A 72,089-nucleotide genomic window follows, 5' to 3' on the forward strand; every position below is an offset into this window, starting at 1 on the left:
ACTAAAATGAGTAACATGGCAGTTACTCATAATATGTGTTGTTCCAGGTTAGGCCCGTTTTGTGTGAACGAAGCACAAAATTGTGTGAATGACTTTAAGCGTGTAGAACGACTATTCTCTCTGTTTTAGAGTACGGCTCTTTCTGCTTCCTCTCAGCAGCTGATTGCCACCTTATTAAATTGGAACGAATTCAATATCGTTGTTTGCGTATTGCCCTTGGCTGTATGCATTCAACGCATAACATGAGCCTGGAGGTGCTTGCTGGAGTCACTCCTTTAAAGCACCGTTACTGGGAGCTCTCACTTAGAATACTGATCAAATGTGGAACAAGTAACACACTTGTCTTAGAAAACTTCGATAATATGCTTGAACTGATTCGACATTCAAGATTTCTGAGAGTCTATCTCAACTACATATCGTCAGATCTTTGTCTTCCATGTTATAACCCACCTCGAGTTCACTACACCAACGACAGTTCCTCAATTGAATACGATCTGTCCATGAAACATGCTATTCAAGGAATACCAGATCATCTTCGACGTCTTTCTATTCCCCCTATTTTTTCTGAAAAATATGAACATGTCAATTGCAATAACAGATACTTCACTGATGGTTCTCGCATCAACGGATCCACTGGCTTCGGTGTTTTCAATGAAAATTCTACCACCTTCCGAAAACTTCAAGAACCGTGTTCGCTGTATGTTGCTGAGCTGGCAGCAATTAATTTCGCTTTGGGGATAATTTCCGATCAGCCCGTAGACCATTATCTTCTCGGATAGTCTTAGTTCTATCGAGGCACTCCGATCGATGAAACCAGTTAAGCACGTATCTTACTTTCTTGCAAACATAAGAGAGCAGATGCGTGATTTGGTCGAAAGATCATTCAAGATTACCTTTGTATGGGTCCCATCCCATTGCCTAATCTATGGCAATGAGAAGGCGGACTGGTGATGTTTATGATAGACAAATCTCGAATAACGAGTTTTTCCCATTAGTCCGTCAGAGTACTCTTCAAAACTGGCAAATGAATTGGTCACACAATGAACTTGGACGGTGGCTATTTTCCATAGTTCCAAAAGTTTCTGGGCGAGCGTGGTTCAGAGGTGAGGACTTAAGTCGAGGCTTCATTCGCGCGATGTCGAGGCTTATGTCTAATCACTATTCACTAAACGCACATCTCCACAGGATTAAACTGGTTGATTGCAATCTATGTAGGTGCGGAGCCGGTAACGATGACATCGAACACGTAGTTTGGTTTTGCACGGAAAATGACGCGTCAAGAATGCAACTATTGGATACCCTTGTGGCCCGAGGTAAACAACCCTTCAGGGAAGTTCGAGGTGTTTTGGGAGATCGCGATGTGGTTTATATGCAGGCCATCTATGCCTTTCTTTGCTCGTCTGACATCAAAGTCTAATACCTAATTTTTTTCTTTCTCAGTTTTTTTTCTTGTCTCTGTCTTATTGTTCCTTGTACTATGAAGCTCTGGCCATCCGGAAGATGCTCCCTGAAGAACCATACCTCGAGCACGACGCTACCTACATCAGTCATGTCAAATACCCGGATGAGCAGCTGAAATACCTCAAACCTAAATCCCACCCCGTCCATCCTTAAATTACGTATTCTAACCTTGAGTCGCCACGAGTATCTTGGTCTATATCCCTTCCTCGTACTAACTGCAAATAATATTGATATCAATTGTAAATATCAAAAAGAATCTCGGCTCCGTTAAGTGTTATACATGCCTGAGCCTGCCAAATAAATGCCATTGGTTAAAAAAAAAAGATCCTCATCAGAATCCGAAAGGAATTCCCATCAGAACCTGTGTGGCCTTAAATGGCCAGAACGAAGTTATGACAGCGACTCTCCGTGGATGCGTGTGCACGCCGCGGAGGTCTGACTAGAAGGGGAAAAGTCATGGCTTGCTGCTCGCCGATTGACACACTGATGTGTGAATCTATTACACACGCTGAAGGCACTTTACTCAAACCCCACAGAACCCAACAAGAATTCTCATTAGAATCTCTATGGAATTCCTTTCAGAATCATCGAAGTATTCCAACCGAAGTCCAGAAGAATTCACACTGGATTTCTTTCGGTTTCGTTGAGGGATATACTTTTCGATGGAATCTTTGGAACATTCACGTTAGAACTCCTAAAACATTTCTGTTGGAATTCCCAGGGATTTTTTTAGAAATCTCTAGAAGATTCTCATTGGAATCCCTTAAACAGTGCGGATGTGCTACTAAAAGCCAGTTTAAACGTAGAGACGCCAACCGACGCCATAGTGCGAAAGATTTGTTAAAAGTTTAAATAGTTCGAAAGTGTGATTAGTGCCTAGAGAAATAAGCTAATCTTGAATTGGTAAGAACCAATCTAATCTAATCTAATCTCATACTTGCGTAGCCAATACTTGAAAGCATCCTGGAAAATGACGGTTTCTGAATTCCGTCATTTTTCTTTTCATATGGCCAGGCCAACTACGCAGTATGTACCGCAGAGATGACTCCTAGATATTGAGCGACTTCAGGAATACCTAAAGTCACTTAATAGCTTGGAATCGAGGGGAAGGAAGAAAGCGTGGACCTCCCGTACCAAACGCTTCCAATAATATATGTACCTAATATATAATAAAAATCGTGTACGTGTTTATGTATGATGTATATCTGTATGTGTGTATATGAGTGTGTATGTGTGTTTATATGTGTACACTGATAGACAAAAGCATTCGTCATGTTTTAATAGAGTTTACTATGAAAACATGACGAACACTCACGTCCATCAGTGTATGTATGTAGTTGTGTATTTATGTGAATGTGTGTGTGTTTTTGTGTGGCTGCATGCGTGTTTAAATAAATTTACAGGTTTTCAAAACCTTACCTCTCCTCAATAATTCTGACGCTGAACATGTTTGAGCATTTACATAGGGTTGATCGCAATATTAGAAAGGGCATTGCCCTTGATAACAATCGATCAGCCCTAGCATGCACGAACATGCGCACGTCTTCAGGATCAGCAGCACTTTTGTCCGCGGTCACTGCACTGGTTCTATTGTTCTACTTTTAGGCGAATCTCCGCACAAAAGTAGAGCACAAAAACCAACTGCATTGGAAGACGGTCGAAACGAGACTCCTCAACTTGAATTGGTAAGAACCAATAACCCAAAAGTAAAATTCTCCCTATAAGTAAGAACTGTTTAATTAGTTTATTAACAGTAGTTATTAGGTATCACATGTGCAACTAGTAGTACTCTTGAATGAGTTAGAACCCGAAGCAATGGCGAAGTATGGTGAGACGACGAATGAACTTTTCGCGCGGTGCTGGTTTTCAACGTCAAGCTTGATACACACTTAAAATAAATCGCCGATTTCGGTAAAATTTTACCGAAATCTCAACCGCTGAACTGTTTGGTAAATTATTTTACTGATTTTCGGTGATTTTGACAGTTGAGCAATGGAAAAAATTACAAAAAATCTGTAAATTAATTTACCGAACAGTTCAGCGGTTGAGATTTCGGTAAAATTTACCGAATACTGTAAAATGAGCTAAATGTGTAAGGTGTGTCCAACCTGGTTCGAAGCGTAGAAAACGGAGAGAGCGAACGTGAGAGTCAGATGAATTAGATCCTTGTCGGGGCCCCGATCAACGCGTCGTTGGACCTTCAGCGCCGGCAAGTACTCATAAGACACATAGTTAGGTTGAGAGAAGGTCAGGGTAGCTAGGAGAGAATTTGTGCACACTGAAATTGGACCAATAAAGTTAATTATCTCCATTCGTGCATTGGTCCCAAGTAGATACCCATATGAGCTTATTCTGCATTGGTTAACATCTCAATTGAAATGAATTCGATACTTATTTCTATTCTCTTTCTCATTTAACCAATTTGACTTTATGATTCACATAGACTGAAGAGTTCTCTCGATTTGCACGGTTGGTCTGAACAGGTAAGTTTATTCACCGTTCGGGTGCAAGATTTGGCGTAGTGTTTGAGCCATTGAAAGACTCGCCCTAGAAGAGGGTCTCATAGCTGGGATCCCAAAAGAGCATCAGCAGTCTTCCTTATTTGAGGAAGTGGCGCATAAGCTGCTGTTTGTACTGAGCTCTAGATAATACGTTACAACATTACCACAAAGATAGCATAATGAGGTGGTAAAATGTTCGAGATTTTTTTAAAAGAAGCTGAAAATAGAGAAAATAGATGAAGGGGCTACTTGTCCCGTTTTTCAGGTGCGTTTGTCCAGTTTTTCCACGGAAATGATCTGCTCAGCCCAATTACGTCACATTTATTTATTTATTTATTACCAGACTAAGGCGGAGTGGCCTGTGCAGTACACAAAAGACTTCTCCTTAAGGCTTAAAGTGATGGGCATGTGCGATAAATTATCCTCCGATGAGTTCATCGAGATTTAAAAAAAATCAAAATGAAGAGATCGCTATAAATGAAGTAAAGGTTATCATGACGTACGCTTCAAGTACAACAAATACAATGTTGTGATTGAAGTCGATAAGGATACTCATAGTTGCTTGTTGACCGCAAAGAAAGTGAATACAAGGTTTGATCGGTGCCTTGTAGTTCCCGAAGTTAGTGTTCTACGATGTTTCCAATGTTGAGAATTCGGGCACATGAGTACGGAATGCAAGAAAAGTGTTGCGTGCTCTAAGCGCAGCGAAGGTCACAAAACATCTGATTGCACGTCAACTGCTTTGAAATGTATCAATTGTTTGAAAATGAATAAAGAACGTAAAATGAATCAATTCCGATAATATCGATATCGTCCGCAAATCCCAGGAGCATATGCGATTTTGTGATAATGGTACCGCTTCTTTGCACACCAGCTCTCCTAATCGCTCCCTCGAGCGCTATATTGAACAGTAGATTCATCACCCTGCTTTAATCCATCTAATGTAACAATGACGTCAATATTTCATCCGCAACCCTTACACTTGATTTCGATCCATCCAACGTTATACGAATCAGCCGTATCAGTTTCGCCGGAAAACCATGTTCAAGCATAATTTGCCTTAATCAAGGAAGGAGCGCCCAACAGAGCTCTGGTCCCCACTGGTCCCTATCTCACGCTTCCACGGGTCGTCCGATGACAAAAGACCGCCAGCTAAGGGCACTGTTGTCCTTCTGACATCAGCTAGAGTGAGAAGGTACGCCTCGAGCGTCTGTTCACCAGGAGGTGCGGCTCAAACAGCATCTGCCTGGTATCCAGCGGCTGATTAACGAAATGCTGTATCGCGTCAGCTATACCTAAGGTGGCAGCCCCATCATCGCGATGTAGGTAACGCGACCCCGGTAAGGTAGCTTACTGAAGCCTCTCAAATACCACGAAAAATGGAGATAGAAGAAAAAGAGAACGTTATTTTTGGCAACTGACCCGGCAACGAAATAAGGACTATGATTGGAAACTCGGTACCTGGAATATCAGTTCCCTAAATGAACCTGGACGTTATCCCCACATGCTCCTTGAATTGAAGCTTACTGTCGATGATGACTCCAAGATCGCAGATAGAAGTGACTCGTTGCAGTACCTCCGTTCCTAAAGTGTATTGGTGGTGTATTGGGTTGCTGGAACGAGTGAATGATATGTTCTTGCACTTATTGTTGTTTAAACGCATGCCATTATCACTGCACCAGATCTATATATTGTTGATATCTTCCTCCAGAGCGATGCAGTCTTCAGGGGATTCTATGACGCGAAAAAACTTCAAGTCATTGGCGAATGAGAGCTTGAAAAAGGATAGCTTAACGCTCAGGTCGTTCACAAACATGTTGAATAGCAGTGGACCCATTAAGCTGCCTTGGGGCACTCCGGATGTAATACAGAATGAGTGCGAGCTTGCTGAGTTGACCACTACGTACGAGGAACGACCAGAGAGATACGAGGAAATCCATTCCGTAATCCAGTTTGGGAAGCCTATTTGCTTTAGTTTTTCGATGACTAGGGTGTGAGGTACGGTATCGAATGCTTTTGCGAAGTCAACGTACACCGAATCGATTTGGTTTCTCCTTTCCATTTCTCTTGAAAGCGTGGACACGTAGCACATCAGGTTGATCGAGATAATTGGTGAGGCAATGGTGTAAATAATGTACATCAGCTTCTCGAATACTTTGCTCAAACAGCATAGTATAGAAATACCACAATAGTTCGCCACATTACAGATGTTGCCAGATTTATGAATTGGAATGATGAAAGCTGTTTTCCAAAGGTTTGGGAATGTCCTTACATACAGTGACCGGTTAAACAAACCTATGGAGTGGCTAGTTCAGTGGAGGAAATCCGTCCGTACCTTATTTCCAATTCGAAAATTGCCTAGACCGGCACCGGGAATCGAACCCAGCCACCTTCAGCATGGTCTTGCTTTGTAGCCGCGCGTCTTACCGCACGGAGGAGAACTGGAGAATAGGGTGGTTCAAAAAATTGATTTTGCTCCACAGTGCTCATCTGATTCTTTATCGTGTTCTGAGTGTCCTCTGAAAATTTGAGCTCATTTGGATTAAAACTGATTTAGCACAAGCGATTTCAAGTTTGCATGGAAATTAGTATGGGGAAATTTATGTTTTCAGTATACTGTAAATGACGCTTCCGCATTAAGCGCAGGTTAGAAGAAAACCTACATAGCTAAAAGGAATACTCAACAGCTTTCTCCCAACGAAAAAAAATTATTTTGTTCATTGCTTAGCCTCGAAGTTGATGAGTGATACAGTGACCGGTTAAACAAAACCATGATCGAGGGAATATGGGCGAAGCAAGCTTGGCGAAGAACTGGAGATACCTTGCTGAAAACGCTCTCAAAAAACAGAGAGAAGAGGCTGGCGGCTTCATCATTTGAACAAGCTTGCGTATTGTTGTAGCTGACATTACAGGGAATTCTGGCTGATGATTTCCGTTCTTTTACAAAACTTTTACAAAATCCCAGTGCCGTGATGGATTCTGTTTAACGGTTTTCTCGACTTCAGCTATGTAGTTTTCATAGGTGAATTGCAGAGTAGACTTGTACGATACTTCCACCTCGCGGAGAACATGGCGAGCATCCTCGGACTTCGTGACAAAAAATCGCTGTCTTGCTTTTCTGAGTGTGTTACGGAGATTACGGAGCTCAGAGGTCCACCAGGGTTTGTTGGATGCGGAGTTAAACGATCGTCTTCTTCGTGGCACCAAGCCATAGCAAATCGAATTAAGCTTGTCGTAGAAGGCGGAAAGCGCCTCGTCAATAGTGCCAAACCGCAGTAGAGCATCCCAATCTGTTCCAACGAAAGCATCTTTCAAGAGATTGTAATCACACGATTTGAAATCGTAAGCTGTAATCAGCACGCCGCCGCCGCGTGAGTGCTGGCTGGTTAATATGCTTCGATCGCAACGAAACAGCACATACTCGGATGAAATTTCAGCACTGTCGATATCTTCTCGTAGCCAAATTTCCGTGAATACCAGCACATCATAATCACAACTGGTTAAAAGTAACCGTAGCTGAGCAATTTTGGTGCGCAGGTTTCTCACATTCTGGTAGTATGATATTCTGATTGCAAATATGCGATGGTGGTTTGGGAGACCCAAAAAGACAAAAAAAGCTGTAATATGATAAAACTGTACCAAAATTGTACAGTCTAATTTAATTCACATGATCATTCTTGCCAATAAATTGAGTTGCTGCAGAGAAAAATCAGATGCAATGTTATCGTACCAAATTGTATAACTCAACAAGCCATTAAGCGATAGATGAACTTGTTTTTTGATAATTTTGATGTCATGTCCAACAAATTATTTGATTTATGGCGCAGATAATACACTATTTGAGCACTCACTAAGGCTAATCCAGTAAAATGTAGTCATGTAACTACTGTTCTGATGTTGACGCCCAAATGAGTGCTATAATGGATTTGGATAAACCAATTTTTTCTAATTGATGTTTTTTTTTATATATATATATCTTTATTAAAGAGACTTTCAGCCCAAGGCTGGCTCGTCTCGTGAATTGATGTTCTTCTTCTTCTTCTTCTAATTAATTGGCATTACGTCCCATAACTAGGACAGAGCTAATTGATGTATTTTGTGCAAATTGTTTTCCAAAATTATTTCATGTCCTATCCAAGATTTTTTTTAGTTTCAATGCCTCTTTTGTAGTTTGCGGCATCTATCAACTGTTCAGAAATAGCTCCGATTGCCATTCTTTACTGATGGTTATTTATTCAATATTTGTTTACGCTCTGTAATATCCACAAGCCATCAGAGACCTACCGTATTCCAACCCTAAGTTGAATTGCATCATGAAGAGCTGTCCAACGATGACGTAGCACCTTTGCTCCTATTACACTCCCTACTGCTCATATCATCTACCTACTATCAAAGTCCAAAACGCAGCTCATTCACTCAAATCACTACCCAACTTATGGATGCTCCCCCCAAATATCCGTATCGCGTATATCAGCATCGGATCTGTTCGACAGTTTCAAGGGCTTGGGGCACGATAGATGGAGCCTAGCTGTCTATCAGATGAGACGATTGAAATATTTTTTATTTATCAGCATGCCGCTCAAAAGGAACGATATGCGAGGCCTTATTATTCGTTCGGTGATTCAGTGGAATTCCAGAATAACACATGCCGGCGGCCGGGGAGGCAAATAATAGGTCACCGCCGAATCAAAAGACGAATCAATCTGGTAGTTGATAGCTCTGTATGCTTGAATGATTGGCAAAGAAAGCGGATAGGTGGCGGAGGTGAAAAAATCAAGTAGGAAGTTATACCTACTTGTTGTGCTTGTACAATTTTTATGAAAACAGTTTGTTGGTGGCATGGTCGGACCGCAGAGATTATACAGAAGCCCGTTTTGTTGGTCCAGTGTGGCCGAGAGAGAAATTTCGAGTGTTTTCTTTACAAACATTACGGGTTTCTATGTCGTTGTTGCTGTAACCACCTTTACCTAATGGGAGGTAGATGATGTTGGAGATTTATTAATTTCTTTAGATTATTTACGAGATAGAGGTAAGGGACAAGATTTGAAGAGGACGAAAGGTGTCCGATTGCTCCCAGCTTCACCATTTTCAGGACACATCTTGCGTGATGCAATGGACCGAACTGCATTCACTAGAAAGCATTTATACTCCTCAATATCCAACAGTGTCAACAGTGTTTCACTCCCTTCAACCATTTTCAGTATACTTAAAAGATTTTTTGTAACACTTCCAGTTTTTGAGAAAAATGTGTTTTAATTCACAAAACTACGTATTCTTATGGAAATTTGGTTTCTCTGTTCTATAAAGCTGAATTTTGCTGTGAAAAACGGAATTTAATTCACAAAAGTACGTATTTTCATAGAAATTTGGTTTCTCTCCTCTGTAAAGTTAAATTTCGACTCCTCACTTTTAGAAAAAAGTTTGAATTTTGTAGAATGGGCCTTGTAGAATGCATGTGGGCTGTTGTATTTCATGTGGCACGTACATTTGCTGTGAAAAAAAATCCGAAATTCAGCTTTACAGAGGAGAGAAACCAATTTTCTATTAAAAAAAATCTCAAAGTTAGGAGGCGAAATTCATCTTAACAAAGGAAGGTAACCATATTTCTAACAAAATACGTACTTTTGTGAACTAAATTCCGTTTTTCACAACAAATGAACGTGTTAAATAAAAACGGGCTTGGTAGTCATATGGCTACTGCTTCTGCCTCATACGCAAGAGGTCGTGGGTTCATTCCCAGGTCCGTTCCACTTTCCTGCTTTGTATCTTTCTCTAGCAATCGCTAGAACTGGAAATGGACTTCCATACCGTTTCCATTTCTATCCTATACCTTCAATTTGACTATTCTAGCAGTAGCTGCTGGAATTGGAAATGAACTAAAAAGCTCGTTTCCCTTCATCCAATTAGAAATTCCATCTAATGCTTTCTCCTATTCATCACATAAGCAACACGTTAACCAAGACGAACCTCTGCCTCTCGAACCTAACCCAATAATTCCAATAAATTCCATATGATCCCGTGGCAAGTGCAGAGGTATATTCGGCTTGCAGTGGACGAGTGATTACATCATCATTTCCCTTCCCCTTCCCTACATTGACTTGTATTCTGACGTAGCAGGCGCCAGTATGACCTAACAAATGAGATCACCAGTACTTGTATATTGAAGATAAGTGCTAGTCCCAAGCGAACATCTGTTGCTTCTCTGTGCAAGAACAGCTGATCTGGTCATAATGGAGTAGCAACTACGGGCAGTCAATCAAGCTCAACAAGCTCAAGCTCACAAATGAACGTGTCAAATAAAATCCAACAACTCACATGTCTTCTACAAGGCCCATTCTACAAAGTTCAAACTTTATTCTCAAAGCTCAGTTTACAGATGAGAGAAACCAAATTTCTATGAAAATTCGTACTTTTGTGAATAAAATTCCGTTTTAGCATTAGCATTGAGCAATTCGTAGGTGGTACAAGCCTAGACTATTGTATGAGAGTAGAATCATCTTCATCCGTTACCACAGATAATGATTTGGGACTAATCACTACCTCTTAGATGGAAGCAACCAAGGAAGCAACACACTCTCCAATAGTCGAGATCTGTCCTGGCCACGTCCTTGCGAATGCTGAGGAAGGGGAAGGATGGTTAGTTGGACACCTACTTAAGAAAGATGCAGAAACCTCTACGACTTCTCATAGGTGCCACGGGAGGTTTTGGATTTGTTAGTGTGAAAGGTTATAACAGTAGGAATCGTTTTTGGTAGAACGTGAAACACTACGCTAAGATAGAAATACAAAGTAGGAAATGGACAAGCCTGGAATTGAACCCACGACCTCCTGCTTATAAGGCAGAAGCGGTAGCCACTAGACCACCGAGCTGATTTTTTTGTTAATTAAATTCCGTTTTTCACAACAAATTTAGAGGCCCATTTAAAAAAAATGAAGTGCTATTCTCAAAGTGAGGAGCCGAAATTCAGCTTTGCAGAGCAGAGAAACCAAATTTCCATGAAAATACGTTCTTTTGTGAATTAAATTCCGTTTTTCACAACAAATGAACGTGCCAAATAACATCCAACAACCCACATGCATTCTGCAAGGCCCATTCTACAAAATTCAAACTTTATTCTCAAAGTGAGGAGCCGAAATTCAGCTTTACAGAGGAGAGAAACCAAATTTCTATGAAAAGACGTACTTTTGTGAATTAAATTTTGTTTTTCACAACAAAATAGAATGTCAAATAACATCCAATAACCCACATGCATTCTTAAAGGGTCATTCTATAAAATTCAAACTTTATTCTCAAGATGAGGAGGCAAAATATAGCTTTACAGAGAAGGAGATTCAAATTTATATGCAAAGAAGTACTTTTGTGAATCAAATTCCGTTTTTCACAACCAATGAACGTGCCAAATAACATCCAACAACCCACATACATTCTACAAGGCCCATTCTACAAAATTCAAACTAAATTCCAAAGTGAGGAGCTGAAATTCAGCTTTACAGAGGAGAGAAACCAAATTTCTATGAAAAGACGTACTTTTGTGAATTAAATTCAGTTTCCACAGCAAAGGTTCGTGCCAAATAAATCCCAACAATCCACATGCATTCTACAAGGCCTATTCTACAAAATTCAAACTGAATTCTCAAAGTGAGGAGCCGAAATTCAGCTTTACAGAGGAAGGAAACCAAATTTCTATGAAAAGACGTACTTTTGTTAATTAAATTCAGTTTTCACAGCAAATATTCGTGCCAAATGAATCCCAACAATCCACATGCATTCTACAAGGCCTATTTTACAAAATTTAAACTTTATTCGAAAAGTGAAAGAAAATACGTACTTTTGTGAATTAAAATCCGTTTATCTAAAAACTGGACGTTTTACAGAAAATCTAAATATGTATCTGAATTCAGCGTAAAATAATCTATTGAGTACATTGAAAATGGTTGAAGGGAGCGAAAAAAAGGTCAATTTTGTTGGCTAGTGTTACCTGTAAGAGCTGGTGTTCCCCAAGGCACCATATTGGGGCCCATATTGTGTAACATTTTTACTTCTGACTTACCTGATTTACCACCAGGGTATAAAAAATCTTTGTTTGCAGATGACACGGGCCTTTCAGCCAAAGGGCGAAGCTTTCGTGTCATTTGTAGTAGATTGCAAAAAAGTTTGGATATTTTCTCCACTTACTTGCGAAAATGGAAAATTTCCCCGAATGCTTCCAAAACTCAGCTTATAATTTTCCCACATAGCCGAGAGCTTCTTATTTGAAACCTTCTAGCAGACATATTGTCACTGTGAATAAGGTTCTAATTAATTGGTCTAGCGAAGCCAAATATTTGGGACTTCTGCTGGACCAAAAATTAACTTTTAAAGGTCACATTGAAGGCATTCAAGCCAAATGTAACAAATATATTAAGTGTCTATATCCACTTACAAACAGAAAATCAAAACTTTGTCTTAAGAACAAACTTTTGGTTTACAAACAAATTTTTTCACCAGCCATGTTGTATGCTGTGCCAATATGGACTATTTGCTGCAATACCAGAAAGAAGGCACTTCAGAGGACTAAAATTATAATTTTGAAAATGATTCTGAAGTTGCCTCCATGGTATAGTACCAATGAACTTCATAGAAATTCTAATATTGAGACATTGCAACAAATGTCCAACAAAATAATTTCCAATTTTAGACAAAAATCGTAGCAATCTTCTAATGTAACGATTGGCTCCTTGTACCTGTAAAGTAGGTTAAGTTTAGATCAAGTTGAAAACATTGTAATTCCTACATGGTTCAATTAAATCAGAGAAAAAATCCTAACTGCCAGAGGCAATTGAAATGTATTAATAATAACTAAAATTGTAACAAAGCAAATAAGGATGATAGTGTTAAGAAAACACGGAACACCTTCTAAGAGATGAATGCATGTATTAGATAATTATTATAATATATATAATATAATATATATAAATTATAATTAGCAAATAAAATTAGTAAAAAAAAAATCGGCTCGACAAATAGGTTGAATCAAATGGCTTTCTTTTTTTTATCTTTATTTAGGTGTTTTATTCGGCTTTCTATCAGATACTCAATTTGGATTCAGCAGAGTCAAGGGAACGAACGACTGTCTTGCGTTGCTTACTACAGAAATCCAACTATCCTATTTAAAAAAAGAACAAATGGATTCAGTTTTCAGGACATTAAGGGGGCTTTTGACTCAGTTTGCGCTGACGTTCTTTCAGACAAACTCCACGAGTGTGGGCTTGCACCAATACTAAATAACTATTTGTACAACTTGTTGTCTGAGAATCCTATGAACTTTTCTCATGGAAACTCAACAACTTCAAGAATATGTTACATGGTACTCCCCCTGGGTTCATGTTTAAGTCCCTTTCTTTACAATTTTTATGTTGTTAGAGACATCGATAGATGTCTTGTGGAAAATTGCTCGTTAAGACAGCTTGCGGATGACGCTGTTGTTTCCTTTACAGGAACAGGGGCGGGTGATCTGCGAGGACCATTGCAAGATACGCTGGACAATTTGTCTACTTGGGCTTTGAAGCTGGGTATCGAATTATCTCCGGAGAAAACTGAGCTGATTGTCTTTTCAAGGAAGCATATGCCAGCAAAATTAAAGCTTCATCTTAGGGGTAAGAAAATCTCTCAAGGCATTTCACGTAAATACTTAGGGGTCAGGTTCGACTCGAAAGGCACCTGGGGAATGTACATTAGACATCTGTATCAGAAATGTCAACAACGAATCAACTTCATGCGGACAGCTACCGGTAAGTGGTAAGGAGCCCACTCGGAAGATCTGATAAAGCTATATCATACAACGATTTTGTCTGTTATTGAATAAGGTAGTTTTTGTTTCCAAGCGCCACGAAAACTCATATATTGAAGCTCGAACGAATTCAATATCGTTGTCTGCGCATCGCGTTAGGCTGTATGAACTCGACTCGACTCATACAATGAGTTTGGAGGTACTCGCGGGAGTACTTCCTTTATCAGATCGCATCGCGGAATTATCGTTCAGATTCCTCATTCGGTGTGAGGTTTTAAATCCATTGGTAATTGAGAATTTTGAGAGGCGAAGATGGCACTGGTCCCCATTGCCCACGTAAGGTACACCGGGGCAAGTTAAAACGGTTTTTTCAAAGTTAAAATTCGAAGTGCTGTAAAAAAGTCACCCTTTGATATATTTTGAATCCGTTTGCGGTTCGGGCCAAAGATTGTACATAAAAAATAAGCAACCTTAACAAACTTTTTTATAAATATTTTGTATATTTAAATTATTTTTTATATGCATTGGGGCAAGTTGAAACACTGCGTTATATTCAGACATAAGCTAATTTTGCCGTATTAATAACAAAATGTATGTACTCAATGAGACTCAAGAAGCACGAGGTTGTAAAGGTGACTATAATACTGCCAGGATTCGCATAAGAGTCCCATGTAAGTTTTTGACGCTTTTGATTTTCTTTCAGAAATTAGCTTAAAATTGCCTCCTGTTTAAGAAAAACTGATAAAACAGTAGGCTATGTACTAGAAATTTGAAAAAAAAACCTACTTTTGTTGCCTCATCTTGATATTTACTCGCATAAAAAACACATTCCAGATTTTGAAAGGTACTCTTTTACACAAAAAATAAACTTAAGTATGGTCTATTTAATTGTTCCACAGCAATAAATACAGATAAAAAATACTATGTTAAATTTTTGGAAAGATAGCAATTTTTCTCATTTTTTTTTATTTCTCCATGTAAAACAAGTTTGATAAATTCAACGGCAAATTACTCAAGTCGGAGAATATGACATGGAACTCTCATGCGAATAAGGGCAGTGTACAACAAATTCACAAGCGTATTTTCCAAGACCAAATTCTGGAGAACGCACTACGCTGAAAATTTATCAAATCGATTTCCTCCTACTGGTGACCACTCGGATTACTATTCAGGATGGTTCATTATTTGTTTCACTTGTATATTGTGCACTTGATTAATTCGGTTGTGGCTTCTTCATAAATTAATTAACCAGCCATCATATCTCTCATAAACTCTTCGATTGGAGAAATAGGCAGCTGGGGAAGTGAAAGGTGGAGTTAACGAAATGTTTACATTATTATTTATTTATTTAATCAGACTAAGGCCGAAGTGGCCTGTGCGGTATATAAGAGTCTTCTCCATTCGGCTCGGTCCATGGCTACACGTCGCCAACCACGCAGTCTACGGAGGGTCCGCAAGTCATCTTCCACCTGATCGATCCACCTTGCCCGCTGCGCACCTCGCCTTCTTGTGCCCGTCGGATCGTTGTCGAGAACCATTTTCACCGGGTTACTGTCCGACATTCTGGCTACGTGCCCGGCCCATCGCAGTCGTCCGATTTTCGCGGTGTGAACGATGGATGGTTCTCCCAACAGCTGATGCAATTCGTGGTTCATTCGCCTCCTCCACGTACCGTCCGCCATCTGCACCCCACCATAGATGGTACGCAGCACATTCCTTTCGAAAACTCCAAGTGCGCGTTGGTCCTCCACGAGCATCGTCCAGGTCTCGTGTCCGTAGAGGACTACCGGTCTAATTAGCGTTTTGTAGATTGTCAGTTTGGTACGGCGGCGAACTCTATTCGATCGGAGCGTCTTGCGGAGTCCAAAGTACGTACGATTTCCAGCCACTATGCGTCTCCGAATTTCTCTGCTGGTGTCATTTTCGGCAGTCACCAGTGAGCCCAAGTACACAAATTCTTCTACCACCTCGATTTCGTCACCACCGATGCAAACTCGCGGTGGGTGGCTCACATTGTCTTCTCTTGAACCTCTGCCTATCATGTACTTCGTCTTCGACGTGTTGATGACTAGTCCGATCCGCTTAGCTTCCCTCTTCAGTCTGATGTAGGCTTCCTCCATCTTCTCAAAGTTACGTGCCATAATATCTATGTCGTCGGCGAAACCAAATAGCTGGACGGACTTATTGAAAATTGTACCACTCGTGTTAATCCCTGCTCTTCGTATTACCCTTCCAAAGCGATGTTGAATAGCAAACACGAAAGACCATCACCTTGCCGTAACCCTCTGCGGGTTTCGAAGGGACTCGAGAATGCCCCTGAAACTCGAACTACGCACATCACCCGATCCATCGTCGCTTTGATCAACCGTGTCAGTTTATCCGGAAAACCGTGTTCGTGCATTAGCTGCCATAGCTGGTCCCGATCGATTGTATCATATGCGGCTTTGAAGTCGATGAATAGATGATGTGTGGGCACGTTGTATTCGCGGCATTTCTGCAGTACTTGGCGAATGGCGAACACCTGGTCCGTGGTGGAGCGTTCGCCCATAAAACCCGCCTGATACTGCCCTCTCTCTTGCAATCTGTGCTAGTCGACAGCATAATATTTGGGAGAGTACCTTGTAGGCAGCGTTCAGCAATGTGATTGTGCGGTAGTTGCTACAAACCAGCTTACCGCCCTTCTTGGAGATGGGACACACGACACCTTCCATCCACTCCTGCGGCAAAACTTCCTCCTCCCAAATCTTGGTAATGACCCAGTGCAGCACTCTAGCCAGTGCCTCACCACCGTGTTTAAATAGCTCTCCTGGTAGTTGGTCAACCCCAGGGGCTTTGTTGTTCTTCAGCCGGCCAATCTCCTCCTGGATTTCCTGGAGATCCGGAGCCAGTAAAATTATGTCCTGCGCGCGTTCTTCCAGGTCCATCACCATACCGCCATCTTCGTCTGCCACATCGCCATTCAGGTGTTCTTCGTAGTGCTGCCGCCACCTTTGGATCACCTCACGCTCGTTCGTAAGAAGGTTCCCGTTTATGTCCTTACACATATCAGGCTGTGGCACGTGGCCCTTACGTGAACGGTTTAACTTCTCATAGAACTTTCGTGTGTTATTAGCGCGGTACAGTTGCTCCGTTTCTTCACGGTCTCGATCTTCCTGCTGGCGCTTTTTCCTCCGGAAAATCGAGTTTTGTCTGTTCCACGCCTGTTTATATCGTGCCTCGTTCGCCCTCGTGCGGTGTTGCAGCAATCTCGCCCATGCTGCATTCTTCTCTTCCACTAACTGCTCACATTCGCCGTCATACCAGTCGTTTCTCTGATCCGGGGGCACCGTGCCAAGTGCAGCGGTTGCGGTGCTACCAATGGCGGATCGAATATCTCTCCAGCCATCTTCAAGAGACGCTGCGCCTAGCTGCTCTTCCGTTGGAAGTGCCACTTCCAGCTGCTGCGCGTATTCTTGGGCTAGTCTACCATCTTGTAGCCGCCCAATGTTAAGCCGCGGCGTCCGACTTCGACGCGTGTTGTACACCGTCGAGAGTTTTGAGCGCAGACATACTGCAACGAGGTAGTGGTCGGATTCAATATTCGCACTGCGGTAAGTGCGGACGTTCGTGATGTCGGAGAAGAATTTACCGTCGATTAGAACGTGGTCGATTTGGTTTTCCGTTTCTTGGTTAGGTGATCTCCATGTGGCCTTGTGGATATTTTTGCGGGGAAAGAAGGTGCTTCGGACTACCATTCCGCGGGAGGCTGCGAAGTTTATGCATCGTTGGCCGTTGTCATTCGATACGGTGTGCAGACTATCCGGTCCGATGACCGGTCTATACATTTCCTCCCTTCCTACCTGTGCGTTCATGTCACCGATGACGATTTTAACGTCCCGCAGTGGGCATCCATCGTATGTCTGCTCCAGCTGTGCGTAGAACGCTTCTTTCTCGTCGTCGGGTCTCCCTTCGTGTGGGCAGTGCACGTTGATGATGCTATAGTTGAAGAAACGGCCTTTAATCCTCAGCTTGCACATCCTTGCGTTGATTGGCTGCCACCCAATCACGCGTTGGCGCATCTTACCCAGCACTATGAAGCCGGTTCCCAGCTCGTTGGTGGTGCCACAGCTTTGGTAGAAGGTAGCCGCTCGATGCCCGCTTTTCCACACTTTCTGTCCTGTCCAGCAAATCTCCTGCAGCGCCACGACGTCGAAGTTGCGGGGATGTAATTCATCGTAGATCATCCTGTCGCAACCTGCGAAACCTAGCGACTTGCAATTCCATGTTCCAAGCTTCCAATCGTGATCCTGTATTCGTCGCCTAGGTCTTTGCCGATTATATCGAGTCGCATTATCTCTTATATTGTTCGTAATGATTGGTTTTCTAGGCGGCTTATTGGGCCTGCGCAAACCTCCTGTCTCGTCGGAGGGCCGTCGTGTCAGGGCTGTTTAGCGTCCCACCTAACACCAGGACTTGGGCTTGTGCGCTTTGAGCGGCACACGGTCGCTTTGGTGGGGCCTACTTGCGGATACATGCAGCTTTTTATAGAGGTTTAACAGGGCCCACTGTCAAACCTCACCACATCCTAGGCAAGTCCCACAACTCGCAGATGGCCTGGGGAGGGATCGTCAAGCCCTTGGACATAGTCCCTGCTGCCCGTCGAAATGTTTACATACTCTATGTTTTATTTGTCTGAGAGTCAGTGGATTAAAAATCTTAAAACTGCAGTCGGGCGATGCCGAGTGTCCGAACCGGTGTAGGTACTGTCTGAAGCAACCATGGCCTGTAAGGACCTGGGTCAGGTGGAAAGTGATTTCCCCATGGCGCCTCTTGACCCACGTACCTATCTCCGGTATCAACCTATGTGTCCATCTACCCTTAGTGGAACTGTCCCACGCACGCTGCCATTTGACCATTGAGGCCAACCTGACAGTCCTACGGATGCCTCTCGTGCCGCGCATTTCGAAACACTCTATGTCTTCACCGATAACGATGTCGATAGGCATCATACCGGTGATGACGCAAAGTGCATCGTGCGACACGGTACGGTACGCGCTCGCAACTCTTAGGCACATGAGCCTATACGTACTTTCTAACTTCGTTCTGTAGCAGTTAATACGCAGGGCCGTGCCCCAAGCTGGCCCCCATACCTCAGTATGGACAGATCTACGCTAGCCAGAAGCTTGCGCTTGCTGGCATAAACCGCAGAGCTATTGGACATCATCCGGGACAATGCCGCTATAGCTGTGGAGGCACGCTTGCAGGCGTAATTGACGTGGCTACCAAAGGTGAGCTTATCGTCGATCATTACCCCCAAGAGTTTGATGGAGCGTTCAGAGGTGACCGGCAGGCAACTGCCCTTATCACCGCTTGTTGCTCCGACTTTCGGTTGTTAACAACAACCACCTCAGTCTTGTGGTGAGCCAGTTCTAACTTCCTGGAACTCATCCACTCCTCCACAATTGCGATCGAGTGGGCTGCAGTCAATTCCACCTCTTCGATCGATTCGCCGTAGACCTCCAGCGTAATATCGTCAGCAAAGCCGACGATTGCCACGCCCACCGGGAACTTCAACCTCAAGACACCGTCGTACATGACGTTCCATAACACCGGACCCAGTATGGAACCTTGCGGAACCCCTGAGGTTATGTCAACGCACTTCCGACCCGCCTCCGTGTCGTATACCAGTACTCGATTCTGGAAGTAGCTTCCGAGAATCTTGTACAGGTTCTCGGGAATTCCAAGACGCAGGAGCGCATCTGCAATAGCTGCCCAACTGGCACTATTGAAAGCATTCCTCACGTCGAGAGTCACTACTGCACAATAGCGAACGCCCCTCTTCTTACGCTGGATAGCTATCTCCGCGGATTTGGTAACCGACAAGATAGCGTCTACGGTCGACTTACCCTTTCGGAAGCCAAACTGGTTACTCGATAGACCATCCGCACCCTCCGTGCGTATCAACAACCTGTTGAGGATGATCTTCTCGAGCACCTTCCCCGCCGTATCAAGCAGGCATATTGGTCTATATGCCGACGGATCCCCCGGTGGTTTTCCCGCTTTTGGCAATAGGACCAAGCTCTGCCTTTTCCATGCTTCCACATCTCGGGAGCCTCGGCAATGGCCGCTTTGATGGCCAGGTTCGGAATACCATCCGGTCCTGGCGCCTTACCTACACTAAGGGACTGTGCAATCCCCGCAAGTTCCGCCACCGTTACTCTTCCCTCGTCGGCCACCCTGGCCCGTGTCAGCTCCACAAAGGGAGGCCAGGGACTTGGGTCGTGACGTGGGAAGAGCCCCGCGATGATCCTCTCCAGCATCTCTGGAGACCGCTCTGTAGGGGCCATCGCCCCACGTGTCTTGGCCATTACGACCCTATAGGCGTCACCCCATGGATTCGCGTTGGCACTTTGACACAGGCCCTCGAAGCAGGCTTTTTTGCTTGATCTTATCTCAATCTTCAGAGCGGCTCTAGCAGCCACGAACGCCACCCGTCGTTCAACACGCTCCTCTTCTGTGCGTGCTCGCTGCATCCGCCTCCTTGCCCGTAGGCAGGCGCGGCGCAGGTTCGCAATTGCTTGAGTCCACCAGTAAGCCGGTGGTCTCCCATTCCTAGGGTGGACTTTCCTAGGCATGGTAGCATCGCATGCACGCGAGAGTACTGTTACCAGCTGCTCGCCGCTCAGACCGAGAGTATTGTGCTCGCGGCGGAGCGCTTCCTTAAACACCTCGTCGTCGAAGTATGATGTCTTCCACATACGAGGACTAAGCCTCGCCCCTTCTTCCGTCCGCTGAATGCTGGTCGTATAGTCGATACTGTAGCGAACCGCCAGGTGGTCGCTGTGAGTGTAGCCATCATCTACCCTCCAGTTCGAACTACTCGTTTGGCCAGGGCTCCAGAACGTAACGTCGATAATCGACTGGGCACCGTTCCAGCTGTAGGTACTTTTGGTACCGACATTAGCCAAGTCCACATCCAACATGGCCAGTGATTCCAGCAGGATCTGCCCCGTCGATTCGTGGATCGGCTTCCTCATTCCACGGCCCAAGCCTTGAAGTCCCCCGCTATCACCACCGGCCTACGCCCCATCAAGTTAGCCGTCAAACAATCTAGCATTCGACCGAACTGCTCGATCGACCATCGAGGAGGCGCATAGCAGCTGCAGAAGAAGACCCCGTTGATTTTGGCAATGACGAAGCCCTCATGTGTCGAAGACACCAACTCTTGGACTGGGTATTTCCCCGTTGTCCATATCGCCGCCATTTTAGACCCATCGGTGACCCAATTACCGTTCCTGGCGGGTACCCGGTAAGGATCTGCTATGATGGCGATATCCGTCCCCCATTCAGCAACTGTCTGACACAGCAGTTGCTGGGCTGCATCACAGTGGTTCAGGTTTAGCTGCGTTACCTGCACTGTGATTCTGCAGCACGCTTAAACGCCGGGCACTTCGAACCCACCATGGGGTGCTTGCTATTCGCAGATTTGCTGGAACAGATCAAACAGTTGGGAGGGTTCGTGCAACATTGTGCCTTATGTCCCTCCAATCCGCAGCGTCGACAGAGCTTGCTTCTGTCAGGGCCTTTGCAGTCCCATTGCTTGTGCCCCGGTTCCAGGCACTTGAAGCAAACTTCTGGTTGCTCATATATGCCCACAGGGCATACCGACCACCCCACCTTGACGCTCCCTAACTTGACTACCTTGGAGGCGTCCGCTGCAGGTAGCCGAACCAATGCTACCTGTGTCCCTGCCGGACCTTTCCGTAGCCGAACGGCTGCGGTGGATGCCTCCACTTCGCACTGTCGCCGCAGTGCCGTGACGAGCTCTTCGACTTCGGTGATCTCGTCCAGGTCTTTAACCCTTAGATTCACCTCCGTCGTGAGTGCCCTCACCTTGACCGTCTCGCCTAGGACTTCCTCCGCCAATTCTTGTAGGCGGCGCCCTTTTGCGAGACGCCCCGCTTTAGCTCAAGGATCATCTCGCCCATCCGAGTACGTCTTATTCGACGTACGTCGGCGCCGAGTTCACCGAGCTTGACGTCACTCCTCATCGCCTTCAAGACGTCCGAGTACTTAGCCTCGTCCGTTTTGATGACTAGGGCATCGCCCCTGGAGCGATTGGCGCCTACCCTAGACTTCTTGCTACCCTCATTCGCCTGGGCCTTCTTTTCGGCCCTTGACGTCTTCGGTTTCCTCTTGTTCTTGACCAGGGTCCAGGAGGCGTCATCCCCCTCTATTTCCCTGGTCTGGGGCGGCTGAGAGCTCTCAGCCTGCCGTAACCCCTTACCACCGTCTTTCCTGGATGGACGGACCTTTCCAGGTCCTTCCTCTCCCGGTTTTGGAGGTACCTGGCCGGGGTTCAGCTTCCCAGCCCTACTACCCTTGTTCGGGGTAGTAACCCTCCGCGTTTTGGGGCGGCCCCCAGGGAGCTCATCCCCTGGAGACTGTCTCCCCCGTTTTTGTGTCTGCTCCTTTGGAGCAGCCACCCCCGACGTGCCTGCGAATACTTGAGCCTCAGTCTGGGTAGACTTTGGCACCACCGTCTTCGCTGGCACGCCCTCCGCTGATTCGACCTTGCCCAAATCCGCGAATTCTTGGGCCTCAGTCTGGGTAGACCTCGACTCCATGGATTTCACGGATTCGAACTTGGCCGTCCCGACCGCCGTTTCCAGCTTGGCGTCCAACATCGACTTTCGAAGTTTCTGCAAGCTCCTCTTGAGGTCCTTACTGATATTATGCTTCGATGACGCAAAGTCGATGATGGCGTCCAGCTGTTCCGTCGCCACCTCGAAGGCCGAGAGCCCATCGCGTTTGAGGTTCATCGCCTCCACAAGCCATGGGCCGTCAATAACCTCTACCGGCGTTTTTTTAGCCGAGAGGAAGGTTAAGTGACCCACGCTGGCGCTGCGCACTGAGCTGCCGACTATTGCCTCTGGCCTCCTAGGCGGAGACCTGAACAACCCACCTCTTGCGAAGGGGTTGTCGCCTACACTACTACCACTAGTTGAAGAATTGTCTTGGTTTTCCATTTTGATCCCACGAGTTGCTCGGGAAAAGAGGTCCACCACGCCAGAGCCCAGCATGACGCGGTAAGGGACAATTACTGTGGGGGGTGCCCAGGTACCCCACAGGCTCCGTTAAAGGCCTAGCTTATTATTTCACCCCCCTGGCCATGCATCCCCTCGGCACGTTTCGCTTGACGCCTTGGGATTAGAGGTTAGGGACGATGGTCCCGGTCTAACTCGCAGTGGCCATGGGGAGGGGTCGTCAAGCCCTTGGACAAAGTCCCTGCTGCCCCTTAGTATGTGTGTGTGTCAGTGTTAAAATGTATCCCTCAGCGACCGCAAACCGTCATGTCTGTCCGGACAGAACCAAGATGATTGCTGGTCCCTCTTAGCTATCCGTGCCAGCCATTTCGATCTACTGTTGCTCTGGGATGTGTTCCCCACAAGCAGCAACATAGTTTTGCAGCAAATGAAAGGCCTGTTGGAGGTACATTATGGATGGCCACTTAGATCACAGTAATATCGGATTTGCTTTTGAACTTCTTACCGATCTCTTCGCAAAACAATCACTACTCCATTCTACTTGCTTCGTGGACCAGTAGCATCACTTTTATAATTTGGGCTGTAAGATGGACAGATATTAGCATAATCACTCTTATTTTACAGCAGAGCTGCTACCTTTTCTAAGCCATCAATAAGTCACACACTTCACTGCCCACAAGTAGTTGGTTTTAATTCCCGCACACGGTAACAATGGATATTCTGTCGGTCAGGCGAATCACACATCGATCACGAGCTAAACAAATCTCTTGCGCACGTAGTGCCTGCTTGGCAATCAACCGACAACTAACTGGGGAGATCGGATTCTATCTCTGCCTACCGAGATGTGTATTGCCGGCTATCGTGTGGCTGATCGTTATCTATAGTCGGGAGATTATCTCAGTAAAATGCTGCGAGAATATTGGATGACACGGGATCCATGAACCAATTTATGGCTCGCTTGGTAGCCAGTATTAAGCTGCTGCCCGAAGATGCTGCAATCTAGGCAGGTAATTTTTTGTGCAGGTTACAAGCTTATCGAACGAATCTTCCAATCAAAATTTATGACTTTTTTTCGATTTCTCGTCAGCAGGCCTTGCTTAGTTGGCAACGAAAATGGGATGAAGGAGATTTGGGTATGTGGTTACATTCTATTCTCCCGCAGGTTTCGAAAAGACCTTGATTCAAGGGGTTGGACCTTAGCCGAGACTTTATTAAGGTAATGTGTCGGCTAATGTCCAACCACTACTCACTAAACGCGCATTCCTATCGAGTAGGGGTCGCAGACAACAATCGATGGGGTTGTGGGGTAGGCCATCAGGACATCAATCACGTTATCTGGAACTGTCCACTATCCTGTCCAATTTTTTGAAGCGCATCAACGTCATTGTTCAAATCCCTCTCCCCCCCATTCATAGGGCCAAGTGCAACTTGTTTTCTCCCACTCCGCTCGGTAGAAACGTTTTGCTTGTATCATTACAGTTTGTCCCTGTGTTATTTTTTTTATATGTACTTCTTAACCTCGACCAAGCCGCGAGTTTTTCGGCTCCCCAACACTAACATACGAACATAAGAAACAAAAGATGAAATTGTAATAAAATTTCAATTGACTTTCGGCTCCGTTATGCCTTCGAGCGCTTGAGCCTTCAAATAAACGAAAAAAAAAAGTTATCTCACTGCACATTACTCCCCACTTTACAATAAACTCAAATTTCATACAACACATCGTCAGCAACTCATTCGTTTCACGAGTTCCATTTTCTTCGACATTCCCAGGGAGTTTCTCTACAATGAATATTTTACGTATTTTAAACATCAAGTTCTTAATAGCATTCCGCAAGCGAAACGTTCAAAAATGTGTTATTTACAAAATATTGCAAAAACAAAATAAAAACCACTCCTTAAAGCTAAATGCTTCTAACAAATATAATTCTACTGACCAAGGCAGAATTGAAACAGCACGACAGATAAATTTCCAATAAGTCCCTATATTAAGATCCAGCAGAATGGTGTAAAGCTTGTCTATAAGCCAGCCTTTGCTTTGGTGCCATCAGACGGTTGTGACTATCCCCGGGGAAGCTGCCGGTCTCAAGTACCCGCTCTTAGGTCCGGGTCCAGCTGTATCGACGGTTCCGATTCGGATCGTTTGTGCGTCCGATGGTGCATTCCCTGGAACGACGAAAAACTATCGCCCTCCCCAGATGAGCAATCGCCCGCCGGACTACAGCCGGCCGCCAACGATTCCTGCTGCAGATCAGGAACACTCCGGGCAAGATTTTCGTCCTCTTTGCGGGACAGATCCTCCGTATCCGAACACTGATTGAGAACTTTGTCGTTTAGTTTTACGTCGTCCAAATCAACGTCACTGTTGGAAAAAAGCGCAGTAGCACCTAGAGAGGAAGTTTCACGAATTACGCTGTCTGATTGTTGTTCGGAAATTTTAATCAAAGGTGTTGAGTGCGGCACGGACTCCATGGTTTGTGATCGCTGTAGCAGATGGTTTGGATGATGGATTGGAGAGGTAGCAATATCTGTTGTTATTTTACTGGCACTGCGGGCTTGTTGAATAGGCGTTGATGTAGAATGGCCATTACTGTTTTGATAAATTTGATTCTTTTCATCCTGGTGTTTTTGCATAAGATCGCATGCCTTGCCCAGGGTGCAAACTGTGTTCAATACTCGGCACGAAAGGAGAACCAAATATGCTATGATGAACAGGGAAACAGAAGCCGCATTCTCGAAGGAGAGAGCGTGGTATAGGGCTTTCACAAGGATTACTCCCAATGGGAAAGGGATGAAGCCCATTCGCCGAGCAACCAGATCCGAATGGTCCGAAAAGGCATGCTTCTGACGAGTTTGGGTCATGTCATAAGCCAAACTTGTCGTGTACTCTCGATAAACATCCACCGGAATCTCGTTGAACCGTGTGATGAATGCGTGCTTAATCCAGTCGACGAAAATTTCAGTCAGCATCACATAGATGCAGTCTGGAATCATTACAAAAAATTGTTCCGATTTCCAACTGAACTCTTTCATGGTTTGAATCAGTACAATCAGCATGAGTATTGTAAGATGAAACCGCTCTCGAACGTCACTGCAACTTAACTGGAAAAGGTTGTTTTTGTCAAATTTCTTGAACACACTGCCCTTTAACTCCACAAAGTTATTAGACATCATAATCGTCAACAGTCCTTTGTTGTTCGAGTTGATTGCCACATTCAACGACGTGGCCTGAAACATCACCAAGGCACTGTGAATCGTAACATAGATGAGAGCAAACAGAAAGTGCGGTATCGTTCCAAGATGCTGCTTCTTGCTGTCCTTTGGTTCTGTGGCAGTCCAAAATAAAGCGTCGATTGTATCCTGTCCGAAAGCAGACAAAAGTCTATCACCGACCTCCAGCATATTATAGAATATGTACAGTTTTATGATTGATTGGCTTTTTATCAGATGGTACAGCATATTTGTGTCTACGTAGAACATCACCCAACTACAAATAATCCAAATTAATCCCTTCAGTAAGTCACAAATCTCCGCTGGAGCCAACAATCGCTGACTAGGGCGCCTCAAGCCCAAACACTTGGCCACAGGTCTGGTCATCAAAGCCCACAGGGCCAGGACAAACCTCAACGGAAGGAAAGTGTACATGTACAGAAACGAATCGGCGCATTGAAGCACTCCATAGGCCATAAAACTTTCCAGCTCTCGGGGAATCTTCATGAACGAATAAATTTTCTCACGTCTGGCCGAGTAGCGTTCCTCATCGTGTTCCAGAACGTAGCCACGGGTCAGCTCAATCCGGATGAAATCATACAAACTGTTGTGGCTCGAATTATCTGCAATTTTAAATATTGAAAACACATTTAAATGATTTTTTTGTTGCTGTATGATATTAGATAATTTTTTATAAAATGTGTTGCCTATTATTTTAAATTTAAGTAATTAGTACGAAGTAATAAAATGCACTCATTACCCAGACCCATTACCCATAGAGTATTAAAACATTGTCACATTTTAAAACCCTTGTGGCCATACTAAGAAAAGAATCCAAAGAACTGGTACCAGTCTGGCAATCAAACTAAAGATTTAACAAATTACTACATGATCTAGACCAGCGGTTCTCAACCTGGGGTACATGTGCCCCTGGGGGTACCTTCGCTGGTCCTAGGGGGTACCTCGGACAAAAATGCGTAATGGCGGACGTATAACAATTACAATCGAAACTTATTAATAAAGTTTTGACAATTGTGTATTTTTCATTTCAAAACTTTGTCTTGTACATAATATGCATTATTTATTTTTATTTTTCAGACTAAAGCCGGAGTGGTCTGTGTAGTGTATAAAAGTGTTCTCCATTCAGTTCAGTCCATGGCTGCATGTCACCAACCACGAAGTTAGCGGAGGTTCCGCAAATCGTCTGTCACCTGATCGATCCATATTGCTCGCTGCGCACCTTAGCTTTTTGTTCCTGTAGGATCGTTGTCAAGAACCATTTTCACCAGATTACTACCCGTCATTCTGGCTACGTGCTCGGTCTACCGCAGTCTTCCGATATTCGCGGGGTGAACGATGGATGGTTCTCCGAACAGCTGATGCAACTCGTGGTTCATTCGCCTTCTCCACCATCTGAACCCCAGCTAATGAGCGTTTTGTAGATAGTCAGTTTGGTAGGGCGGCGAAGTCTATTTGATCGGAGCGCTTTGCTTCTCGGAAGGATTCACCCAGACAGCTTGAAGGCCTCCTTTCAAAATGTTCAGGAGCCTTCTTTAGAGAGGCTTGGAAGCATCCTTTCGAGTTGCTAGAAAATCTCCTTTCAAGAAGCCTGCAAGCCTTCTTTCAAGAGACTCGGAAGCCTCGCTTTAAGATACCCGGAATCCTCTTTTCAATAGGCTCGGAAGGCTTTTAAGAAGGTCGGATGCCTTCTTTCAAATAGCTCGGAAGACTCCTTTCAAGAGGTGTGAAAGGTTATTTTCGTAAAGCTTGGATAACTACCGTCAAGATGCTGGAAACCTTGTATTAAGATGCCCGGAAGTCAAGAGGCTCGAAAGTCGCCTTTTAAAAGAGTCGGAATACTTCTTTCAAAAAGCTGGGATGGCTCCATTCAAGAGGCTCGAGAAGCTACTTTCAAGAGGCTCGGAAGCCTCCTTTCGGGAGGCCTGGAAGCCTCGCTTTGAGAGACCCGGAATCCTCAAAAGGCTTAAAAACCTCCTTTCAAGAATGTCGGAAGCCTTCTTTCAAAAAGCTCAGAAGACTCCTTCCAAGAAATTCGGAAAGTTCGAAAACTCCTTTTAAGAGGCTCGGAAGCCTTTTTACAATAGGCTCACAAGCTTCCGTTCAGTAGGCTCGGAAGCCTACTTTCAAGAGGCCTGAAAGCCGTCTTCCAAGAAGCCCGAAAGCCTGCTTTCAAGAGGCTGAGAAGCTTCTTTTCAACAGGCAGCGAAGCCTCTTTTCAAGAGGCCAAAAGCCTTGTTTTAAGACGCTCGGAAGTCTACTTTCAAGAGGCTCGGAAGCCACCTTTTAAAAAGGTCGGAAGCCTTCTTTCAAAAAGTTCGGATGGCTCCTTTCAAAAGGCTTGTAAGCCTCCTCTTAACAAGCTCGGAAGCCTCCTTTTAACAGGCTCGGAAGCCTATTTTCAATAGGATCGCAAGTCAATTTTCAAGAGGCTCGGAAGCTTATTTTCAATAGTCACGAAAGCCTACTTTCAAGTGGCTTGAAAGACTCCTTTCAAGAGGCTCGTTTTCCAAGAAGCCCGGAATCCTGCTTTCAAGAGGCTGAGAAGTTTCTTTTCAACAGACAGGGAAGCTTTTTCTCAAGAGGCCGGAAGCCTTGTTTTAAGACGCACGGAAGTCTACTTTCAAGAGGCTTGGAAGCCGCTTTTTAAAAGGGTCGGAAGCTTTCTTTCAAAAAGTTCGGATGGCTACTTTCAAGAGGCTCGGGAAGCTCCTTTCGAAAGGCTTGTAAGCCTCCTTTTAACAAGCTCGGAAGCCTTCTTTTAACGGGCTCGGAAGCCTATTTTCAATAGGATCGCAAGCCTACTTTCAAGAGGCTCGGATGCTTATTTTCAATAGGCTCGAATGCCTCCTTTCAAGTGGCTCGTCCGGAAGCCCGGAAGCCTGCTTTCAAGAGGCTGAGAAGCCTCTTTTCAAGAGGTCGGAAGCCTTGTTCTAAGGGGCCCGGAAATTCACTTTCAAGAGGCTTGGAAGCCGCCTTTCAAGAGGCTTGTAAGCCTCCTTTTAACAGGCTCGGAAGCCTGTTTTCAAGAGGCTCTCAAGCTTATTTCCAAGAGGCTCGCAATCCTATTTCAAAGTGGCTCGGAAGCTTATTTTCAAGATGCTCGAAAGTCTATTTTCAAGAGGCTCGGAAGCTTCCTTTCAAGAGGCTCAGAAGCGTCCTTTGAGATGCAAAGGAAGCCGCCTTTTGAGTGGCTCTTAAGCCGCTATGCAAGAGGTTCGAAAGCTATGCAGCCTTTTATCAAGGAGCGGAAGCATACTTTTTAGAGATTCAAAGGCTTGGAATTGTCTTTTCAAGAAACCTGGAAGCCTGCTTTCAGGAAGGGGTACCTCAATTAATGCAATAGTTTGAAGGGGTACCTCTCAAGAAAAAGGTTGAGAACCGCTGATCTAGACTACATGAACACACATTTCATGCAAAACTGATTAGCAGAAAGATGGATGTAATGAATAATACAAGTGATTATAAAGTGGATTAATTCGATTAAATAAATTACAAGGCAAAGGTATGTGAAAATAAGTGATTTAATTCTAACCCTAATTAATTTTGGAAACGTTATTATTTATTATTATGAAAAAAAGCAAGAATAACTTCTTCTAAACCAATTAAATGTTATTACTAAAAATCAAACGATGAATGTTCATATTTTAAGGCAAAAACATTATACTCCGTGTTTTTGAGCACCCCTACTTGCCTTCGTTGCATATACTCAACGTAGCCGAACGAACCATAACAAATCTACAGAATCCTACTCCTTGCAGATCACACAAAAAAATGACGAAGAAAAACTAAAACTTACCTTTACCGTCACCTATTTCTCCGTTCCGAGTTGCATTCCGGCGGGTGTCAACTTCATCCTGGAATACGATATCTTCAACTCGATTCAGGCCAGCGCCAGAAGTATTTGGGGCCGTTCCTTCCATTCCCGCAAAGCCATATTGCAACGCCAGATCACCGCGGAAGCGAAGTTTCCTCTGCTGGCCGGGCGTTGAAAAACTTTCCTCACGCAATCGTTGGGCCATGATTGTTACCTGTTTAGCAATGAGACATTCTACTTTCCGCTAGCAAAATTGTTGGAATATTTAATGCTCTTCTGATATTATACAATTTTTTCTTCACAAAAATTCACAATGCGATGAAGACTGCTGACCAGATACAAACAATGTTTATTTTGACAGTTTCGAATTACAAAAGCGACAACAGCTGATGCGACGCGGGCTAAGTTCGCTGCATGCAGGAATAGGGGCGATTCAAATATGACGTCCACCACTTTTTGGGATTTCTAGACCCCCTCCCCCCCTAAAACCTGTGACATCATTTTTGAACGACCCCATAGACCTGTGCAGGAGTTCATGAAATTCACTCACCCGAAGGATTTTGACATTTGAGCGGGTCGTCTTCTCGAACAAAAGTTCATTTTGCGGAAAATATATTAAGCTCTTTTAGTGGAATGTATTAAACCGTCTAAGACGAATTAAGTACTGTCCATTTAATTCCACTAGTTAATTTTCGTTATCTTTGCAGATACGTATTTCGACCACAACTGTGTGGTCGTCTTCAGTGTCTTGTACTTGACTCGACTCGAGTCAAGTACAAGACACTGAAGACGACCACACAGTTGTGGTCGAAATACGTATCTGCAAAGATAACGAAAATTAACTAGTGGAATTAAATGGACAGTACTTAATTCGTCTTAGACGGTTTCATTTTGCGTTCATTATGCGACCCGCTCAAACGTCATAATTTCTTGGAGGAGTTCATTTTGCGTTAGTCTATAGGGCACTGCATGGAAACCCGCATAATGAAAAACGACATGCCATGCAGTCAAAATTACAGTATACCCCCGCTGATCCGACAAATGTATGGCCGGACTATCGGGGTTCCTGTCGTTAGTCCGACTGTCAAATCCATACAAATGAACCAAAACAGAAGCACAGCACAAATTTGAAAATTGACAGCATAATGTGTTTAAATGGGTGTTGATACTTTTTAATCCGGAAAATTCCGAATTAACGAGATCCGGACTAACGAGTCGTCGGATAAGCGAGGTCCGGATAAGCGGGGGGATACTGTACATATGTGTTATAAGATATATCGTCACTATTCACTTCATTGTTAGCATCACACTTAAATCATTTCACAGATTTCGGTGAATTTTTCTTCAATTCACCGAAATTTCAACAGCAGATTTGTTCGGTAATTATTTCACCGATTTTCTGCGGTATTTTCCTTTGTTCAACTGTCAAAACTACCAAAAAATCTGTAAAATTTTTACCGAACAGTTCTGCTGTTGAGATTTCGGTGAAATTTCACAGAAATCTGCGATTTATTTTAAGTGTGATACAATTTTAAGCTTGATTCACCATACCAAGCCTACATCAACACTTACTGTTAATACATAACATGCTGTCGATGTGTAATTATATATATAGTTCTATATATATAGTTCTTGAATAAGGTATTTTATGAGACGTTTCGCGGTGGCCCGTTTGTTTACTTTTGATGTTTTGTTTTCATATGATTCTGCGTGAACATTCCGTTAGGTCCGAACACAAAATAATGTTTGAAAAGTTTTACTTTTCATTCGTGTTTTCTTCAGCTTTTCATGCTTAGAATGCAATGGTATGAATAATCTAACGACACGTTTTAAGAATCACATGAAAAACTTTATTTTAAAGCGCTGGTAGCCGAAAAGTAGAATCGGTAGAAATGATGATGGGACCCATCGGAATGTTATGCCTGAAATTACCAAACAAACGGGCTCCCACTAATTGTCAAAGTAGATAAACACGAGAAAAACAGCTGTTTCGATCTGTCTCATAAAATGCCTTATTGTACATCTACCAACTGATGTATGGTACATCGAAAATTTTGTTCGAAAAAACGACCAGATTCAAATGTTAATTATACTTAACCGCCCACTACTCATATGGTAGTTTGGCCGTTTACCATCTGAGCTACTGTTGAAACAGTATATGAGACTGTCCATTTATAGTTGACTACTATTAGTGAGACCATCGCTACAATACCACTTATTCTCTTCAATTATAACAGATGCGGTCTACGTATGGTCCATGATTATGCGGGAACATCTCTTTCTCTTTCGTTTTTCATAAATTTTGACGTTTACTGGCCTTGTTGTTTTCTAATTTCTTTGCGGCGAGAAAGGGACAAAGCAGTCCGTGCAGTGCCCTATAGGGCACTGCACGGAAGAATTTCTTTCTCTTTCGTTCTTCATAAAGTTTGACGTTTACTGGCCTTGTTGTTTTCAGATTTCTTTGCAGAAAAAAAGAGACAACCCGCATAAACACAAACTATTCTTGAACTCCATATCTTAACATTTCAAACGATTTACAACTGCTCCTAAACAATTTGATATAACATTTGTCTTAACCGTAAGCCCACATTTTCACGAATGGTTTTGACCATTTGGAAGATGGTTATCGGACAAATAACCTTATGGGGAAGGGGTTGTTAAGTTAGGTCACCATAAAAAAATGAACATTTTCGCGAACAAAATTTTCATTGGAATCCATATTATAAGGTTGGATTATAATCCATTTTTGTCAGGCGAAACATTGTATCGCAAAGTTCAGTTACAATTGGAACGTACAAAACGAAAAAGAGAATAACTGCAACCTATATTGTTGTGATTTATTATTTTTATTTCCTGTTTAATTCCTTTCGTAATAAAACACAAAACAAAAACAAACCAGTTTCTTTAAAGAATAATTTTTATTCAATCTGAGATTCTATCAGCATTGTAAAGCTTGTAAATTCATGCATGCTCAACATACAGAAATGCAGGATGAAGGCAATTGTGGCGTGAGTGCCAAAACCATGGCTGGCTGCATCTCCAATGATACCGCTCGTTGCATTTTTCACATAGCTATTTACTCCCGAGATGTAAGGGGCATCGAGAAGCTTCGTGAAAATTCTAAACGAACAGCACTAGATTTGGGTGCGGAAAAATAAATTTGATGTCAATACAACTTTTCTTCGATTTTGTCTTTGTTATATACCTACCATTTTGATGAAGGACAACTTGTTTGAGTCCCGGGAAAGAAGAAAAAATAACACTCCGGTTGTTTCGTTTCGAGGTTCGTAACTGCGAACTCTCGTTCATTGTAAAACACTGCGAAAGAAAGATTTCTTAAAATTCATAAAATTTCAATTGATATCAATGGATTGTAAATTGATATCATGGAAGAATTATAAGAGACATACCTGATAGATTCGTGTGCAGAGCTATTATGGTTGCAACCGAGGTTGTAACGCTAGGCTTTTTTTCTCATTTTCACTAATAACACTGAGGAAGCAGAAATCAAAACTGGCAAATGACAAGTGAAAAAGTACAGAATAAATATCAGTACGCACACATGTGCCGCATAACTTTATCATTTAAGGCTGTGAACCATTCCACCGATTCGTTTAACTTTTAGTTAAAATTTGACAGTTCGATGGTTATTTCGCCGTGGTTAAAAATAACCATGCTCCGGAGCATGGTTAGATTTGACAGTTCGATAGTTAAACTTCGTTCGCGAGAAAATTGGCGCCAAATCCATTTCGTTCCGAATAACTATCAATCTGTCAAAACTCAAATGGGTCGGCTTCGGAGTAAAATTTTAACCACGATAGGAAAATAACCATCGGAGTGTCAAATTTTAACTAAAAGTTAAACGAATCGGTGGAATGGTTCACAGCCTAATATAGTTTGAAGTTAGAATCATAAAATCTTGTAGTGTATTTCAACACGGTTAGATGACTTTACCCATTAATGGGTACTATGTTATTGTTGATATTATTCCCACCGTGAAAAATTCACCCATTTTCTTGAAAAAGCGCCACTACCCATTTTAATGGGTAGTGGCGCTTTTTCAAGAAAATGGGTGAATTTTTAACGGTGGGAATATCAACAATAACATAGTACCCATTAATGGGTAAAGTCATCTAACAGTGAAGACAAAATTTTCAAAACGACTTATCTGCTTTTGTAAACAAAGATTCAAATGACGATTTGACGAATCTGATAGCTCACCCACGCAAACCAACACCATCAATAGGTAGGTGAAGGATTCCGCTACCTGTTGATGGTGTTGGTTTGCGTGGGAGAGCTATCAGATTCGTCAAATCGTCATTTGAATCTTTGTTTACAAAAGCAGATAAGTCGTTTTGAAAATTTTGTCTTGATTTGTGACATTTTCCATGACCAGGATCATAAGTAACAATGTTTGAAATATATATCGTGAAGTTATTTTGTGTGATATCTTTCATGAATACTTGTATAATGTGCGTATATCTAAAACATGCAAACGTAGATTGTAAAGCACAGGTAAGCAACCACATATGTTAAATTGACATAATGATATAATATAGCCTCATTGTTGTCTATAGTGCAATATTGAAAACTATTTGAAGTGCAGCCATATCCGAAAGTTAACATAAAAAGTTAATATGTGACTTAAGTTGAATTTAATGTTTGGAATATATTCCACACGGTTTTTCAGTATACGGGAAAGCCGTCCGTGCAGTGCCTATTAGAGTCTCGCCGACATTTCTCACCAACACGAACGCAGGTTCGTGGTTGCAAACAATCCCATTTGATTTTGCCGTGACAGCTGCTCGTGGTTGCAAACAAACCGAGTAAAAGTGTGAGTGAAACGTGCGTGTACGTACACGATCGCTGAAAGCCTAATGCCACACTGAAACAGTGTGGAGTAATTTTTGCCATGGTCGTGTAGTAAAAATAACAATGGGGCACTGCACGGGCTACTTTGTCTCTTTCTCGCTGCAAAGAAATTAGAAAACAACAAGGCCAGTAAACGTCAAAATTTATGAGGAACGAAAGAGAAAGAGATGTTTTCGTGCAGTGCCCTATTAGGTTCTGCAGCGTCTGTATCTAACCTCAAACTGATGACAGATTAGTAGTACTTCGCGTTGGACTCGGGGGCAGCCAACCAATCACGAACTCGAACCTTGTCGGAGTCCTCGTCGGAGTCAGTGGAAAGTACTACTGAACTGTCAAAAAAGTTCATTTGACGAGAACTGATTTCATTCGTGACGTCATGCTGCAGAACCTAATAGACTAACGCAAAATGAACTCCCCCAAGAAATTATGACGTTTGAGCGCGTCGCATAATGAACGCAAAATGAACGCTCAAATGTCAAAACCCATAGGGTGAGTGAATTCGATGAACCCCTGCATAAGTCTATGCACCGAATAAACACAATGACGTTTGAGCGGTGCGCAGAGATGTCGTAAAATCCCGATTAATCGATTAGTAACCAATCGATTACTCTCGATTCTTGTCGATTATTGAATCGATTAATCGTTGTGTAGTAATCGATTCAAAATTAATCGATTATCACAACGATTAATCGATTAATCGAAGTAAACAATTAATTTGCGACATCCTTATGATGTCGTAAAATCTTGATTAATCGATTAGTAACTAATCGATTGCTCTCATTTTCTCTCGATTATTGAATCGGTTAATCGTTGTATAGTAATCGATTCAAAATAATCGATTATCACAACGATTAATCGATTAATCGAAGTAATCGATTCATTTGCGACATCTCTAGGTGCACTGTTCACTAAAAATTAACACTTGAATAAACTCAATGAATAAAAAAGTATTCATTCCTAGTAAACAGCACACCGCTCAAACGTCAATGATGAACTCGGTGCATTGGACCATTCATCGGCCCGCAGCGGATGTCATTTTTCCGACCGATAAGAAGAAGAATCGTGGAAAAAGAAGACGCTCGTGGTCTCGCTCGTGGTTAAGTAAAAGATATCTCGCTTAACTTTTCAAAAGGACCTAAGTAACATTTTTTTATGAATTAATTTGAGTACTGCAATCAAAAGCTTACATGTTTTTCTGTTTATTGCGCTATTCAATTTAAATCATGGAAAAAATGTTACTTAGGTCCTTTTGAAAAGTTAAGCGAGATATTTTAGTTACTAGATAAAGATTGTCGCTTCGGTTCCCTTTGTTCTGCTGTCCACCTGTTAAGAGCAAGATTACCGGTGGTGAGTTTAAGCCGTTTGGCAGCGCAGTATCATTACTTGACACAAGATGAATACACCACTAGGTGTTCCAATCTGCCAAATTCACGATTCAGCCATCTTGGATTTTAGTATGGAAGAGCCAGCCGGTTTGTTTATGTTTTGCACCGAAAATGAATTTTCCACCCCCGCCTTCTTCTCGTCCATAAACTGGGCAAATTGAAACACCTAGCTGGTGTATTCCTGAGACGAGACCTGCAAAGAGGAAAAAATGTAACTTCAGCTGCTGCCAGTCAACTGCTGTCACGAACTGTCAGGTGCAACCAGCAGCTTTTTGAGTGAAAGTATTGGTATCCCAAATAAAATATTCCACATCCAAGACTTTTTTACTTTAACGAGTATTCCAAACCTTCCGTTTAGCTTGTTAATAATCAGTAATAAACCTGTGTTTTGTTCCCGGTATAAAAATCCTTATGAAAATGAATTAACTATTTCGTGAATTGGATACACTTTTATTGTGCTCAGAAGGGTCCACCTGGGGCTTAGGTGAAACAGTCAAGTAAACAGTTGAAACTCGATGGTCAACTGTGATGAAAAGAAGAACAAGTGTCAAAACAAGAAAAAAGAAGCAGCGTCTTTGCAGGTCTCGTCTCAGGTGCACCGCATGGAAGGATGTCTAAAAGCGAACAGGAATCTACCTGGATAGGACGCAAACCACTTTAGCAAAGCCACAATTTCATCCAACGCATAACCCATGTTCCTTTTTAGAATGATTGGGCATGTATGTGTTACCGGTACACTTATACCGCCAAATAAATTAAGCGGTTCAACTGTCACAAAACCTCGTGCTTTTTTTCGTCGTCATTTTTTCACCGAGTCGAGTGTTTGGTGGTTCGGTCAAAGCTTTACCTTGCTGTTTTTTCAATTGGGAAAAATTTGCGAGATTTCCTTTTTTTCTTGAAAATCGCATTAGCCCGCGTTGCTAATATACCTCTGAATTAACATATTTTGCTCCAGCGGAATTCATGAACGAAAAACTGATAAAAACGGGCAGATTCCGGCGGAAAACGACTCTCTCTGATGGTAATGGTACATCTGTAAGTTTCTATCCCTTTCAAATTAAACTCAAGTTCCAATTCCGATCATTTTCAGACGCATCTCTATCACACACTTAACCAGGGTTTTGGTGTTCGGTAATTATTTTTACAGATCTAGCTCAGTAAAATATGATTTTACTGAGAAATCAGTAAACCAAATGTCAAAACTGGTATTTTTACCGGTGACTCAGTTAATGGAAATAAAATTACTGACGACTGGAAACAAATTTACTGTATTTTTCGGCAATTATTTTTTGTTTGGCTGTACGGTAAAAAAAATACTGACACTGACCGTAAAAAATATATTTTTACCGGACATTCCGTCAAATATGCTTACAAAATTACCGAACACATCTGTTAACCAGCAACTGCAACTTGATAACAAATTCAGTCGCCATTTGCAGGTGTTGCGGTTTTATCCCTAGCGTAGTTTTGCTCGAGTGTACACATTTTTAGTTTTTACTTTAAATTCAAAATAAAATAATCTGTGGAGAATCTGATGGAAACCAGAATAGGAATAATATAAATAATCAGCATAATAAAATAATGCTTTCCGGTATTTTGTGTTAAACAATAGATCTTTAATTCTTGAACAAAACACAGAATTATAAGATCGCAATTTCTTCTTCCTTTCACTCCTCTTCTTCCTTGCTTCAAAAGGGAAAAGAGTGATTTTATAATCATGTAATTTCCACCATACGCTTACATTTAAAAATCTATTTGTTATTATACATAATACTTATTTCCTATTTATAATATTATTTTAAGTATTATTTTCTATTTTGAATTTTGAACCCAAAAAAAAACATCTTTTTACCGATCGATCGGTAATACAAATAAAGTTTTACCGAAAATCTTGGTAAACTTTTACCGGCGTCCTGCTATTTTATTGACAGCCACGTTGAAGAAATAACCTCGGAAATTACTGAACACGTCGTCAATTTTTTACCGAAGAAACTGTAATTTTTGACAGTTCATATTAATTTTTGTTTACTGAGCGTTCGGTAATCCAAAAAATTACCGGGCTCATTACCGAACGCTCAGCTGTTTGAAAACCCGGTAAAATTTTACCGACCCCAGTAATCTGAGTTTACTGTGCATGCTCATCAAGTGGGGCTGAATCTGGGAATGTATCCAGAATCCCAGAGCTGAATGCTTACATCCGTCTGTGTCTGTCTGTTGTCTTGCGGAGCAAATCGAACCCGACGAAGTGGTGCTTTTGTTAATTTCTCGCATTCATCGAAACGAATGCCAGCCAGCTTTGGGGAATTTTTCATGACACACACATCTCGGATAACCGATACTCGATTAGCAACATTAGCACGGATTACACACATGAATGAGAGCGAGGGGATCAGAGATGTTTCACAAGCTAAATTTCAGAAGATCGAACAGGTAAGTAATTTTTCTTCTGTAGTGTACACCTCCCACTTAACGGTTGTTTTTTTTCGATAGAGATATCATTCACCCAGTAGCACGATCATTCACCCGTTTCGAAAACTCCATTTAATCACTGCACTTCACCACCTGAGGTATGTGAAGTCCAAAAATGTTTCACCGGCGCTAATGAAGCGTTCACGGTAACTGTAATTAGTATAGACAGGATGCAGGTTTCACGCAGCAAATCCCAGTTGAAATAAGCTTCCATCAGAACTTCTTATAAGGTGAAGATTTACATTTTAATAAAGCGCGGTATTGAAGAATGATGGAGACGGTAAAGGTAAGAAGTTTGTTGGATTCCATTCGTAAGTTTAAGTATTATTTGTATGTAGCTAAAACGACCAATTGGACAACACCTCTATTCCTGGGCTGCATGACTACGATGATCCGCCAGACGCACCTGTATGCCACATTCGAGGCCGCATTACAAAGAGAAGTCGGGCAAACTCCTGCTGGCCCTATCCACCCGGTATTACAAGCGACCGGTATAATGCCGTACACGCCCAATGTTCCGGTCGGGAGAAATCAGACCCGGTGTCACCAAACTAAAAACGATACACACTGCGTGCAGCATCAGAAGCACGCCGCAGCACATCTTTGTCCATCTTTGAACTAGTTCATACCATTATTTTATTATTAATAAACATAAAAATGTAAAATAAAAAAAGTATTCTGAACTTTCCAGCTTTTGAATTCTATAGATGTCAACAAACCGAAAATTCAAAAAAAAAAAAGAATGTTAGGAAGAAGAAGTATCTATTCAGGTACCCAAGTCTCCATTATATCTAGCAAAAATCTACTAGAATGGTGGTACCATAGTCTAAGAGATGTCTAAGAAGTATCGAAGAGATTCTATCTGTCAAATCTCTATCGGTTCAAACGGTTCATTCGCCGAAAATTTGAGGTAGAAACGGTTGTTGCATTTGAGGCGGATTTGAGGTCTGACAGGTTCTAGACATCGAAGAAAAATATCTAGGAGACTAACTTTTTTGTCTCAGAGATATCACGGGAGACATCTAGGAGATCTTTCCGAGCGGGATGTATTCATCTTGACTTGACACTTTACCGGTCGCTACTAAACGCGCTGCTATAACAGTAGCGCTACTGACAGGTGACCAAATTTGGTAGCGCGATAAGAGCGCTGCTATTTGATGAACTGTCAACTGTCAAACGTCACCGGCAAGATGAATACACAGCTAGGTGTTTCAATAGACCTGCGCAGGAGTTCATCAAATTCACTCACCCGATGGATTTTGACATTTGAGCGGGTCGTCTTCTCGAACAAAAGTTTATTTTGCGTTCATTATGCGACCCGCTCAAACGTCATAATTTCTTGGGGGAGTTCATTTTGCGTTAGTCTATCTGCCCAGTTTATGAACGAGAAGAAGGCGGGGGTGAAAAATTCATTTTCGGTGCAAAACATAAACAAACCGGCTGGCTCTTCCATACTAAAATCCAAGATGACTGAATCGTGAATTTGGCAGATTGGAACACCTAGTGGTGTATTCATCTTGGTCACCGGTACGGAATACAGCAACCAAATTGAGAGCCGAAAATAGTGACCGATACGGAAACGAGTGACGAAACTAAAATGAAAGCGCTGCGCGGGTGATTAAAATGCTCGCGATCGATAATGATGCTCTAAGTCCATGCATCGTCTATGGTCCAATGCACCGAATGAACACAATGACGTTTGAGACGGGCGCTGTTTACTTAAAATGAACACTTGCATGAACTCGATGAATGAAAAAGTATTCATTCTTAGTAAACAGCGCACCGCTCAAACGTCAATGATGAACTCGGTGCATTGGACCATTAGGTTCTGCAGCATGACGTCACGAATGAATTCGGTTCTCGTCGAATGAACTTTTTTGACAGTTCAGTAGTACTTTCCACTGACTCCGACAAGGATCGAGTTCGTGATTGGTTGGCTGCCCCCGAGTCCAACGCGAAGTACTACTAATCAGTCATCAGTTTGAGGTTAGATACAGGCGCTGCAGAACCTAATTGTGTTTCAGGACAAAACTTGGAACCGAACAGTAAACAGCAAGTGAAACACGGCATCATTGCAAAATCGTCAAAACGTCAATTTTTATTATTTTCAATCCGTGCTCAAGCAACTCAACACCGAGGAGTTTTTCCCGTTTTCCTTGGCATTGGCAGTGCAAAGAAAAGTGGTGAAAATTGAAAAATTGCAGGTTTAGTTTACGTTCGTTTGACCCGGCTGGAAGACCTTTTGGAAATCGGTTGTGTCTGATCGCGGTTGGTTACATCGCCTAATGTTTGTGGTCCGACAGTGCAGGCGGAACTAAAGAAGCCAGCACCCAACTCGGCATGAGTAGTGATGAAAATGGAAAATCTACGGCGACGAGTGCATCATCGTCATCTTCGTCGGATCCTGCTGCAGCAGCGGCAGCAACAGGGAAGAAGAGAAAATACAAAGTTATCATAATCGGTGCTGGTATGGCTGGATTATCCTCGGCGAATCATTTGATTAAAAATGGATGTTCAGATTTTGCTATTTTGGAAGCGCGAGGCCGGGTTGGCGGAAGGATCATCGGCATTGATATGGGGTCACAGAAGGTAAATATCGACATAGTGGATCTCGATGCTAGGGGAGAGATGCACGTAGAGGGAGATTGTGTTGTGACGAGACATTTTTTTGCAATAATTTCGGTGCCTTATGTAAGGAGAGAACTTATTGCATGGAACGGTATCGATTAATTGTTTTAGGCTGTTGATAAGATTAAAATTGGCAAAACACACATATTGCAAAAGTATCGGTGACTCAGAATTATAATCGTTTTAAAATTTTATTTGCAGGTGGAGCTGGGTGCAAATTGGATTCATGGCGTTCTTGGCAATCCTATGTTTGAACTTGCAATGCAGCACGGTCTTATCAGTATCATCAATATTCCGAAACCGCACAAAGTGGTCGCAGCTTCTGAGGACGGCAAACAAGTGCCTTTTCAGGTCCTACAAGAAATCTACGAAGCCTACGTTTGCTTTCTGCGACGATGTGAGGAATATTTCCTTTGTCAGTATCTTCCTCCCCCGGATATTCACAGTGTTGGGGAGCATATTAATTTGGAAGCAGAATTGTATTTAAATAATGTTGACGACTACAAAGATAAACATCTTAAGAAATTGATATTTGAATGCTTGCTAAAGCGAGAAACGTGCATCACCGGCTGTCACAGTATGGATGAAATTGACTTACTGGAATTGGGAAGTTATACCGAGCTACAAGGAGGAAACATTGTGTTGCCTTCTGGGTACAGCTCTATTCTGAAGCCGCTATGTGATACACTCCCCAAAGAAAACATAATCCTTTCGTGTCCAGTACGAACAATCCACTGGAAACGAAAAGGCCGGGTTTCTTCAGGCAATAACAGTTCAGACACCATCCTAGAAGAGGATGAAGATGACATCGACTCGGATGATTCCGACAAAACAGTGACGGAAGTGCCGATCGGCGACAATCCCACCACTAGTGATAACGTTGATGATAGCTTCAAGCATTGCACGTCGAACGTTCAAATAGAATGCGAAAACGGTACTATTTTCGAAGCAGATCATGTGATCTGCTCTATCCCGCTTGGTGTGCTTAAAAAGCATGGGCAAACAATGTTTGTACCGAGCTTACCGCAATACAAACTCGAATCGATTGATTCTCTATTGTACGGAACTGTAGATAAAATCTTCCTAGAATATGATCGGCCTTTTCTCAACGCTAAGGTTAGCGAAATAATGTTCCTGTGGGAGCACATCGACCCAGAACCTAACGTTGACGAGGAAGAGTACCTGAAATCGAACTGGTACAAAAAAATTTACTCATTCTCCAAAGTATCGGACACCCTGCTGCTGGGATGGATCTCTGGCCGGGAAGCGGAATACATGGAACGCATTTCGCACGAAGTGGTTGCGGAAAAGTGCACGGAAATCCTCCGAAAGTTCCTCAAGGACCCGTTCATTCCTAAGCCAAAGCGGTGCGTGTGCACCAGTTGGAGCAAGCAGCCTTACAGTTGCGGATCTTACACCGCCATTGCAGTTGGTTCCTCTCAGGACGATATAGACAATATCGCACAGCCACTCTACTCTAGTCCGCATCAGTCAAAGGTATGTATAGATGGCAATAATTCAGATCATATATGTTTAAGATAGCAATAAACCATTTATTTTTGAGTATGTACACAGCTCTTATCATAATCTAATGAGATTCAGATTCAACCTCGCCATCAATCGTATCGAATTCGCGATGGTGATACCTAGAAGCCATTGAATATCAATTATTTCCTTCGCAATAAACAACATTAATTGAAACGGTTTTGCGTAAATTCAATTTTGTGCCGCCAACATCACCAAAACGGCTGAATATTTCACGCATCACATCACGTATACGTGTCTCTGTACTGAAGACTACGCTGATGTCATCTGCATATCAGTGGATGGAGATACAGTACAAAGACGTGCATTGAAAAAAGGTTCCATTGCCGCACCGACATTTGTTTTTAGGCATCCACTTATCCATCCATGTCCCGCCCGCAGTTTCTGCGATAACGAGTCCAGTATTGCCACTCATATTGGAACTCGGTAACGTTATCCTCAGTAAGGAGATGGGGTCGATGAATCCAGAAAACGCGCCCGGGCTCGTGTTCCATTGCGGTTTGTATTATTTGACGGTGAACTATTTCGCGGCCAACACCATTTCGCAGAATTGATTTTACTAATGTTACCAGTACAGGTCGGACTCGATTATCCGGAGTATCAATATTTTTCACTCCGGATAATCGAATCACTAGAAAAACAATTAAATCTGCAATTAAACAACGAAAAACTAATGTTTTATTTTGTTTGCAGTGTGTAGTCAGTAATTATTTAGTAAAAATACTGATTAATCCACCTAGCGTAATGTGACCAGGCGTCTCGCATTTTCACCATTTGTCTCGCACTGAAAAGCGTTGCGCGAAACGTCCCGCATTTAACATATTTCTAGTTAATGTCCCCCAAAATACAGAAAAATTAAATACACAATCAGGTATTTCTCAGTGAATGTTTTCAAATAAATTTTATTGGACTTTTAAAAGTTTAGTATTTTGACTAAAGAAAATGTTTTGCAAGGCAATCATAGAAGTCAGGATTAAAATGTGCTTCCATGACTCAGACAAAATTATCTCTATAGCAGGGTTTGCAGAAATCGCTCTCAATAGATAACGAACAACGATAAAAGAGAGGCAAAAACTGTTCCGAATCATAACAAGCCATGATAACAAATTCATCAAACTTGTATACAAGTGCGAAAAAACAGAATCGGATAGGCAGCCCCTACAGAAAAATGGTGATTTTAGCTTTGTTTTCGCTCATTTCGTGTTGGTTACTGCCGACTGTGTAGAAAAAGTTGAAATGCATCATCAGAGCCAGTGCTCCCCGCATTTGGAGCTTTCTAAAAGAAATTTATCATGGGGTATAGCCTCCCGAATCAGTTCTCTATCATGACAGCTTGCGAAAAAAGTTTCTCGCTGTATGCTACATATCGTATATGTATACAGAGATGATAAGTGATAGACTTGCTCTTTCTCTTTAGGATTCAATCCCTGCTCTATAGTTTGTTTTACCCAAGTATTATACCCTGGGAATCTTGTCCGCAGAATTTCCTTCCATGTATGCCTGCTGCTTGGTTGACTGACTGAATTTCGACACGGAACGCCCAAAATCCCACTCCATTTAAATTTCATGTGCATCAAAATCTTACGGAAAATTTAGCGAGCTTTAGAGTGTTGATATTGGATGATAGATCAGACTGTTACGTTGAAATACTTGATACTAAAAAGTGGTCTAAAAATGAACACGATGTTCAAGGAAGCCACACCTTTAGGGATAGTTTTCCGGATTCTGATCTCCAAGTACCGTCATGTTCTTTTGACTACGGGGGCTACTTTGGATTTTTAATTTTCTGAAAAAATTAAACGAAATAAATACAAAATTTGAAACAAAAAGTTGCCATCCAACTACCGTGAAGTACCCTAATTTCGCGCACTTAAGATTTGACAAAGTTCAAACGTTCATAGAAAAAAATTTAATGCCGGAACAATGGAACATTTATTACTGCATCACGTAGTAGAATGATTTTGGGTTCTCAAAAAAATGTTACTTGCAAATAGAGGTGTGCGCCGCCGCGCCACGTCGCCGCCGCCGACAGTTTTTGGCACGCCGCCACCGCCGACAATTTTGTATCGGCGCGCCGCCTTTGAAATTTTTCACGCCGCTGATCTATAATTTTCCACGCCGATCTAAATTTAAAGAAGTCTGCAAAATTTCCAGTGAAAATTTTGAATTTTCAGTGGAACCAAGAATTTCCTTATTGAACCCTAAAACATCATGTTGAAACTTCAGATCATTTTTCGTAAAAATACCAATGATTTCCTTGAAACTTCCATACAGTTTTTCGTTGTTATTTCGAAAAGCTATCCGTAAAAACTATGAAAACTTCGAGTAGAAATTGCGAAGAGTTTCCCATTGAAATCTAAAGAATTTCTCGTTGAAATAGAATTTTTGAACCGAAGGCCACAAGGCTGGAAGTTGTTTGGCCGAATATGTCGTTTGACCGAAAAAACCATTTGGCAGAAGCCCATCTAGCTTAATTATGTCATTTGGTCGAACAGTTCCTTTGGCTAAAAAAACGGGCCATTTGGCCTCAAAGGACATTCGGCCGAAAATGTCGTTCATCTGAATTGGTCATTTTGACCATTTCCAAGACATTAAAGGGAGATTCTTTTGAATTTCACAAAAAAAAATTGATGAACTTCCCCAGAAAATTCTTTAAGTTTTTTAAGAATTTTGATTTGGAAAATATTCTTGAATTTTTCACGGGAACTATTTTGAAATTTCGAGAAGTCTTTAGAATTCTCAAAGAAAACTGTTGAAAGTTTTTGTGGAAAATACTTCGGATTTTACATGTGCATCTCTTTAGAATGTTCACGGAAACATGTTTTAAATTTCTACAGGAAAATATTCGGAATATCGACGGAAAGTTCCTATTAAGTTTCTGTTGAGTATTCTTCGAAATTTAGTTCTTCATTATTGTAGGAGATTGCGACTGGTAGAAGGGATGTTTTATTGTTGGTTTTCTTAGTATAGATTAATAAAGATGGCTAGCTTGGCATAGCCAACGTCAAAACAGAAAATTCTTTGGAATACCCGCAGGAGACTTCAAGGAGTTTTCACGGGATACTTCCTGGAACTTTCCCAAGAAATTTTCCTGAATTTCAACGGAAAACTTCTCAGAGTTTCCGCGGAAAATTGTTCGAAGTTTTTAAGGATTTTCTTTGGATTTCTACAGAAAATTCTTCATCTCGTTCATAAGAAATTCCTGGGAAATTCCATTGGCCGAAAGTGAAATACATCCGTACTGGTAATTTGGCATAACAGGTAGTCTGGTCCAAATGTCATTACTAAACGGGTGATATTGTCGAAAATGTCCACTTGTTTGGCGAAATGGTATTATTGTCAAATGACCATTGAACAAAATTACGTGGAGTCATTTAATAATGACGTCACAGGTTTAGTTAGATTCTAATATTTTGTGACATTACTAGGTATGAAAAAAGCGTGACAGATGGGGAGGGGGAGTCTAGAAATTTCAAAAGGTAATGGACGTTATATTTGAATCGTCCCTAACCTCTTTACTTTTTAAGTTGATACTGGCCTGGTCAAAGCGATCCTGGAAGATTAGTATTAGACAAATAAAATGGAGGAACGACGCAACATAATCTACAATCATTATGAGTATCGACTTAAACTGAATTACGTAGAGAACACATAAAAAACTAAGAAAGACAATGTGATAGGTGAATTAAATAGGTAAGATAATGGTAAGAATGACATCTTACGAAATATTCGACAAAATTAGAAGTAAACTTACTGTTTGACTATTAAAACTTGTAATACCAGACATCACTGCAATTAGTAAAAAAACATAAAGATAGGTACAATTATCCAAACTACCTACTTCTTTAACCACATCAAAATAAGGGAAGCTCTTAGATTAATATTTCGATTCATTATAACACTATCAGAATAATATCCCCAATTTAAGTGTTACTTGGAGGTGGCAATAATACCTATCACCCGTTGTGAACATAGACTGCTATTAGATATTGAATGTCGGCTCCAAGAAACTCTAAACACAATTTTATATTTAAATTATCTACAAATATAACATTTTACTTCTCGAAAAACATTTCTTGTGTCTATAGAGCTTTCATTATCTGTTTGGTTAATTATTGACAGGCTGACGGTAAATAGACTGAAGGGAAAAGGAAAATGTATACAAAAACAGAAATTTTGAGATTCTACTAGCTTCTGCAAAACTCAAACAAATAGTGTTCAAGCGGTCAACATAGACTAGTTCTTCTAAATATTGGTCCTAGTAGAGGCAAAACTTCTGTTCGGGTCCAATCTTGACAATTTAAACTACCATGTAGCTCCAGTTGGGTACCCCAAAAAAAATTATAAAATCCCAAAACAAATCAGTTTTTTTTAAAGAATTTTCTGGGAATGCTTGATATTTTATTATTTCTCCAATATTTTTTATTTCGCCACTCAATTAATAAAATAAAGCCACAAAAAATCGCGGTGGGTAGAGACAGAAGAAGAAATTTAAAATTTGGTCCGGCCTTATTTCTGAACTTAAGGTCTGAGGGAAATCTCTCGCGGTAGAGCGCTATTTTCGTACTAAAATGTCCATAACTCGGAATTGGGAACGAATTTCGCTTATCCCAACTGACAATCTCTTTGAAATTAATCAAGGAATGTTCCTACAATATGTCATGGACCTACTAATTCCCAAATTTGAATTAAGCTCTAAATCAGTGGTCCCCAGCATGCTCACAATCAAGGGCCGCATAGCAAATTTGAACTGCTGAAGCGGGCCGCAGTACATATCCAACATTTGATTTTCATTTCATGTAGAATTTTAAAGATTAATCAAAATTATTTTTAATACACCTATTTCAAATTTGAATAAAACTTGTTGCGATGAATCTTATTCAAATAACATAGGGGGAATGACGGCTTTGGCAGGTTTTGTTCTATTATTGGCAGGGGTTTTTTTATGACGGACTAGGCTCAAATTTGGCCTAAACATTCTTTGCATATCAAAGAATATTGTGGCCAAATTTCATAAAATTTGGTCGACAAAAACCCCCCTGCCAACAATAGAACAAAACCTGCCAAAGCCGTCTTTCCCCCTACTAGTAAACACATTTTATTCTACGGGTTTTATTGCCATAGCTGACTTTTAGTTGATACTACCAGATACTTTTATGGTAGCGAACTTGGCACGAGAAACATATTTTCGCATAATGTTTCTCACTACGATTGATTTTTTTTGAAGGATTATTGTGCACTACAAAAGAGTAACGACTCCTGATTATGGATCGACTGTTTGTTTTAATTATATTTATTGAACGGTTACTCAATCTTACATTTTTTACCACGAGTTTATCATTGACCCGACGTTTCGCCACGGGGATTGTGTCTTTTTCAAAGGGAAAAACAAAAATGTTTTAATAATTTAATTAGGCCGATACAAAAATTTAAAAACAATTATGCCCCCCCTCTGTTTTTTTGCCCAAACAAATATTTTGAGGGGCAACAAAAAAAATTCGGGCTATTTTGAGTATTTTCGAAACATTCTTTAACAAATCCGAGGAGTTTTATTGATTTTTTCCATTTAATTATTTATTTTTTATTGTCCCCCTCCCCCTTGGACCTTTCGGAGACCAGTAGGACATAATTTATATGAAATATTTGTAACGGCCTTGTTTTAATAAATATAAATAACGACTCCTTAACCTCATTCTATCGGCTCAAGGACTTTCAATATGCAAAATTTTTGCGCGTAAATTTATGGAATGAAGAGATTTTGATTAGCTATGATTTGACTCTGATAATTTTATTTCTAATTTGGGTAGACAAAATATTGAAATCTCCCAATTATGTGTCATTGAATAGATAAAAAGTAAGATAAGAGACTCCACTGATCGTTACTTGTCGTGTCAAATAACGTCAAACATGTTTCGGAGTCAGGTGAACTTGCCAGCAATTTTTAATAGAGGTTGAATAAATCTGAATTCCGCACTATTTACCGTGTTTCCCGATTTCCGATCAATTGAAATTTACTGAAACCTTCATCAACTAATCGGAGCATGGACAAAATCTTGACTTTGTTAAACAATTTAGGTAGCGAAAAGTACGTTGATATTCAGCTTTTTTTTTCTGGAGTTAAGAAAACAAATTTAAATTTTGCCAAATCCTAACTTGTATTGAAAGATTTCTATGAGCAGTATATGATAACATTATTTTGACCTCAAGTCCAACATTTAGTTCGTTTGAATATGTGGAAAAACATATTTGCATAGCCCGGGGCAATACCATCACAGTTGTTTGTTGTTGTCCTACGTAACATATGAAGTGATGAATTTAATTAATCATGATGGTTCTTAAAAACCATAATGATGTGAACTTGACAGATTCCCTGAGAAGCACAAAACGACGATTGGGGGTGGTTGATAGATTGCTTAATTTTTACGTGACGCATTTTATGGATTTCCCCTATAGATTTTATGGGAATGAAAAGCTTTAAGGTTGCCTATCACCGTCGTTGCGACTCTATTGACTCCAATGACGCTGTCTTACCAAAGCGACAAACTGCCAGCCATAGCAACAGTCGCATCGCGTTGATTTGGAGGAACCTTCATTATGATTCGTAATTATATGAGTATTTAACACTGAGATGAGTATAAGGGGCCGTAAACATATTACGTAAGCACTTATGGGGGTGGTCCATCATTTTCTTACGCACCATATAAATAAAAAATCATTTCTATGAAAAAATCTGACATGGGTGGAGGGGGGTTAAAAAAACCCAGAAAAAATGCTTACGTAATATGTGTACGACCCCATAAGAACAATAAGAAAAATTTTGAAGATGTAAAAACGGGATACCATTTCATGTTATTTTAATATTCTCGTCTTTAGAATCGTGTTTACGCTTCTCGTACACTACGGTGTAACGAAAAGGCTAGATGTTCACTCAAAAAATGAAGTTTTGATGACAGGCCCGGAGGGCCGACTTCTATATACCGATCAACACAGCTCGACGAATTGAGGTGATGTCTGTCGATAACGTTTTTTAATCTTAATTATTGGATGGCGATCTACTAAACACTCTACTAAAAGTCTGAAATTATTTTATAAATTTAATTTAAATTGTTTGGAAATTTAAAAATATTTTTCTCTGAAAATTCCTTATGAACTTCATTTAAATAAAACTTCTTTTTTTAGAATTTCTCCTAGATTTGTTTCCGAAACTTTTCTAGGTTATCCTCTGAAATTTTTTCCAGGACATCAAAAAAATCCATCTGTGATCCTCTCCTCCAGTACCTACTATAGGAAATCCTTTAGGAACTCCTTCGAATACTCCCACTAGAATTCCTTCGAAAACTTTTCCTAAAAAGAAACTTCCCGGAGTAGTTGTTGAAGGAATTCCATGCAGAATAGCTTGAGAAATTTCTGTGTGGATTCCGAAACGAATTCCCGGGGAAATAATGAAGAAATTTTCTGGGGAAAACGGATTTCTGGAGAAATTCTTGAAGTAATTTCCGGGGAAATTTTTGAAGGCATTATTGGGAGAATTCATGGAGGAGTTTCTGAAAGAAAATTTGGGAGAGTTTCTAGAAGAATTTCCGAGGTTATTGCTGCTTACTCCTGGAAAAAATTCTTGGTTCTGGAGGAAATCCTGGAGAAACATAAATGCACGAAATTGATTCACGTCGCCGCAAATCATCAGCGGCATGACGCCACCACTCCATCGCCGCTGGCTCTGGCTGCAAATGATCTGGTACGCCAATATAATTTCAATTGGCGTACAGGTCTTGATTGAACACCAAGTGAAATCCTGTATGGAATTGTATGGAAGAACCCTTGGGAGAAACTGCGGTTCCAGGATAAACTTCTTCTGGGATTCCAGTGAGATGTCTTAGAGGAATCCTAGAAGGAACTCCTGATTGAATTTCTAGTGGAATCCAGGGATGATTTTTTTAAGGAACTCCTGGGAAATAACTGAATTATTATATCAAATAAATAACTGAAAAACATAACAAAATAAAAATAACTTAACTAATTTCACGGTGTCTTTGTCCGAAGAGGCTTATTTTCCAAAAATCAGTATCTCTAAAACACCCACTACACGAAAGTATAGGTTTTCCTTTTTCACGTAGGTGCATTTTTAAAATGTTCTATCGGGGGTCATTTTTCCATACATTTTTAGGGGGGTTAAATCGGCTATCATTTGAGATTTCTAAGGAGTTTGCACCAAAAATAGTGAACAAAAAATAAAATTGTTCTAGATCCCCCGATAGAACATTTTAGTTTACCCACTATATGAAAGAGTAGAGCATATACTTTCGCGTGGTGGGTGTTTCAGAGATACTGATTTTTGAAAAATAATATTTCCCCATAGAGACACCGTGATTTGTTTCTCAAGAAAAATATTGCCACCAACAAGTAAATAGATTGGAACTAAACTTACTGTGAAATGAATTAAACAAATGAACATCTCGCCGTAAATTCATTTTTGAGAAACACTATTCCCATGATGAATTTTATTTACTCCTCGGAGAAATGTTCTCTGGTCTATAAGGTAAATTAATAGATGGGGACGGGTTCTAGAACTGGAACTAACTTCCTTGATATGTAAAATAATTCATAAACATAATAATCGTTCAATTAAGTGGACAGCTATTCTGCTTTCTAAGAAAATCATCTATACATCCATACCCATACAATTATGATAATATTTTCAGAGAATGTAATCAGCTGTTTCAGATGTTTCTTGAATTGTTTAAAATAATAGAATGATGTGTGCTACGTCAGACTGTCAAACATTAATTAGACGCTGCTTCTTTAAAGTATTGCAACTAAATTCGTTATAAGTTCACGATGGTGTTTAAATCAGATGTAAAATGATTACGTAGCATATAAAGGACCCCACGCATGATCAAAACGTATCAAAATTTTAACTAAAATCGTACAGAAAATAGAACGAAAAAAATATTTTTTTTGTGTACGTACTATCGAGGTAAAATGTACGTACAATCGAGGGTACGCACTATCGAGGGTACGTACTATCGAGGTATGCCTGTACTGAGTAGTAGTAGGGTGAGTAGGGTGAGTGTACCAATTGTCGCCATACATAAGAACAACTATTTAAAAAAAATAAGTAAAAGGCATGTGGGTGGACTTTATATATCAAACGAAAGATTTTACTTCCTGCTCCTTAGAACTGCTGTGAAAACCACAATAAAATTTGTTATTATCCTCAAAATTGATTAATCCATAATAGGAACGCATGCACCAGTTGTGGCACTAATCTTAATTTTGGTTCCTTATTCGGCAAATCCCATTGTTTTCTTATGGGACTGGCCAAATTGGGACCACTAGTGCGACAACTGGTGCAAAAGACGTCAAAAATTAAGGCTCAAATTACCGTCATCCAGTCATTGATGAGAAAGACAGCCACGTGCTCGTACCACCCCCCCCCCCCCCGCAGTTTTTTTGAAAACTAAAGCGAAATACAACCAAATGAAGCATCCACCGAATATAATTATGTCGTCGCTATTGGATGATGTAGTTTTGAAACAAAAATACTTCCCCCATCCAGCTGGAGACTGCTTTTTCGCCTGTGGTTTTATTACTAGGGGGTGGTACGAGCACGTGGCTGTCTTTCTCGTCAATGACTGGATGACGGTAATTTGAGCTTTAAGCAAAATCAATTTTTACAATTATGCTTTGTTTGTTTGGGAGGAAATCAAAGGTGTTATCGTTTCATATGAATATGCTTTATCAATATGAACTTGGTTTGCGGTGATTTGATTGGCCATTTGGCATATAAAGCACTAAGCACTAGTGCGACAACTGGTGCTATAGCCACAACTGGTACATCTAGCCTATGTCACCGCAATAAATTTTGAAGGAAGCTCTTTTTACTTCAACCAAGTTTTTTAAATTCCATACAAAAGTTACCATTTCGGGAGAGCAGCATATTTTCTTGTAACGCACGGCAGGAAAGAAGCGATGAGAGCGATAGAAAGTCCGTCAACTTTGTATCTAGCGTGACACTATAAAAAAGCGTATTCCTATGGGGCTGTCCACAAACCACGTAGACCGAAATTTCACTTTTTCAAACCCCCCCGTCCCCCCTAGTAGACTTTCGTAGACTTTTTCAAAACCCCTCCCCCCCCCCTGCAGTTGAATGCAGTGCATGTTTCACCGTAAATAGTGTCTTTAGTAAATGGCTATCTGCAAAAGCATGAATTGGTCTACCATGGATCTTATGCTCCGAACTATTCGCCCTGTTTAATAAGCCTTAGGTGTACAGACGGAGATGCCAAGCCTAGCATGGTGGGTACAATCTACGACGGCTCTATGGCTTTGCATTGAAGCAAGAACATTTTCTGAAAATACAGCTCCATTGTTTGCTGAGTTTATGGGAAGGGGGGGGGGCGGTGTCAAAATATATGAGATAAAATCCCACCCGGCCCCGTCACTGTTTTTAAATTGGTTCGAAAAGCACAGTTGAGACGAAAATCTAGTTGACTTGACATACCTATTGAAGATCGATTTCACAACATTTTTTGGCTGTTGCATTGAAGGGTTGATTGTGTACTTTAGTTTCTTTTTCTTCGATTAGGTAATACATATTTCTTTTTATCTCCAACTTTCCAGCCGTCGGTGCTATTTGCCGGAGAGCATACTCACTCCAACTTCTACTCAACGGTGCACGGTGCTTACCTTAGTGGCCGAACAGCCGCGCAGATCCTCCTAACGCCTGACTCACCGCAGGAAATAGTGATGGAATCGGATACCAGCGATCTTAGCTCCTGGATCCAAGGCATCGCTTTAGAGTAATAAAATGGATGACGACGAAAGCTCCCAGTGATTTCTCTGTAATTTATTGTAGTTTTAGCATTTGCAGTTTGCCTTTATATTTCCATTATTGGCGCGGTCATTTATGTTGTATTCATTGTTTCGTACTATACAAGTTCTGTGCACGATACCAATCATCTAATTTTTGGTTTTGTTTTCAAATTTCAGCACTCAATTTTTTTTAGCGGGATTATATACTAGACTGATTTTTTTGTTAAATATCTTGGCTGTGCATATGCACAGCATATGTTTCGAAATGGACAAATTGATATGAAATTTGCGAAAAAGAATCCACGTGTCTTGGAGGGACTCGAACCCTCAACCTCCTACTCTCTAGATAGGCGTGATAACCCCTACACAACAAGACCACTTAAAGGTCACGTTTGCGGAAAAGCCATCAGAATCCGAGTACCAACCTCCACCGCGGTTAGCTCTCTTTTTTGCAAATTGAATATCTTTCGGATGCTTGATTTGCCCAATCTCCACATTTGCTTTACTGTTGTATATCCACAGCCAAGCGAGTGCACATTGTTGATTAAACGAGAGGATCGCACTCCATGCCCCCCCAGCAACGGACTGGGCGGGACGGTATAGAATGCGAATTCAATCGCACTCTGCTGTGCCAAAGGCTTGCTTGGCTAAAGCATTTGATGAGTTTGATTGCCTTTACGTAAACGGTCGCGTGTACTCAGACGACTAATGACGGTGAAAGACCGACACTTGATTACAATTAATTGCATATTATTCGGCAACTCGGCCGTACGAAAACCATTTTTTGTTAAATATCTTGGCTGTGCATATGCACAGCATATGTTTCGAAATGGACAAATTGATATGAAATTTGCGAAAAAGAATCCACGTGTCTTGGAGGGACTCGAACCCTCAACCTCCTACTCTCTAGATAGGCGTGATAACCCCTACACAACAAGACCACTTAAAGGTCACGTTTGCGGAAAAGCCATCAGAATCCGAGTACCAACCTCCACCGCGGTTAGCTCTCTTCCTTGCAAATTGAATATCTTTCGGATGCTTGATTTGCCCAATCTCCACATTTGCTTTACTGTTGTATATCCACAGCCAAGCGAGTGCACATTGTTTATTAAACGAGAGGATCGCACTCCATGCCCCCCAGCAACGGACTGGGCGGGACGGTATAGAATGCGAATTCAATCGCACTCTGCTGTGCCAAAGGCTTGCTTGGCTAAAGCATTTGATGAGTTTGATTGCCTTTACGTAAACGGTCGCGTGTACTCAGACGACTAATGACGGTGAAAGACCGACACTTGATTACAATTAATTGCATATTATTCGGCAACTCGGCCGTACGAAAACCTTTTTTTTTGTTAAATATCTTGGCTGTGCATATGCACAGCATATGTTTCGAAATGGACAAATTGATATGAAATTTGCGAAAAAGAATCCACGTGTCTTGGAGGGACTCGAACCCTCAACCTCCTACTCTCTAGATAGGCGTGATAACCCCTACACGCGACCGTTTACGTAAAGGCAATCAAACTCATCAAATGCTTTAGCCAAGCAAGCCTTTGGCACAGCAGAGTGCGATTGAATTCGCATTCTATACCGTCCCGCCCAGTCCGTTGCTGGGGGGGCATGGAGTGCGATCCTCTCGTTTAATAAACAATGTGCACTCGCTTGGCTGTGGATATACAACAGTAAAGCAAATGTGGAGATTGGGCAAATCAAGCATCCGAAAGATATTCAATTTGCAAAAAAAGAGCTAACCGCGGTGGAGGTTGGTACTCAGATTCTGATGGCTTTTCCGCAAACGTGACCTTTAAGTGGTCTTGTTGTGTAGGGGTTATCACGCCTATCTAGAGAGTAGGAGGTTGAGGGTTCGAGTCCCTCCAAGACACGTGGATTCTTTTTCGCAAATTTCATATCAATTTGTCCATTTCGAAACATATGCTGTGCATATGCACAGCCAAGATATTTAACAAAAAAATGGTTTTCGTACGGCCGAGTTGCCGAATAATATGCAATTAATTGTACTAGACTGATGTTTTAAGTAGTCTTGAAAATTGCATCAGCATATTTCATATTATAGGCATTTTGATTATTAATGTTGGTAGCGCACAACACCTACAGTTTGTTTAAATTCCATCGACAATATCTGCAGTACACAAGATTAATCGTAATAATTCAAAGAACCCAGATTGTTCTCCCTTATCAATACACCATACATGATGTGAGTAGTGCTATTTGCAATATTAAAGACGTAATTTCTGAATATAATTATCTGTCACATTATAATATTCTGAACATAAATTATGTACTGTCATGTATTCCTGCAGATTTTTATTTGCTCAGTCTAGTCCACTACATTATCGAAACTGTACCTAAACCTGCAAAATCCCAACCAATATACTTTGACTAAGTTATCTAGTTTTACCTGTCTATGTTGTTGAACAATGAAAACTGTTATTCTGCATTTGTATAGCGATACCAAATAAAATAGACGCTTTTTATTACGGCAGCCCAAAATACAAGTTGTGTACTGACTAACGGTCAGTTGTACTCTATGATAAGCGCGAAGCTTTCAATATGTACCAATGAAATTCCCACAAACACACTCGCCCCACATTTACACACACAATATGATTAATGAGCCACAAATGCATTCACAATAAGCATTATATCAGCAAAGGAGAGTTGAAATAGGAAAATAGTATGTTTGGATATGGATTGTTTTCGATAGACAAGTTTGGTGTTCGAATCCGAGGGTTTCTTTTTATGCTCGAAGAACGTACATATTGATTCTTGATAGCAGAAAAATAAGACACTATTGGAACGATTTGAATACATAGTTGGTTCGACGCCTAAATAGTTTGAAAAAAAAAACGAATGGGAATAAGAAAAAGTCCTTATCAGGCAACAAAAGTATTTTGCTAAAAGTAATAAATTTGAAAATAACACGTAAAGTCGAAAGCATAAAGTAGTGTGTGCACCCTAAAAATTATTTATGCCGAAATTACACCCTAGAAGGAATCAATTGATTATTTACCTGTAATCTTCGTCGGTCTTAAACCATTCTCTAGACTGCTAGCAAACAAAAAGTATGCTGTCTTGTCGGACCAGCAAGTAACTACCAAAGTGAAGATTCCACCCCTCTTCACCTCTTCGAAGGATGTCGCCTTACTTCGCACTGAGCTTGCCAAGAAACAGATTCACCCTCTGTTCAAGCTGTGCAGCGTCGGCACGAAGATTATCTGCACCACTGCAGCCGACTATCAGGATGTCGGTAAGTACTTGTTGGCCCAAAAGTGTGAGTTTTACTCGCACGATTTTCCCGGAACGAAGCCTCTGAAGGTTGTTATTCGTGGGCTTCCGGAATACACCCCGGAAGCAATCATCGAAGAATTGCAAGCCAACAAGCTGAAGCCAATCAAGGTGTTCCCCATCATCTGTATCTGGCGCATTTGGAGAAGGACTCCGTCACAATGGCGGACCTTCGGAAGGTAAGGGCTCTCTTCCACATAATTGTGTAGTGGGAGAGATATCGCCCGAAGAAACGCGACGGCCACGGAACAAGAAACTGCCACCACATGAAGCCCCGATGTGGCAAGTCCGCAGGAGCGCACCAAACAACTTCGTGTCAACCGATGGAGGAAGCTCCCGAAGTCAAGTGCGCCAATTGCGGTGCGAATCACAAGGGCAGCAATCGAGCCTGCCGTAAGCGTGCGGAGTTTATCGCCATCCGCAAAAAAGCCTCAAGCAAGAACCAGCCAGGAAGACGACGAGACTCGCCTTCGCCGTTGAACGACAAGCAGTTTCCGCCTCTGCGGTACAAAGTGCCGAACCTTCAACCACTCCAGCCAAACCAGCAGAGGACAAGCCGTCCCCCGGCCTCATCTGTGCAGCAACGCCTCGCAGCAGCCGCCATTTCTCCGCCGTTGCGAAATCCGCTCCCGCCCGCTTGGGGGTATTTGGGACTTGATGCTCCAGCAGTCTGAAAACCTCTACTCCCCGGAGGAAATCACAGAGCTCACCCTGAATCTGTTCCGCCGGCTGCGAAGCTGCCGAACGAAGGAACGGGAAATCAACGCTGCTACCTCGGTAATCATGACGTTTCTGGCTAAATATGGGCCCTGAAGATTCCATCAAAATCCTTAACTGGAACGCTTGTTCTATTCAGAACAAAAACATTGAGCTGACCGATTTCCTCAACCAACGAGACATCGGCATTGCAACCATTACCGAGACACACCTGAAGTGAACGTCTACATTCCCGTCTTTCGAGTGGCCATCGCCTTACGACGAAACATCGATTGCCGATTGCTGCCAAGTTTTCAACTTGAAATAATTGATGCCATAGGGGTTGAGGTAACCACCACCGCCCCATCACCATAATCGCGGCTACCCGAGACAAGCAAACATGCGGGATGGATCGGACGGCGAAGAGGTTTCTGTGGCAATAGAGAAGGTGAAGAAGAATTAAGAGCGTCTGAAAAGAAGAATGGAGCAACGACTGACATTGGCTAAAGCCCAAATGGAGCTCGAAAACGATAAGATGGAGATGGAGTGGGCACTAGAAAAGCAAATCATGGAAATCAGGATCGCTTCCAAACGGCTTTCCAGAAGAAGAAGGATTTGGAAAAGAAAAGGCTGAAGAATCAGTTGAAGAAACTCTGCGACAGAGATACGCAAACGGAAAAGGAGATCCAGGAACTGGAGAGGCAGAAAGAGGAAGCTGTAACGGCGACAGCGAAAATAAAGGGAACGAAAGCGATGAAGATTGAGCATCCATCGAAAAAATCCGTAAGTTCCAAAAGCTATTCTGGAAGCATGCACGCCTGCGTGTGGAGCGAAGAAGAAGACCGTCGAATGGAAGCAGTTAGCGAACACGGTGGTGCAGAAGAAGTCCTGTGCAAGTGTGGCCAGAGGACGAAGAGGAGGAACCGGAAGTGATGAAGAAAGCTCACAAGAAGAGGAATCAACCGGATCCAGGGAATCGGAAGAAGAACATCACGAGGAAGAAGAAGAAGCCACCGTGACAAGAATGAAGCGTAGCCGGCCGCAAGAAGAAGGAGCCTCGACTAAAGCGCAAATATCGACTCGGCAGTTTCTTTCCCGAAAGCTGCCAAATTTCACCGGGCGGCCAGATGATGGCCAATCTGGCCAAGCAGTTCGGGTCTTTGACGATGAAAGCGTGCGGGTTTCCAAACCTGGAGAACCTGGTCGTTGCAGAAGAGCTTACGAGGCCTTGTTAGCGAAGCAGTGTATAGTCGGATGCTATTGCCGCACGCAGTACCGCAAATCACCGACACGTTGCGAATGCTGTACGGGCGGCCGCAACAGCTAAATAGATTGTTAGTGAAAGTGCGGAAGGCGGAACCCCCAAAAGCGGACCGGTTGAAGAGGTTATCGGTTTCTGGATGGTAATTCAGCAATTATGCGACCATCTCGTAGCGACGTAGCTTAAAGACCATCTGGTAAACTGATTCAGGAGCTGGACGAAAAGCTGCCACCGTCGACGAAGATGGAATGGGTGCGGTTCAAGAGGCAGCATGTTCGGATCACTCTGCGAACGTTGTCAGATTTCTTGGCCGAACTGGTGTCAACGGCAAGTGAAGCGACCGGGATGGTCGATAGGCCGAACCGAATTCATCCGGTAATCGTCCTGTGAAGGCCAGAGGAGGAAAGCAGAAATAATACGAGAGCCACCTGCATGCACACGCTGAAGACTCTTCAAAGAAACCGGAATACACAAGAACGCCGTGTCCAGTTTGTCGACGTATGGATTATGGGCGGCGCAATTGCGACGAATTCCGGGAAATGGGCGTTCATCAAAGGCTGGAAGTGGTAGATTGATTCGAGCTGTACCCTTCTTGCTTGAATGGCCACGGGAAAAGTAGGTGCAAGGCGAACATCCGGTGTAAAGTGGAGAGGTGTCAACGACCCGGCAATCATAACACAATGCTCCATCGTCCGCAGTCAGAGATACAATCGGACTGCAACGCAAGTGTGCATACGCCGATTATCTTCCGGATGATTCTGGTGACGTTGAACTACGAAGAACGGTCAGTCACTACTATGGCCTTTCTCGACTAAGGTAGCTCGTTCTCGTTGATCGATGGTTCCATCGCGAGTCAACTGAAAGCCAACGGGAAACCGCAACCAATCCGTGTTACCTGGACGGCAGGTATGAGTAGGTTGGAGAGAGATTCGGTGATGGTCAGTCTGACAATATCCGCCGTCGGATCAAAGGAGGAGTTACCGATCACTGAAGTCCACACTGTGGAGCAACTCAAGTTGCCTAAACAGTCGCTGAACTATCGCGAACTAGCGGAGCGGTATAGACACCTACGCTACGGAACCTTCCGCTAACGGAGTACTGTTCGCGCCCCCTTGAATCGCGAGTAGGAAAAAAAAAAGTCCGGTCCAAACTTGGTTTACGGTATATGGTCCGCAGGAAGGAGGAAGTGTACGTCGGTCATCATTCATACGTCAGTGTATCCAATCAGCAGCTGCTGAAGTCGCACTACGTGCTAGAAGAATCTGGAGTTACGGTAGAGGTACTTCCGGATTCTGCGGAAGATCGACGAGCCCGTGAGATTCTAGAGAGCACAACTAGGCGAGTAGGAGACAGATTCTCACCGGAATGCTGTGGAGGGAGGACAACCCGTCGTTTCCAGATAGTTACCCGATGGCGGCGCGTCATATGAAGACATTGGAAAAACGTTTGTCACAGAGTCCGCAGTTGCAGCAAAACGTCGCGAATCAACTGATCGAGTATCAAGCAAAAGGATACTCCCATGAAGCGTCGGCGAAAGAGCTGTGAGACGCTGAACATAAGGAGATCTGGTACCTACCCCTGAACGTCGTGATCAATCCGAAGAAGCCGAATAAAGTTTGCCTAGTGTGGGATGCTGCCGCCGCGGTGGGAGGTGTTTCGTTGAACTCCAAGCTCCTAAAAGGTCCAGACTTTCTCACGTCGCTGCCGTCGGTGGTGTGCAAGTTTCGGCAGTATCGCGTCGGATTTGGTGGAGATATCCGAGAGATGTTCCACCAGCTGCAAATTCGACCGGAGGACAAGCAAGCACTGCGGTTCATGTACGATGGAAGGATCTTCGTGATGGATTGTGCAATTTTCGGGGCGATATGTATGTAAAGGATCGCAACGCCAACGAGTTCGTGGAGCGATTCCCGGATGCCGTCGATGCGATAGTCCACCGACACTACGTGGACGACTATTTCGATAGCACAGAGACCGCCAAGGAGGCGGTGAAAGAGGCGAGCGAAGTCCGATACATTCATTCCAAGGGCGGGTTTGAAATCCGGAACTGGTTTTAGAACTCCGTTGAAGTATTTCAGCAGCTAGGTGAGTCAAAAGCGAATCATGTGGTTCATTGGATTACGATTCTACATGTCTTCGTAGATGCCAGCGAAGGGGCGTACGGGTGTGTGGCATATTACCGTATGCTGGTCGATGGAACTCCACGATGTTCTCTGGTGCGAGCCAAATCGAAAGAACCACCTCTGCGAGCATATTTGACACCACGTCTGGAACTGATGGCGGTGGTTCCAGGAGTGAGAATGGCTGAGACGATTAGAGCAAACCATAGTTTGACGGTGAAGCGCGTTCAGTTCTGGCTAGATTCGAGTACGGTGTATTCCTGGATTGTGTCGGATCACCGCCGGTACAAAGTGTTCGTCGCATACAAGATCGGCGAAATTTTTAGTAGAACGAGCCCTATGAAGTGGGGTTGGGTTCGTACGAGACTAAACATAGCAGACGACTTAGCGAAGTGGAAGGAGGGATTGAAGATACAGTCCACCAGCGGGTGGATCATCGGTCCAAAGTTTTTATTAGAGGCGGATGACAAGTGGCCAAGCCCGGTTCCACTTCGGCCAAACGTGGTTGATGAGCTTCGGGCTAGCTTCCTGTTCCATTGAGCTGAGAAAACAAGCGGATGGATCGATTGCACCAGGATTTCGAAGTGGACGATTGCGGTCCGCACAATCCGCAATGTTCTTCTGTTCATTTCCAACATCCTGCGAAACAACGAGATTTGGTTGGTAACAATCGGCAAATGGTATCGGTTACAGTGCGGTGTATAGAGCGATCGTTTTCGAGGGAAGAGTGCCAGGCCACCGAATGTCTACTATGGAGAATGGCGCAGGAATAATCATTTACGAAGTAACGGTGCTACGCAAATGCAGAGAAGGAAGGGCTGGTGAACTTGAGAGATCCAGCCCGCTGTTCAAGTTATTTCTGGTGCTGGATAATGTGTTGCGGATGAACGGCAGAATACAAGAGGGTGAGTTTATTCCGTTCGAGTTGCGGTTTCCGGTCATTCTACCGAGAGGTAATCCGGTGACGATCAAGATAATCGAACACTATCATGGTGCAAGGTGCTCAAATGTAAACCGATGGTTACGAAGATGGCACCACTTCCAGTGCAATGGACAACTCCGTTCGTCCGTCCATTTAGCTACACAGGAATGAACTTCTTCGGCCCGATCAACGTCGTTGTGGGACGGCGTACCGAGAAACGTTGGTGTGCGTTATTCACCTGTTTCGGAACAAGAGCCTTCCTACTGGAAGTAGTCCACAGCTTGTCCTCGCAGACATGCCTGATGGCCATCCGGAGGTTTGTCTGCCGGCGAGGAGTTCCGATCGAATATTTTTCCGATAACCGGACGAATTTTGTCGGTGCAAGCAAGGAGATAGTGAAGAAAATAGAAACCGACTGTTCGGAGGCGTTGATAAAAGTTCGCGGACACGGTGGAATTTCAACCAACCCTCGGCGCACAATTTCGGTAGCGTATGGGAGTGCGGTCGGTTAAGGAGGCGATGGAGGCGATGGAGGTATTAGACGAGGTATTGTTGACAACATTGGCTGAGGCTGAGGGTATGGTCAATTCTCGGCCATTGACTTATGTACTTAGGACCCAGGAAATGGCGGATCGATAACGCCGAACCACTTTCTGAAGGGTCATCCGATTTTTTTGGGCATTTTTTTTGTTTTTTTTTTTTTAATACAGCATGCATAAAATAGCAAACGAGGTGCATTACGAGGTAAAGTACACTGGGGGAAGTGGAAAAGGACAAATCGATAGTGCATGTTTGAATTAGTGTAAAACCAGTTTAAATGATTTGAATGCGTTCAATCAAAATGGGCTATCAAAAACAGTCAATTTTGCACCAACTGTGCGGTAATTCATACCATTTTGGTCGCTTGAAATTTATGGAAATAGATTTTAAAATTAGGAGTTGTTTTTCCACTTACCCTAGTGGGATGGGGTAAGTGGAAAACCCATGTTGCCTTGACCTTCAATAGTGATGAGTAGTTACATATAACTAAAATCAATACGATAATTGCTCTAAGTATCTTTTGTGGAATAATTTCATTACCTTAACGGAATAGATCCTGGTTTTGGGCTGGTTTTGCCTTCTCGGACACTAAGTGTACGTAAAGTCTATATGTTCACCCCAAAGATGAACATTTTAAAGGAAAAATGGAACTTACAGGGTTATAAACTAATCAACTTAGTTTAACGAATTGAGATGATGTCTGTATGTGCGTATTTGTATGTATGTGTGTGCGCAAAGCACGTACAAAATTATCAGCTATTCTTAAGCACTTGTCCTTAACCGATTTGTTCGGAAAAAAATTGCATTCAACGGCGAAACTTGTTAGGAATAAAAATTAATGTGAATTATACAATATATTTACCTATCAGTGCTATTTTTAACTTTCTCATATATTTTTTTCATATGGAAAACATGTAAATTAATCAGGCATTTTTTCATTTATATGAGTCCAATCACCACTGGAATCACAATGATAACAAAGAAGGAACATATTAAGATTTACAGCTATCGAAATAAACCCTGGAGGGAAGAAAAAAATTGCGTAATTAGAACATTATCCACTTCCCCCGCAGTGTTTGATACCTGGGGTAAGTGTAAAATCTTTGAATTATTTGCTTTCTTGGTACAAACCACTACCAATTGAAAAGGATTAGTTTAATTGTATTGTAATGGTCACCTGTGATATAAATTCACTTGAAAAAAGAACAATTGGTGCAAATAAGAATTAATTTTATGAATGCAAATATCAATTTTTCGCGAAACCTAAAATTACAGTTCAAGCGTTAACCGTGTTAGTGTATGTGTTATACAAATTTCAACATAGTATTAGTGTGAGCATCAAAGTATAACATTGCATGATGCTATGATGTGGTAAAAACTGTAAAGTATGTACAATTCCAATTTTTCGAGTCGATTTTTACTCTTACCCCCTTTTTCCACTTCCCCCAGTGTACTTATAGAAAATAAAAACCACAATTTTCAAGAAATCTTTGATTGCAGCGTTCTTGTAAAAGCGCACATATGCGCAAGCAAATCACTCACTAAAAGGTGGTACAGGGGTTATATTACATTCTACCATTTACAGATGAGAGGGTATTTAGGTTTGCGGTACCATATTATAGCTAAGAATTATCATAATAAAAGTTTTGCTTCTATAACTTTTTGATATTAATCTTCGCGTGCAAAGCAAGCCAAACTATCGAAAAGCTAAGGTTTCAAGCTTTGGAATGGCATATAAAATCCTTATATGTATTTGGAAAAATTAACTTCATAAGGACAAGCATCACAGAATCCAAAAATAAATTCACTCGCGTTTTCAAGGGCACACCACTCAATATGGAGGCAGCAGTCAACTTTTGTTTTTATCGTATCAGCTTTGCTACGTTGCAGCATGCGTGGAATAATGAAAATGAAAGTTGTGCTGTGCTTTTATATTGAGTGGCGTGCCCTTGAAAACGCGAGTGAATTTTGTTCTGGATTCCGAAATGCTTGTCCATAACATACAAATCAAAGTAAGGAATGATTTTTTATTTTCATCAGCTTTTTTCACTTCGACTGCCCATATCTTTTGACTAAAAAACATGGCGCTGTGATATTTTCCGATTCTTTTAGGGTATATACAGGGGATGTCCAAAATAACTGGGATAGGCAAATTTTGGGCATAATTGGATATGTTGTAACTATGTCAAATATTATCCGATTTGGACAATTCAGGGATGCCTGAACTAGAAATTTAATGTAGTTTCACCATATGTTCATGGAACCGACCATGGCCATTGGATACCGGAGATATTCCGGGTTTTTCGAGGGTAGGTTCAGAACCGTAAATTTGTGGTGGGTATTAGGATAAGTGGTGGTTAGAAACAGAGCAATATTAGTAACCACAAATAAAGTAGGGCTCTTCCTGATTGGAACCATATGTTGAAATTCGAAATCGGACCAGGATCAAGTGAGATATGGCCATTTGTTTAGAATCGGTGCCGATCGGGAGTTTTAAAAGGGACCAGGCCACAAATTCATTTGAATCAAGCTTTTTGACCGATCTTCCATTATGATTACATTCCAGAAGTCTTCTGTCACGTCTAGAATGAAAAACCAACCAAAAAGACGGATTCTGAAGTCGCTGGGGTGCCCCCGGGGAACCCGTAGAGGGGACATTTCAGTTTTGGCACCAAAGCTAGCCATTCGACGGTTCGTTTTTCATGGTTTTCTACCAGGAAGCGAGATATGAGTATAAAATGGACAATTGATGGCTATGACCGCTTCCGGGACCTACGGATTGTCCCCGGAGAACCCGTAGAAGGGGACATTCCAGTTTTAGCGCCAAACCTGGTCGTTCGACGGATCGTTTTTCATGGTTTTCTATCAGGAAGCGAGGTATGAGTATAAAATGGACAATTGATGACTTTGACCGCTTCCGGGACCTACGGATTGTCCCCGAAAAACCCGTAGAAGGGGACATTCCAGTTTTAGCGCCAAAACTGGTCATTCGACGGTTCGTTTTTCATGGTTTTCTATCAGGAAGCGAGGTATGAGTATAAAATGGACAATTGACGGCTTTGACCGCTTCCGGGACCTACGGATTGTCCCCGGGGAACCCGTAGAAGGGGACTTTTCTGTTTTAGCGCCAAAACTGGTCATTCGACGGTTCGTTTTTCATGGTTTTCTATCAGGAAGCGCCGTATGAGTATAAAATGATGCTGTTCTTAATTATCCCAAACGTCCTTCATGTCGAATGACCTTAGGCCAAATAGTGTTATGTTAATGGCCTGCTTAAAATGACTTACCTATTCTATCTATTCTATTCTATATTCTATTCTATATATATATAAAACTCAATGTTTGTATGTTTGTATGTATGTTCCAGCATAACTTCTGAACCCATTTACCGATTTTAACCAAATTTGGAACACACATTCTTTATCTTAAGGAGACGACGATAGGGGGGTTGAGCATGCTCTTTGGAAAAGGGGAAGGGTGTGGGGGGAGGGGTATTGCATAGTTATCGATCAACTCAGTGTAAATTCTTATCCCCTTGGCCGATTTCAACCAAATTTGGAACACAAATTCTTTATCTTAAGGAAGGGACGATAGGGGGTTGAGCATGCTTTTTGGAACAGAGGGAGGGTATGGGGGAGGGGTATTGTTTAGAAATCGATCAACTCAATGTAAATCTTGAGCCTCACGACCAATTTGAACCAAATTTGTATAAAATATTATCTGTCCTAAGGAAACGATTTTAGTGGGTATAGGTAAGTCATTTTAAGCAGGCCATTAACATAACACTATTTGGCCTAAGGTCATTCGACATGAAGGACGTTTGGGATAATTAAGAACAGCATCAGAAAAATCTTGCATAGAAAGCAGGCATTTGCTGGGTATAAAACAATGATAATTGTTACCCTTCATCGGAATATTGGTATGCCCAGTGAAAAGCAATGATTAATGTGTTTCCTTCTGAATGGTGGATGTGATTGCTTCTTTAAAAATAGGCATTTGCCCGGAATAAAGCAATGGTGGGTGTGATCCCTTCTTTAAAAATATGCGTTTGCCCGGAATATGGCATCGATGGATGTTTTTCCTTCTTTAGAAAAAGACGTTTGCCCGGAATAAGGCTTTTCAAACCCACGATCCCTTCTTCAAATTCAGTCAATGTTTCCAAAAGCCTTCTTTTAATCAAATGATAAAGTATGAATGAGTAAACACAATTACCCTGTTGACCAATTGGTTTTATCATTTTCCGATTGTAAAAGAAAACTGCAAACCAAACTGGCAATTCCGAGCAAGGCCGGGTACATAAAGCTAGTATTTTATACAAATTTGGTTCAAATTGGTCGTGAGGCTCAAGATTTACATTGAGTTGATCGATTTCTAAACAATACCCCTCCCCCCATACCCTCCCTCTTTTATAAAGAGCATTCCTAACCTCCTATCGTCATCTCCTTATGATAAAGAATTTGTGTTCCGAATTTGTTTGAAATCAGCCAAGGGGCTCAGAAGTTACACTGAGTTGATCAATAAGTAAGCAATACCCTTCCTACCAACACTCTACTCATTTTACAAAGAGCATGCTCAACCCCCTATTGTCCCGTCTGTAAGATAAAGAATTTGTGTGCTAAATTTGTTTGAAATCGACCAAGGGGTTCAGAATTTACACTGAGTTGATCGATAACTAAGCAATACCCCTCCCCCCACACCCTCCCCCTTTTGCAAAGTGCATGCTTAAACCCTCTATAGTCCCCTCTGTAAGATAAAAAATTGTGTTCCAAATTTGGTTGAAATCGGCCAAGGGGCTCAGAATTTACACTGAATTGATCGATAACTAAGCAATACCCCTACCCCCAAACCCTCCCCCTTTTCCAAAGAGCATGCTCAACCCCCTATCGTCCCTTCCTTAAGATAAAGAATTTGTGTTCCAAATTTGGTTGAAATCGACCAAGGGGATCAGAATTTACACTGAGTTGATCGATAACTAAGCAATACCCCTCCCCCCACATCCTCCCCCTTTTCAAAAGAGCATGCTTAACTCCCCTATCATCCCCTCTGTAAGATAAAAAAAATATGTTCCAAATTTGGTTGAAATCGGCCAAGGGGTTCAGAATGTACACAGAGTTGATCGATAACTAAGCAATACCCCTCCCCCACACCCTCCCCCTTTTCCAAAGAGCATGTTCAACCCCCCTATCGTCCCTTCCTTAAGATAAAGAATTTGTGTTCTAAATTTGGTTGAACTCGGCCAAGGGGATCAGAATTTACACTGAGTTGATCGATAACTAAGCAATCCACAACCCACACCCTCCCCCTTTTCCAAAGAGCATGCTCAACCCCCCTATCGTCGTCTCCTTAAGATAAAGAATGTGTGTTCCAAATTTGTTTAAAATCGGTAAATGGGTTCAGAAGTTATGCTGGAACATACATACAAACATACATACAAACATACAAACATTGAGTTTTATATATATTAGATTAGATTAGATTAGATAGATTAGATTAGATTAGATAGATCTGCTCACCATTTTCAAAAGTATTCCAGATTCAAAGTGCCACCCCTCTATTTCAATGAGTATCTTAAATGGAGTCTCCTGACGAATTTTCAGCCAAATCCATGGAGATTTAGAGGTGCATCAAACGAGATTTGTGTTTTTTTAGACTTTTCCATAGAAATGTAGTCTGAATGCATCAAATTAACTCCACATAGTAGAAGCATTAGTCGTGAATAGCTTCTTTAGACTATTACCTACCACTTTGTCATTGATACTAGGATGTTTAGAGGGCTTATTCTATGACTTTTTTAGTAGATTTTGCTGAAAAAAATGGCTAAAAACCAGAAAAATTATTTTATGTGCTTCTGGGGGTAGTATAATTTTTTAATATGTGCCCAATTCAATTATTCCGTTTATTTCCTTCAAGTGTTGCGGAAGTTTCGTCCATACATCACTGTATTCTGGAAAATAAGCTTCGGCATGTAATAATACAGTTTTCATGAAATATTCAACATTTGAATAGGGTAGTCAAGCAAGACCATTCCCCCCATGCTAAAACAAAGTTGACCATGATTTATGAGCAATGTCATCCAGTATGCTCGACCCACTGATATGGTTCTAGATTGGGCTATGTGGTAGTGTCAGGGCCTGCAGATCAAGAGGTCCACGGTTCGAGGCGCCAAGCAGTTAAAGATATTTTATTTATCAAGCCAGGTGGCTAATTCCATGTTGTCGATAATCTGTCGCGGTCGGAAACTTATTTTAAATTGAGCTTGATAAAAAAATCTAGTTTAAAGTTTAAAAAACATTCTGATTTATTGGTTATCCTCTCCTTAGTTATTATACCACACTCATGGCACAAACAAAACCGGATCGATCCTTACTTCACAATGAATTATTGGAAGTGGCTGGTTTTCTACCCGCCGCTGCCACCATCCAGGCGCTATCGTATATGCGCAAATAGCCAGCATGAGTTAACCGCCAGAACTTTGTATGGCGAAACACATCTAAATTACGTGGGTTTTCTCAAAAAGGGTAACTTTCTCGGGGAAAATATTTGCTACCAGTTATGCAGGAAGGAATCCGCTACTACGCTTACCAAATACTTTTTCGATTAGGGCTTTTAACTTCGAGAAAATCAACTGTAGATGCCTTTCGCCATACTGATTACAGAGAGTTAACTCCTAGTGTGTCGCTGTAGGCACGCTCAAAGCAGACGATTCATTGGTGACTGCAATGATAGGCATTAATATATTATAATCTCAATAATTGAAGGTTGTTTAAAATTAATCATTGGCATGAGTGATGCAATAACTAGGAGGAGGGTATAGAATCAGTCACATTCAAATGTAGTTAACGACCCCGAAAGGTCATTGAAAACATAGCATTTTCCATAAGACTTGACAAGAAAAAATCTTTATCTACTCGGCGCCTCGAACCGTGGACCTCTTGATCTGCAGGCCCTGACACTACCACATAGCCCAATCTAGAACCATATCAGTGGGTCGAGCATACTGGATGACATTGCTCATAAATCATGGTCAACTTTGTTTTAGCATGGGGGGAATGGTCTTGCTTGACTACCCTATTCAAATGTTGAATATTTCATGAAAACTGTATTATTACATGCCGAAGCTTATTTTGCAGAATAAAGTGATGTATGGACGAAACTTCCGCAACACTTGAAGGAAATAAACGAAATAATTGAAATGGGCACATATTGGAAATTTTTACTACCCCCAGAGGCACATAAAATTATTTTTCTGGTTTTTAGCCATTTTTTTCAGCAAAATCTACTAAAAACTCATAGAATTAGCCCTTTAAACATCCTAGTATCAATGACAAAGTGGTAGGTAATAGTCTAAAGAAGCTATTCACGACTAATACTTCTACTTTGTGGAGTTAAATTGATGCATTCAGACGACATTTCTATGAAAAAGTCTAAAAAATCACAAATCTCGTTTGATGCACCTCTAAATTTCCATGGATTTTGCTGAAAATTGTTCAGGAGACTCCATTTAAGATACTCATTGAAATAAAGGAGTGGCACTTTGAATCTGGAATACTTTTGAAAATGGTGAACAGGTCTAATATATATAGATAGATAGATAGATAGATAGAATAGAATATAGAATAGAATAGATAGAATAGGTAAGTCATTTTAAGCAGGCCATTAACATAACACTATTTGGCCTAAGGTCATTCGACATGAAGGACGTTTGGGATAATTAAGAACAGCATCAGAAAAATCTTGCATAGAAAGCAGGCATTTGCTGGGTATAAAACAATGATAATTGTTACCCTTCATCGGAATATTGGTATGCCCAGTGAAAAGCAATGATTAATGTGTTTCCTTCTGAATGGTGGATGTGATTGCTTCTTTAAAAATAGACATTTTCCCGGAATAAAGCAATGCACAATGGGGAAATCCGAATCCAAAGGTGGAAAAAATTGATAACTTTCTTCACGAACAACTTACTGAAGAGATCAAGAGCTTATTCGAAAGATAATTTTGCAAAGAATTCAGTGAGTGCCGTTCCATGGACGTGGAACGCTTCTGTATGTAGTTATCGAGCTCGTTTTACCCTAATGCCCCATATATCGCGAGTTTCCAAACTATTTGTCATTTTATCTTTAAGACATTGTTCTAAAATTGTGTTTGTCTCTTCACTGTGGATCCACAGAAGGGCACTAAATATATTTTGTTGGTAAAAGTTGGAAATTTAAGGGATTTTGGGGTCAAATAAGCATCAAAGTGAATTTTATGTGCAATTTTTATGTATTCAGTGAAAAATAGTAATATTTACAGATAAGTGTTGATATTATTGTCTCAAAGTGTTGAACAGATATTGACAAATGTTTGCCGAACAAAAATTAATGAAATAAATCGTTTTACAAATGTTTTAATTGGTTATTGAGTAAAAAACTATTTTTAAAAACTTTTGAATAGCACCGATGCCAAACATTTCCAAACCATACCTGATAGCACAACAGTCTAGTGTTATGAGTCTACTCAACTCAACTAGTGTTATGAGTCTTGATGTGATCATAGATAGGAGGTGATGGGAGATACTCTTTTTTCTTACCTTTTTGCCAAAATTTCCCTATGAAATAATATAGCTCAATGATTCTGAGCAAGTAAATGATGTAGTAATGTTAATTTAATTCATATTTTCCAATGACATAATGAAAATAACAAATAATCATATAATTCATTAAAAATATTGAATTATAGGGGATTTAGGGGTCATACAGCTCATTTAATGTAATTTTTTATACAAAATAGGATAACTTTTCTCACGAGCGACTCACAGATAAGGTTAAGGGCTTATTCGAAAGCAAATTTTCTAAGAAATTCAGTGAGTGATGTTTTATAGACATGAGACACTTCTGTATGTAGTTATTGAGCTGGTTTTGCCACAATTTCCCATACATCAAAATGTTTCATTTACTTTTATCTTTTGAAAATTACACTGAAATTCTGTTTTCCTTTTCATTGTAGATCCATACATAGCACTTTACATATTTTGTTGGAAAAATTTGGAAATTCAAGGGATTTCGGGGTCAAATAATCATCAAACTGCATCTATGTGAATTTTTCATGTATTCTGTAATAAATAATAATACCCAAGAAATCATTTGCACTATATTACGGTGAATGATCATTTAGGGTTAATATACGGTGATTTAAAAACTTGTAAGCATTGTGTAGCTCTACATATGATCAATTTTGGCGAAAACAACAGCCTATTTATTATTCAGATATTTACAGATAATAGTTTATATTATTGTCATAAATTTTTTTAACAGAAATTGATACCATAAAAAATATCCATATACATATTACATTAAAAATGTATTTTTAAGACATTTTGGGACAAATAAGTGAAAAAAATTATTAATTACGTATTTAAAAAAAATTTCTGAGCCCTAAACCTTTGGATTTTTTTTTTCAATTCAATCTACCAATTTTTGTTATTTTTATAGTATTATTGACAAATTATAATTGAATCAATGTTACTCCATCATTTCTTAACCCAGAATCATTGAGCTATATTATTTTATAAAGGGAATTTGGGTGAAACGTTATGAGAAAAGAATATTTCCTATTTATTCCGATCTATTATCACATCGACTAATATATTTACTCTTATCTAGTTGTGCAAACGGGTATGGTTTGAGAATGATTGGCATCGGCACTTTTCAGAAGTATTTAAAAAATCGGGTTTTACCCAATGAATCACAAA

The 72,089-nt window shown here is 41.6% G+C and overlaps 2 protein-coding genes and 2 long non-coding RNA genes across 4 annotated transcripts; 2 read left to right on the top strand and 2 right to left on the bottom strand.

The window, feature by feature from the left end:
* Positions 1 to 24,586: 24,586 nt before the first annotated feature.
* LOC134203327 (protein TAPT1 homolog) lies at positions 24,587 to 30,133 on the bottom strand. Its single transcript, XM_062678205.1, has 2 exons — positions 29,786 to 30,133; positions 24,587 to 26,591 (listed from the first exon to the last, which is right to left on the bottom strand). The coding sequence occupies exons 1-2, from the start codon at positions 30,006 to 30,008 to the stop codon at positions 24,844 to 24,846; spliced, it is 1,971 nt and encodes a 656-aa protein (XP_062534189.1). The 5' UTR covers positions 30,009 to 30,133; the 3' UTR covers positions 24,587 to 24,843.
* Positions 30,134 to 32,736: 2,603 nt separating this feature from the next.
* LOC134203329 (uncharacterized) lies at positions 32,737 to 33,340 on the bottom strand. The gene is made up of 3 exons (XR_009977575.1): positions 33,214 to 33,340; positions 33,013 to 33,121; positions 32,737 to 32,937 (listed from the first exon to the last, which is right to left on the bottom strand). It is a non-coding gene; the product is annotated as an uncharacterized LOC134203329 (long non-coding RNA).
* Positions 33,341 to 37,968: 4,628 nt separating this feature from the next.
* On the top strand, positions 37,969 to 39,212 carry LOC134203326 (uncharacterized). Its single transcript, XR_009977574.1, has 3 exons — positions 37,969 to 38,490; positions 38,551 to 38,815; positions 38,868 to 39,212. It is a non-coding gene; the product is annotated as an uncharacterized LOC134203326 (long non-coding RNA).
* A 1,336-nt stretch (positions 39,213 to 40,548) lies between these two features.
* LOC134203328 (peroxisomal N(1)-acetyl-spermine/spermidine oxidase-like) lies at positions 40,549 to 53,657 on the top strand. Its single transcript, XM_062678206.1, has 3 exons — positions 40,549 to 41,118; positions 41,359 to 42,654; positions 53,323 to 53,657. Exons 1-3 carry the CDS (start codon positions 40,870 to 40,872, stop codon positions 53,503 to 53,505), a joined length of 1,728 nt encoding a protein of 575 aa, XP_062534190.1. The 5' UTR covers positions 40,549 to 40,869; the 3' UTR covers positions 53,506 to 53,657.
* Positions 53,658 to 72,089: the final 18,432 nt, after the last annotated feature.

Source organism: Armigeres subalbatus, unplaced genomic scaffold (assembly GCF_024139115.2).
Source record: "Armigeres subalbatus isolate Guangzhou_Male unplaced genomic scaffold, GZ_Asu_2 Contig1785, whole genome shotgun sequence".
Taxonomy (NCBI): Eukaryota; Metazoa; Arthropoda; class Insecta; order Diptera; family Culicidae; genus Armigeres; species Armigeres subalbatus.

Coding starts and splice junctions, on each gene's coding strand:
- LOC134203328 (XM_062678206.1), top strand. CDS start 40,870: ATGAGTAGTGATGAAAATGGAAAATCTACGGCGACGAGTGCATCATCG. Junction 41,119..41,358: donor TTGATATGGGGTCACAGAAG/GTAAATATCGAC, acceptor TTTTATTTGCAG/GTGGAGCTGGGTGCAAATTG. Junction 42,655..53,322: donor CTAGTCCGCATCAGTCAAAG/GTATGTATAGAT, acceptor CCAACTTTCCAG/CCGTCGGTGCTATTTGCCGG.
- LOC134203327 (XM_062678205.1), bottom strand. CDS start 30,008: ATGGCCCAACGATTGCGTGAGGAAAGTTTTTCAACGCCCGGCCAGCAG. Junction 26,592..29,785: donor AGAAATAGGTGACGGTAAAG/GTAAGTTTTAGT, acceptor TTAAAATTGCAG/ATAATTCGAGCCACAACAGT.